Source organism: Quercus lobata, chromosome 12, assembly GCF_001633185.2.
Source record: "Quercus lobata isolate SW786 chromosome 12, ValleyOak3.0 Primary Assembly, whole genome shotgun sequence".
Classification (NCBI taxonomy): domain Eukaryota; kingdom Viridiplantae; phylum Streptophyta; class Magnoliopsida; order Fagales; family Fagaceae; genus Quercus; species Quercus lobata.
This window is the reverse complement of record NC_044915.1, coordinates 41545769-41617857: the sequence shown is the minus strand read 5'-3', so window position 1 is coordinate 41617857 and position 72089 is coordinate 41545769. Positions and strand designations below refer to the sequence as shown.

The following is a 72089-nucleotide window of genomic DNA, read 5'->3' as shown; positions in this document are numbered from 1 at the left end:
TCCTAACATTCCCTGGATTCAAGCCGAAGTAGATGGAGAATCTGGAAAGCAAAATTCACACTCAACAAAATCATGCACAAATTGACTGATTTGGAAAACTGAAACTAGGAATAAGATATGAAAGTGACAATATTATAGGTTCCCCAAAAGCAGTAATATTTATTTCACACATTCGAGGTTTGCATTATTTTTTTTACAACTACGTGAAATTTATATGTTAGTGAGATTTATATGTTTCAAGAGCGATGATACATATATTGGATATAATATATATATATATATATATATCTCTCTCTCTCTATCTTGTCCTAAACACTATTGCAATGCGCGCATATGCAAAAGAACGTTGCTGCGGAGAGAAGTTAGATTGTTGAGTACTTGAGTTCACCCACTATCCATCTATCTAAAGCCTTGTTGGATGGATAGATAGGCATTTGAGAATTGAGAGCTCAGCCATTTTAGACTGGGGACACCTATTTTGTCTGCAACCCAACTTTTTGTGCACCCTTAAAATGACCAAAGACTTGTGAACCAACACGTTCTACACATGGCTCATCAAGTGGGCAAGATCTCAAGAATGCAGGTTCTAGTTAGTTTCATTGAAATTGGCTTTTTGCTATTTGTTTTTTTCGTTATCTCCTCTTGAAAGCAAAATATGGCATGCATTTTGAAATGTTACCGTGACAAAATTAAAGAGCTTCACAAATCACAATCTGAATGATTTCCCCAAAGAGACCTCAAAACTATCTACCTTGTTATGAATTTATGACATATATTTATGGATAGCCGAATTATTGGGCTGATCGAATATTTGTCCCTAGCCTACCTAAATATAAACCACACACCACCACCGATGTGCTGAGATATCGTGTTTATAACACCCACGCAAGACCTCGCTTTCATCTCTTTCCCATTGATGTTTTAGCACCAACAAGGAACCTAAGACGACAGTTCTGTCATTTTCTTGCATCAAACATATTTACTCTCTATAATATCAGAGAGAATACTTTGGAGAAAACAACTATGACTCAGTAATTGTAACCGTATCCAAAATTAGATCACCAAACTTTTTAGAAACCGATGGTGTAATTTCATTTGTAAATTGTAACCACTGATATTTCAATTTTTAAGTGTTGTTTACATGCCGTTTGGATATCCCCCATCTAAAAAAATACAATTTGCATTGCTTTGAGCTTTTAGAACCAATGAATAAAAGAATCAATCTAACCACCCTGATAGCCATGTGCCCTCCACCTATACAACTATGTGCTATCCCAGCAAATAAAATGGAACGTCATGTACCAAAGCCTAAATAGAAATGGTCAATGAAAATTGAACACGCTGTATGCCCCTAAGAGTAACAATCGAGCTGGGAACAAGAGCACAACAAACAAATGCATGTGCAGTGATGCAACCAGCCTACTGAAACGTTTCAAGGATTCTCTACCTGTATGTAAGATGCCAGAGAAATTGACCCGGTCTTGGCCTATGTTGATTGATATCATGGGCTTCCCCACAACTATACCAGCATTGACACCACGGGGTGCCACAAGGGGCCACCAAACTTTGCGGCGTTTCTCTCTCCTGGCCTTCCTGATGCGGTTAAGCTCTTGGCGAATCACACCCCTGACAGATTTCATGTAAGAGTTCATGTCATGATCTCTTTGGATGGTTCCTTCAGAACCATATGCAGAACGATCTCTTAGGATCTCAAGTGGGTGTGGTGAGTTAAAGAACACCATTTGGGCAGCCTGGAGCTGCTTCTCTGCATCATTGCTATCTGACAATGGGCAACTTAGAAGGTATAGACCAGTGCCTGAAGGAAGGAGATGATGGTTAGGAGAGAATTTCTCATCCGGCTGTAGAATTAGAATCTCCCCCATTGGAGCAAAGAGAAGTTTCTGTAGTAAAATGATAAACGAAAATAGGGTCAGATAGGTTAAATCAGTGTAGAGAAATTGCTAGTTTCACAAGCTCATACTTCTCTTTCTAAAAGAGTGAAATTTTACCTGGTTATTGAGACAAGGATGATTGCGGAAGTTCCCATTGACAGCCTTGAGAAGCTCCGCAACGTGATTAGGATAATTGCATGAGAAAGCCCGGGGTACAATGTCTCTGTGCATTGTGATCGATTGAACATGATTCCGTGGCAATCCAAGCTTGCGAAGCAAACGGTCACCTCCACACATGATAGATGGTGCACCAAATGTGATAACAGGAAGTAAGGATGAGATTGGCACTTCACACCGTATCAGCAACATGAGATTTACAAGTAGTGCCAAGCTTCCCCCAAGAGAGTGTCCAGTGAAACGGAAGGTAGCTTTGTCTCCACGAGATTTTAAGTGTGCATGGATCTCTGGCAACATCTGTTGATAGATACCTTTTGCAGCTTCATAAATACCTCTGTGCACAACCACATCTAGTTCCTGGACAAATAAGACGTATTGCATTCCTCAATTTTGGGAAAGATACACACAAAGATTCTTATATTATACTAGCTTTACACAGAAGGACAGCTCAGAACATTCAGCACTTTTACCTGATATAAACTTAACTTTGAAGTCAACATATAACTAGTTTTTTTTTTTTTTTTTTCAATCATTAACAATCAGAACCAATACTAAATAACAGAAACCTTTAAAAATGGCGATATGTATCTGGCAAATTCCAAAAGATGGTCAAAAAAAGAATTTACCTCAAATTGAACGGGTTCAAAAAGTAAATTTGCTTGCCAAGATGCTAGTGATTCTGACCCCTGCACAGGAAAATTTTCAGTAAGACCAAATATAAACAAGATACCAAAAGTTATCAGGCTTCTTATGTCATTGGGTGAAAGGCATAATCATCAGTCAAACTACAGCCAATAAATGCACTATTGATCTTTTATTATTTTTATTATTATTATTTATTTTATAGGTCAATAACAATTTATTAGATCATAGTCCAAAATGCATCAATGTGACCATTCATCAAGTGGTATAAAATTCTTATACAGTGTGCAGAAGCAGTCCCCTGTTGCCTTCTGCCCTAGAAAATTGTTTTATATAAAGTAACTAGCATTAATAATTGATTAACCCTACCTGAATGACAAAGTATCTTGTACCAGTCTGATCTTCATCACATATGAACCACTCACAGGGTGATGAACGCATTGAGTTCAAATCATCCGCAACAGCCTGCTTCACTTCCTCCTTTGCAGCAACCACGGCTGTCACTGAGTCCGTAGTTGCCATGAAAGAAGCCATTTCTGAGTTCATCATATTAGCACCACCATCCCTACTGCCACTTTCTTCAGGTTCACCAGCCTCGGTTTTTGAGGACTTGAATGGAAGTATGCTCTTTGTATGAGAATGCAGATAGGAAGCAGCAGAGGCAGCAATTTGATATGCAGCAGATGCACTTATCCGATACCCTTCTTCCTTCTGCTCCTTGCCTTCTGCCTCATCTTTTGAATCACTTTCTGCTTCTGGGCTTTCAGTTGATACCTGATTTTTCTCAGCTTGTGCTGCCAATTCCTTCTTCTCAATTGATGACATTACAAAACGCAAACCATGATATTTCAAGAGATTTCCTGGCTGGATTTCCAATAGTCAAAATAAATTATTGTCATATAATTTATATTGGAAAACTAAAATCTCCAGAAAGTAAATTTGTGGGATAGATGATTTATGCAATCCATGGAAAAAATTTAAACAACAATTTTCTATTAAATAATGCAAGTAGAACATAGAACACAGAACATCAACCTGAATAAAATACAGATTGTAAATCAAATGATACTTTACTTCAAATGAAAAAGGAATCCAAACTACACCAAACCAAATGTCAACATAAGAATTTCTGTGAGTACTATATTCACATGATTGATTTCCTTTATGCACAAAGACAACTCAAAGGGTTCACATATACAGCACAAAATCATTAAATTGGGACCTCCATAAACAAAAAATTTCTTGCAGAAAGTGAAAAATAAAATCAATCAAACCATATAATTGTAAGCCAAACCGAAACCTATCACGGCATAATTTTATTATCCTGGTAACAGAAATCTCATACTCTGTAGGGGTTTGAGAAAGGTATAAAATTCCTGTGATCTAATTCAAAAACCGCCACTTGATAAAAAATTTCCAGAAAAAGATTCCTGAATTGAGTGAATTCTCATTTCCCATTTGGTTTCAGACCAAGCAGAGGATAATCAAAACAAATCAAAAAGTGCTCAAACTTCGAGCAATGTGGATCCACCAATGAACAAAAAAACACTAATTAAGATCAGGTACGCCTCCACAGAAAAACCCCAACAGTAAAAATACAAACTTTACAATGGGAAAAAGGAATTTTGTTTTTCATAACATACCATTCCATAAACCCATCAAACATATTCTAAATCAAACCCCCCAAAAAAAAAAAGCTCCAATTTTTTAATTTATTTCAACATTACCAATTCATAAACCCGTCTAACATATTACAAATCAAATCAAAGAAACAGATGTGGGCAAAGTTTGTACCTTGATTTTGGGAATGGAATAGGCCAAGTTTCCCAAATACGACATTTTAGCATACAACCTAGCCTCTGCCAAAGACACCCTCCTTAGCAATCTCGAAAACGAATCTCTATCAAAACCAACCTGTTTTTCATCATCATGATCAGCAACACTACAAAGCTCACAATCTTCTTCTTCTTCGTCTTCACCAATTGCCACACCCTCTTGTTCCACCTTCTCTTCTTTCTCTACCTCCCACACAAGCCCAGCTTCAGCCCTCTCCTTCGACAGCGATCTAACATGTAAAATCTTCAAAACCCAGTTCTCACTTTTTTCCCTCTTATGAAAATCCTCCTCCTCCTCCTCTTCCTCTTCCTGCTCCACCACTATTTCATCGCTAACAACAACGTTATTGGTCTTGTTGTTGTCAACCAAAACGGCGTCGTCTAAGGCCAACCCATTGTGCCTACCGCCACCACCACCACCATCTCCACCTCTATTCTTATTACCAGGCCACAAAGACAGAGACTTCAGAGGGTACGCGAAAGGAAACCTCAAAAACGGTGCCGTTTTCTGCTGAGGCTTAGCGCTCACCTGAGACGGCGTCGTTCGGAGCTCCCCAGTTGCAGAGATCGTCCCATGATGATGGATCCCAATTCCTGTCTTCAAATACAAACTATCCATTTATGTTTCTTTCTTTATTTCTTTCCTCTGTTTGTTCTTCGTTACTTTTGATGATGTATAAATTATAACGTTGCGCTTGCTTCTCTCTCAGAAACTGTAGAGACTTTTAAAAGGCGCACGCGCAATCTTTGAACTTTACAAATGGCCTTCTTCTTTCATTTTCTTTTATAGAAGAGAGACACGGAAAGAGACAGAGAGGAGAGGTTTTTAAGGAAAGAAAAGGAGGAGAGAAGAGCAAAACGGCATTTGTTACCAAATAAATAGGTCACCAACCATCACAGCCCTTTTTAACGATCTTTCCCGTTGGATATCTCCCAAATTCTACTTCTCTCTCTTAATATAAAAATAATTTTTTTTATTCAGCTGCTTTAAATTAAAATTAGTAATAACTTAGATTTAAAATTTATTATAAAAATGTTATGAATATCGTACTTCTAAAAACATAAAAGAAGACAATTGCATACTCTTAGTGCAATAGTCATTTCACAAGTATAAGTGCTCATGAAATGTGGGGGGTAAAAACTGAAATTTAAGTTTTCAGGAGAGAGTTTCATAAACATATATACTTAGATTAGATTAGAGTAGAATTTCTATCTTAAATAAATAAATAAAAGAGCAATACACACAAAATATATATATATATATATATATTTTTCATAATAGTTGAGTTGGCAAACTTTTATTAGTTCTCATCTTGGTTCACTACTAACATCACATTTCTACTTTACCATTATCAATATGCCACATCAACGGGTTGGAAAAATTTTATCAAATTTTTTGTGTCTAGATTTTCTTTATAAAAAATTCTACGTGATTATTAGTAATTTTACATATAAAACAAGATAATAGAATTTAAGTAATATTAAATTTTAAAAAAATATATATATATATATAAAATACTTCAAATCAGTTTTAGCCTAAACCCCCAAATGTATCAAGCTATATTGTTTGCACTTACTAAAATTTTTTAGGAAATTTCTAATTATGTTATTGAACTTGTAATTAATTTTAGTTCTCATTAAATGAGAACCAATAATTTTTTTTATATTTATTAATGGATCTAATTAATCGGGGAGTCTTTAAAATATTTATTAATTGGCTATTTTAAAATGGTTTGATACCTTTTATTAAAAATATAAAATGAAAAAAAAAAGTTTCGTTGCTTTTTTTATAAAATTTTTTTTAAAATATTTTATTTATTTATTTAGTTTATGGAGAACAAGGATAGAGGATTGAACTTGCAAAGGCAACAAGTACAACAAATTTATTAGGTGTTAATTAGATTACAAGTCTATTGACGTATTGACAACAAATTTTTAAGTGTCAATTGAGTAAGGGGAAGTGAAATTAACTTGGAAACCTTTACAAGATTTATTGATTTGAATCAATTTTGTCTATATTTTTATTTTGGAGGTACGTATATATTTATTTTATTATTATTTATGAATTTGAACGTCGAATTAGGTTGGAAGAATGGCATGAATTTCCCGATTTCGTACGAAAGCGCGTGGTGGGACCCGTCTATATGACTGTCTCTCAATTCTTCTTCAGATTGCTTGCTGAGGGATACATGTTACTCTACTGATAATATCTATCTGTAAGACGCCACGTCAGATGGTACAGATGAACTAAAAAACACAGCGGTGACGGGTCCGTAAAGCACCAAAAGTTGTTCATTTTTTTTGGAATATAGTGTATACGAGATCTACACGCTGTGTAAGCGCAGCACGTGTCTTTTCAAGAAGAACATTTGGGTTTCACAATTTCTTATTGGAGAAAGAGATCTCAGAAACCTATAAACAAATATTTAAGTCGGTGGGGGAAATAATTAAAACAAATGAAATAGTTTTTTTTTTTTTTTAATTATAAAAGTAGTATAATTTAAAACTATACTTTTTGGCTGATCTCTATTAAAGAAAACAGAAGAAATTAAGATATTAATAATAACTGGCATTAACATGTATTTCAGTCCAAACCAACCCTGAATCTAATATCTAAAACTAAAGTACCTATTATGCCAACTTTTTTTTTTTTTTTTATAGCTTTGGAAATTTTAGTTTATCAAATTAGTTCGAGTGACCATTTTAATTTATCTATTGGAATGAAGTATTTTGACATTAGTGTTGTTAATTTAATCCAATAAAACTAAATTTCAAATATCAAATCAAGAAAACATTTTTGGAATGAATTAAGGTAGATCAAGGCCTAGACCGAAGGCCCTCACTTCCCCAAAAATTTAAATAAGGTCATAAGGCCCCTTATTATATAAATTAAAGATCTCTAAATTGTATAAAAACGTCCTAAAACTGTATAATGATAATTGAATTTTTAAAAAGATAAAATATATAGGTCGCTTTTGCATTCTTTCCCACACCTTCAAGAAGTCCCTTGAAATATTAAATCAATATAATTTCAACTTAATTGAAATCATAAATAGTTTTAATGAGTGTGCATGATAATCATTGACTATCAATTTTCTTAACAATTTGAGGGTTTAGTTTTTGTAAATTCGTCACCCACACAGTAGATTAGATTATTAAGTAAAGTTCCAATAATGTATTCAATAAATAAAATTATATTGTTCTACCCTTTAAATTTATTTTTGTTCTTGTCAATTTTAAGCGGATTCGCTATTATGTTGGGAAGATAACACATTGGAGAGACCCCGAATGAGCAAAATATAAAGAGACCATTTAACTCAAAAGTTTAACCTTATGAATTTGGGTCTAACTATGTTATATTGACCACTCACTCATGTTATAATTATTCAATGTGAAACTTTACTCATATGTATAACCAACATATTATCAAATGTAAAAGAGAGACATTAATAATAACTAAATATAAAAACTTAGTGTTCATTTGATAATTACTTATTTCTGAAATTTTATTTGTATAATGTAAGTCAAAAAATTTAAAGCTAGCTTATTTTCAAAAAGCTGAATGATAAATTATTAACTTATAATCATTCCCCAAAAGCTAGTAATTTTGTATCTCAAAAAACAAGATCAAGGATTTCTGAAAATACTTAAATAAATAATATCTAATTAATACTTAAATATTAAAGAAACCCTCATTAAAAATTATTTCTTTCAACCTGAAAATGTATTAAGTAAATGCTTGAATCAATCAATCAAACTCAAATTTCATATTACAAGAAGATGAAAAAGACTAGCTAAAAAAAAGTTAATGTTTTGTTCATGTATCAGCTGAAATTATCATTCCAGTCAAAATTTAATGTAACAAATCAGAATTACAAGTAGGGCTATCCACCACTCCCCCAGACCTGAAGAACCGCTAAAACCCGAGCTCTTCACCTGAAAACCACCTGATCAAAGCACTGCTTTGGTCGAACGTGGGTCGCCGGTGCTAGGACCCGAGACTATCAATTCGAGTTGCGGGTTGGCTATCTGAGAAACTGACAAATCCAAGCCGCTCGATGAGTTGTTCTTTCCCAGTCAGAAATCACAAGTTTTGGCCAAAAACCGATAAGTCCAAACTCTTAGTTAGACGATATAGGGAGATTTCGGCCAAATCTCGACAGATCCATCAAGATCTCGGCCCAATCTCTATAGATTCAAAGGAAATGTTGGCCAAATCTCGTTAGATCTAACGAGATTAGATTTCAGCCAAAATCCGAGCAGATTTCGATCCACTATAGCAAACCCAAAACCAATTGAAATGCACCCGAAACCAATAAGACCCGAACCGGCAGATTTGAAACTCCATTCAAGTCGGTTGCGGGTTAAGATTTTCTCCACCAGATGCATTCAGGTCAAGCTTGAGTTAGGCACAAACCCGACCTGCACCGACCCATGAACAATCCTAATTACAAGCATGAATGTAAACCAAGGTAAAAAGAAGTGGAGGGTGGGGGGTGATGATTTTGTACCAATTAACTGATTGGTGATTGCTTGATTGGTACAAAAATTTTCAATCAAAACACGTGAAATATATATGTTTTAAAAGTTTTGTCAACGTGTACCTTATGCACTTATTAAAAAGGTTTCAAAAAGATTCCATCTAAATTGAAAAATAGAAAAAAGTTAATTTTAGGTTGAAAGTGTTATTAGATTTTACTTGGGCATATTTTAACAAAATCCTTTTAAAAAGGAAAGAAAAAGAAATTATCAAAGAATTTTAGGTCAAGTAAAAAGTGACACTTTCGCCCCCCTCCGTCGGCCATAAATGATAAATATGAGGTGATACTGATGGTAATGGGTGAATAGGGTACCAACAAAAAGAGAAAAGAAAGTGAAATGAGGAATTTAATAGTGTTATGTGATTACGAAATCTGATTTACGGGATTTAATTTTGTCGACAATTAAATTAGGAAAGTGATGTTATGGGGACATTTGGAGTGCCTTTAGATCATTAAAAGCGCCACGAAAACAAATTTCAGTAAAGAAAGTATTGTGGTTGACAAATTTTCTTTATTTTTATGCTACCATCTTTTACTAAAAATGCTCATCTTTTTTACTGTGAGGAGGGTAGGGTTTGGTTTGAAGTTTGAGCTGCCCTTTATTTAGTCGGTAAGTCGGTTTTTAATGACCAGGCAGTCTAACCCTGACGGTGGAAAAATCTTCAAATATAAGTTGGATTTATAGGTTACAGTTGATAGTTGAGAAAAACTAAGTTTAGGTCTTCCAAAAATTCTTGCCCCCATAGGGACCGTTAAATTATTATGGGCTCAAATTTATGAGCTCTAGCTCTCGTTTTTAGGTAGGAAAGTTAGCCTTCACATCTCTCAATCTAAAATTTAGTGTGTTTAAAGTGGGTGGGAGTTGGATGGACCATAAGGATTACATGATTTTCCACACCCAAAATATAGAGCTATATTGCATCAACAAGTTAGACCATTAAATATGGTTGGTGTGTGTGTTTATTTATTTATTTTAGGAATGAAGCAGGTTGCGTTTGATTCTGGTCTGCAACATCTAGGTAATTTGGCTCTATCAAATAGATGGATCACACAATATCAATCTCTGAATGTCTTTCTTGTGAAACTCGGAAAAAAATTAGCTAGGGACCTAACTCCTAAGTCAAATGAATCTAATGATAAATACATGTAGACAAAAAAGTAATATAATCTCGTATTCTGGAAATTAAAGATGGTGGAAATTCTTCTTGTTACTTTACCAAATCTATCCTACACAGGTCAATTTCGGGAAGGTGATGAGAGGAGGATAGATTTTGCTTGCCCCATCCTGCTCCACCTTGAAAATCTATATATTTGTTTTTGTTTATATATATATATATATATATATATATATTTAAAGTATTTAAATATAATGTAATATTTTTATACATAATCCTACTTATAATTTATCTTTTTGTATGTATTCTATTATCAACGTGCAAAACGCATGTTTTCTCTAGCTAGGGACCTAACTCCTAAGTCAAATGAATATAATGATAAATAAATGTAGACAAAAAAGTAATATAATCTTGTATTCTTGAAATTAAGGATGGTGAAAATTTTTTTTATTACTTTACCAATTCTATCCTATACAAGTCAATTTCGGGAAGGTTATGAGAGAAGGATGGATTTTGCTTGCCCCATCCCGCCCCACCTTGAATATCTATATATATGTTTTTGTTTATATATATATATATATATATATATTTAAAGTATTTAAATATAATATAATATTTTTATACATAATCCTACTTATAATTTATCTTTTTGTATGTATTCTATTATCAACGTACAAAACGCATGTTTTCTCTAGCTAGGGACCTAACTCCTAAGTCAAATGAATCTAATGATAAATAAATGTGGACAAAAAGTAATATAATCTTGTATTCTTGAAATTAAGGATGGTGAAAATTCTTTTTATTACTTTACCAATTCTATCCTATACAGGTCAATTTTGGGAAGGTTATGAGGGAAGGATGGATTTTGCTTGCCCCATCCCACCCCCACCTTGAATATCTATATATTTTTTTTTGTTTATATATATATTTAAAGTATTTAAATATAATATAATATTTTTATACATAATCCTACTTATAATTTATCTTTTTGTATGTATTCTATTATCAGCGTGCAAAACGCATGTTTTCTCTAGCTAGGGACCTAACTCCTAAGTCAAATGAATCTAATGATAAATACATGTAGACAAAAAAGTAATATAATCTCGTATTCTTGAAATTAAGGATGGTGAAAATTCTTCTTATTACTTTACCAATTCTATCCTACACAGGTCAATTTCGGGAAGGTGATGAGAGGAGGATGGATTTTGCTTGCCCCATCCCGCCCCGCTTTGAATATCTATATATTTGTTTTTGTTTATATATATATATATATATTTAAAGTATTTAAATATAATGTAATATTTCTATACATAATCCTACTTATAATTTATCTTTTTGTATGTATTCTATTATCAGCGTGCAAAATGCATGTTTTCTCTAGCTAGGGTTCTAACTCCTAAGTCAAATGAATCTAATGATAAATACATGTAGACAAAAAAGTAATATAATCTCGTATTCTTGAAATTAAGGGTGGTGAAAATTCTTCTTGTTACTTTTCCAATTCTATCCTACATAGGTCAATTTCGGGAAAGACAAGACACCCCTAACTCGACCCTCCACTCTGTTCTGTTGCCATCCCTACTTGACATACCATGAATTCATTGGGTCAATAGAAAAACCTTTCAAATAGGCATTCGTAGCCAGTTATACCTTTGACATGATAGTAATTAAACATAACTCCATCTCTTTTACTTAATATAGACTCATTAATTTGCTATAGGAAAATTAGGAAGGTGATTTTTCTCATTTGAAAAATTAAAATTGATTTATTTCATAATTTAGGTTAAATATTATAAATTTCAAAACGCACCATTTTAAAATTTTAATGACATAACATTTTATATAATATTAGACACAAAAAATAAAATTTTAACCGTAAAATATATTTCTCTTTATTTCAAATGAAAAGCACCTTACTTCTTTACAGATGTGAGGAACTTGCTATGACAGCTTGGATCACTTGGAAGTTGGAACCAAAGAAATAAAATTAGACTAGGATTACAGTGCCTGGAAATTCGAGATGTACAAAGGGTGGATACAAGGACTGTTTGATAGAGGAGTTTGAGTAATGTTGTTTGTATTTTTTTGAAATACATGTGGGTGAAAAAAGACGTGGAAATGCATGTAATGTTGTTTAAAAACTGAAAACATATTGCTAAAATGCTCTACCAAACGGGCCCTCAGTTACTTGAACAATTCCAATTTGTCAAACTGTCAATATTCAGCAATCGGTGAACCAAGATCCCAGCTTGATAGTGTAGTGGAAGCCACTGCAGAAAATTGCTACAATGCAAATTTCGACGGTGCCATCTTTTGTGAGGAGAAGTGAACTGGTTTGGGTGTAGTGATTCGCAATTCAAAGGGAGAGGTTATGGCAGTTTTTTCAAGTTTCAATATCAGACAATGAAATATATGAATCAAACTATATACTCAATACGTTACATGCATTAGAAACGTCCAATAACTAAAAAAAAAGGCCAAAATTTACAAAGCAAGATTCCTTAACAAATCAGTATACGTAACTCAACAATGGAGGAAAATGTAGGTCAATAACAATGATAGAGAGAATTGAAGACAAAGCCATTAAACTTTCGAGACAATTGATAATTTATCACATGTATCAACCGTTGTTAACAATTTCTAACCCATAAAATATCAAATATGACACATACCGCAATTTCAAAAACTTATGTCCCAAAACTAGTAAAGGTGTTACAACAAAGAGACTAATATCTCAAAGACATACATATACACATTTTGCAGTATGCAACAGAATCTTATTAAAAGCGATTAATGTTTCTAATAGTTTTAGTAAACAGGGCGGCTCAACCAGTCTAGCTAAGCCCCCTAAAATAGAACATTTATATCTCTGTCTTATATATATTGCACAAAAATAATCTCACTTAGGAAAAAAAACACAAAAAAAGAGAGAAGAAGACATGTTCTATTGGTGAATTGAATAAATGTCTTGTCTTATTTGTCTGAGGATGTAAAATTTTTAATTAAGGCCCAAAATTTAAAATAAAAATTAATTTTTAAATATTATACTCTTTTCGAAAGTTCAATATTTTATTATAATATGTTTTACTATATTTGTGGTAGTTTAAGAATGTAAAAATTTTCTATTTTCCAAAAGTTTTACTCTTCATTTATCTTTTTATCAAAATTAAAATCAGAATTAATCATTTTCGAGAAAATTTCGTTATTAAAATCCATTTTTCAATAACTAAAGTACAATATTACCAAGAGTGACATTAACCATCTAAAATATTATATTTATTTTGAGATTTTTTTTTTTCGATATTTTTATAATTAAAAGTTTTAAAATACGTTTTATACATATATAAAAGTAGTCCATTAATTAATGTATTAAATTATATAAAAATGTCGGATTTTTTTTTCCTTTTGATTCATGTATTGCTTATAAAATATAAAGTGAAAATATACATTTTACATTTGCGTCTGACCCCAAAATATGGGGAGTTGGCCCTAAACTAGGCCATATTTTTGCAAACTGTGAATTTGAGCGAGGTTGAAAAAAAATATATGTTTGAAATTGAATTGAGGTATTCAATAATAATGACACTATTTAGAATTTGCAAGTTTTCAAAAATTTTAATTTTATATTTAAAATACTCTACGCATATGAAAAATCTTCATAGAAATGTGGCCATATTTTACATGAAAGGTATTTAACATGCCAATAACATAGTTAATATTTCATGATTTTGACATGATCATAATGGTATTAGTACAAAGAAAGCTAAAGTTAAGAAATACAAAAACAAAAACAAAAAACCAGTATCAAATTGATAGGTTTGCAAATGAGTGTTCAATGAGTAGGATATTAGAAGAAACTAATAAATTTTCATAAGTACTCCTTTTAATTTTTCACCTTAGCCCACAAAATGTGTTGAGCTTGAATAGACCAATCATAATGCAAGAAAATTCGAGGGATTCACAATAAAATAGCTCAAGTATTCAGGATTTGTGGAAGTGCATTCTTTACATACTCAAACCAATATTGTCAATTATAAACGTTAACATTGGCATTTGTATGACTATTAAATTTTTTTTTAAAAATTGATATTTATTAATGGTAATATCAATACAAGATTGAAACTTTTTAGTCTCTATTTGTTGTAATTTTTTTCCTGGTTCTTCATTAATATGGGCAAATTCTATTATGATTCATGGCTTTTATTATTTATTATTATTATTATTTTGAAATAAGCAAATCTACAACAAATGACCTATGTCTTTTTTTCGAACTTGAACCCAAACTCAGCGTGGTGACAAGTACTACTGGTTAATAATGTTAATCTATTGGGGCTTTTATCAAGGAAATATGCTATGAACACAACTTTTAGTATAATTTTATACTACAATTTGTCACATGGTGAGTTGTAATTGGTAAAAATACATTAATGGCTATGTAGAGACATACTCTTACCGATTACAATTCGTCATATTGCAAGTTGTGACACAAAACTATACTAAAATTGTGTCCCTAACATCCTGGTTACCCTAAGATTTGCTGATCTTTGTTGGTCGAATTCTTAGAAATCCCCAAGTCTAACTGCTTGGACTGATAGCTGACAGACATTTAATAGTTGGCAGTTGGCACGAGTTATGTGATAAGACAACGCCTTTTATAAATTTTGGATTGTTTTTCCGTTTCTACATATTGCTCCATCATTGTGATTTTTTTTTTGCTAAATATCATTGTAATCTGGTTCATTTATTTATTGTATAAAAGATGACCATTTTAATGGATATTTCAAGAGAGGACATTCCTCCATCCATATACAAGGCTGAGTTTGATAAGAAGCATAATTAGCTAAAGTGCTAAACGCTTGGCTGGTTTGTTTGCATGTGATCCACATGAGAGTGGCATCCAACTTCTGAATGGGTGAAGCTGGCTTTTTAAGTCCTTAATATGATAGAGAAAAGTGAAGCATATATTGCTATGAATTATTCTTGTACTAGAGAATTGCTTGGCAGATGGTAACTAAATAAGAACAATTTGCAAACTGTTGTACTTAATTTATGATATTGGAATAATTTATGATATTGGAATAGCTATACTTATAGGAAGTGATATCCACCTTCCCATAGACTGTTTTGAATGTGAAACAATTGGTGACTCCACATAGCATGTAGTAAGTACAGTGGAAAGAGGAAAGGATCTAGTTATGGATAATTACAAGAAAAAATGATATATGACATTCTGCAGAGTATGAAGTTCTATATACAATTACAAGGTGTCCATCTATAACTAGTTTCATTTTTTTGAAAGAAACCCAAAAAAAAAAAAAGGCACTATCCTCTGTTCCTCACTAGGATTGCAAGGCAGAAGAAAGGACAGAAAACTTGGATATCGGAACTACACCTTGACTTGATAATTGATACAGTGGTCAAGCCTTAAAAAGCAATGTCACAAGTCACAACATCCATGGTATCTTCAATATAGTACCTAACTTTGCTTGGTTTTGTTTTCAAAAAAAAAAAACTTTGCTTGGTTTTCGGCCAACAGCAACAGTACATGCAAAGAATTGTTTAATCCTTAGATGGACTGGTCTTTGGCCCAATTTCTAGCGCAAATAGTATATTTTAGACTATTTTGCACCAGAATTTGGGGCAAAGATGTGTGTCAGATGACTACACAATGTGCACATACAGGGTGAAAAGAAATAGTCAAGACATAGAACAACTACTATGAAGAATATCAATGCATCATCAACAAAATATATAAATATATATATTAATAATAATAAAAACCTTTCACCAAAAATAATAATAATAATAATAATAAACACCACATTAATTCTGCTTTCCTACTCAACATCTCTCATATTCCATAATAATAATGAGGATAAATTGTCCAGCCAAATTTAATCAATCTAGTGTCCATACATAAGTAAGGGCAAGATATCAAAACCTATCTAGTCCAGACTCCAAAGTGGGAAACCCCAGCCAACAAGAAGCTACATTCCCTCAGTATTATGACAAAATGTAATATAGAAAAGTTCAATAGGGATACCGTTAAGCTATATGATGATTCCACTTCACCGGAATTTTTAGTCGTGATCAATGCAATTAATTCCGATTTGAGTAAGGGCTTCAAATGTTGGTATGCTAACACTCAAGATTTTTCCCCAACTCTACAAAAAAATATGGAAGTACATAATGCAGCGATTCCCCATAAATGACATGACACTAGAGAAGAATCAAAGAATGAAGTTCTAGACAAATTCATTACCGAAATCCATTGTTCAATACCTGAAGTCTAACCAGGGATTGACTAGGTCATGGCCCCCAAACTTTTCTATAAAATTACCCCTAAAGTTTCCTAAAATTTTCAAAATAGATATGGTTGCCCCCTCAAAATTCTTAAATATTAGAATTTTACCCTTAAATTTACCTAAACTTTTCAAAAGAAATATGATTAGCCTCCCAAAGTCTTCATATCTCTTATCTAACACTATTAGACTGGTTCAATTTTATGTTTATTATTATTTTGGTCCCCCCATTTATAAAATTCTAGTTCCACCCCTAAGTCTAACATTACCAAGAAAAAGTGACTATCTCAAACATTATATTATTTAATTTTAGCCCATATTTTATCTTCCCACTTTTCCACACCCATAAAATCAGTTTTCTTTCCCTTATTTTCTATTCTCCTTGTTTCACTCCCAACCAAACGAACCATAAAGGGCAAGTATGCAATTCCAATTTCAAAGTATCCAAACCCTACCCCAAATAATACTACTAATGGAGGGGAAGAAATACCTACTAATGGAGAGATTGAGAAAGAGAATACCAATTTTGTTTGGACAGGTTTGCTATGTAGTTTTCATGATAGATAAATTCAAAATTTGTTTTCTCGAGAAACAAACAAAGAGTGAAAGAGAGAGATGAGATCACTGATCATTGCAATCTCGGCACTGTAGCTGTTGAGATGAGAGCTATTTGCTTGAAACCAAAAATTTGTGAGCTTTCTGAGAGAGAGGGAGAGAGAGATGATGAATGAAAATGAGTTTTATGTATTGAAAAACATTTTGAAGCCAAAACTTTATTATTTACTAACCCACGCAATTAAATCATATTTGCGCTTGAATAAACATTAGTAATAAACTACTAGATATAACAATTATGTTAAATACCATTAAGAAATTAATAATATACATAACAATAATATAAGGCGTTGTCCCAATTTTTTAGATTTTTTTTTTTTTTTGAAGAAGAAGAGTCCCAATTTTTTAGATTAGTTATGAATCCTTAGCAGAAAATATAATACTATACAATAAACATTGCAATATTTGAAAAACAGTATTAATGATTTTTTTTTTTTTTTTTTTTTTTTTTTTTGAGAATGTCTTACTGGAACAACAGTATTAATGATTTGAAACACAAAATCTAACTATAAATATGGCATTTGTTATTATGAATATTAAACATACATAATTTTTTAGAATGTACAAAATTATAACACAACAAATGTAGATCAAACTGAGCCAGCAAGAATTATAGAAGTGGGTTGTTACGGCGTGGGCAATTTGAAACGTGAGGAATAGATTTTATTTTGAGTAGTTTCAAACTCATCCAAAGGTGATTCTTGATGGTGCTAGTGGTTTGATTCAGGAATATCAACAACTTTAAAGATTTAACTTAATTCTGTACATTTAATGTACATAATTCATTACATTGAACGTCCACAATTTTAAAATTTTACACAATTATTTAAATTCAATTTATACATTTTTTTTCAAGTATGTACACAATCTTGTATGTTGAAAGTACACAAATTTTGAAAATGCACAAAATTTTGCACAATCAATGTACATAATTTTTTAAGATTAGACATAAATCTTTACATTCAATGTACACAATTCTTAGCGGTGAATGCCCACAATTTAAAAAATGCATACAATTATGTAAATTTAATGTATACAATTTTGTACATAGAAAGTACACAAAATTTTAAAATTTACAAAACTCTGTAAATTCAACGTAAACAAATTTTTAGATTGAACATCCACAATTATGAAAATTGAACACCACAATTTTTCAAGGAACATACAAGATTCTATACATTTGACATACATAATTTTTAAGGATGTACAAAATTCTATAAATTAAAAGTTAACAAGTTTAAACAATGTACACAATTATGTACATTGAATATATATAATTTCTTAGAATATACACATTTCGCATATTTAACGTACACAATTTTTAAGAATGTACACAATTCTTTAAGTTAAACAGACAAAATTTTTTAAGGAATATACACAATTAAATGTACATTATTTTTAAGAATGAACAAAATTTTGTATATTTAAAGTACACAACTTTTACGATTGTACACAATTATGTACATTCACCATACACAATTTCTTTCGGTAAAAAAAAAAAAAAAAAACACAATTTCTATAAATATATACAATTTGTACATTCAAAATACACAAGTTTTAAGAATATAAATTGTTCTATACATTCAACATTCAATGTAAAGAATGTACAAAATTATGTGTGGGAATCGGTGAGATGAGAGTAGATGGAGCCCGAGAGATGAGAGGAGCTTTGATTGTGGAGACTAGGTGAGTTGTGATTGTGAATGGTGATTACATTGTGGGTTAGGGTTTGGGGATTTCAATTTGGGGATTTGATTTCAATTGGGTTTGACGATTGGGTCATGTGGGGGAAGCTAACATGGAAGGGCCACTTAAGACACATGGAAGGGCCACTTACGTTCATAACAAATCATAGGTGGTTAGTTGTTATTGGTTCAAATTTAAATCTAACACTAAAATTACTTTTTTACTCCAACAATAATAATCAGTAACAACCTGCTACTTAGAATTTGTTGTAAAAATATTGTGAAAATATTGTGGACATATCATTTCTAATCATTTAACCTTAAGTGCTAAATTAACTCTGACTTAAAAATAACATGGACTAAAATCGACTAGGACCAAATTAAACGGACTCCAAAATATTATTTTTGCCTCTTCAAAGAAACATAAAACTAGCCAAATCGATAAAGAGCTCGTGAGCTTATATAATCTCTGTCTGAACGGGTGGTTTTTTCTGCAAAATGGAAAAATAGTACTTTTTTTGTCTTTATTTATTTATTTTGGTAAAGAAATAGGTGGCTTTCTTTTTGGTCGAGATTAGAAGAATGTCCAAAGAGTTAAACATTATTAAAGTCACGCACCGTTTGTATTATATAAGCCCCCCCCAGAAGAAAAATCAGTAAACGAAACCTCGAAAGGTCGTTGAACTGACGGACCTGAAGCTCGAAGCTCAAAAGCCAGGTACGTTTCTTCAAGTTCAATCTCAAAAAGTAAACAACAATTAACAAAAAAAAAAAGAAATTAATGAAAATTTTGAGCCAAACCCAGTTTATGAAATTAAAGTCAAAGCTTGGACAGTTGGACTCTCTCTTTTATTTTATTTTTGTTCTTGTTTTGTAGAGCATGGAATTGAAATTAGATGTTCTGTTGTTTTAGTGGAAAATTTTTTTTTGTTGTTTTTTTTTTTTTTTTGTGCTTGAAGGTCTTGTTAACTATTTTTGGTTCTTTTATTGAAAATTAACTGGTACAGGTTATGTTGTTTGACTTTAGATTAATGGGTATTTTTGTATTTGGTGAGTGATGAAGTATTTAAATCTGAACAGTTCTTTCTTCTTGCTTGCATGGCGAAGTATATGAGTTCACTGTTGTTTGCTAAGTGGGTAAATTTGTGCTTTGGTAGGTACTTGAAGATCCTGAATTTCTTTTCTTTATGATTTTCTGTGGGTAATTATGAACTATAGAGTGTGTTGTTTGATTTTTGATAAGTGGATATTAATGCAGATTGCATGTTACAACTTACAACGTTCTGCCATGACTCATGAAGCATTTGACTTTATTGTTGATTTGTTTGGTTGGTGTATGTAGTTGATAGTTATCTACTAAAAATTTGTTTGAACACTAAGAATTTATTTAAAAAGTAAATTATGTATGATGCTTTCTTAAACCAGATAATGGTGGAAATCTAAGTTTAGGTTGTTCTTCTCCTTAAACACCCCCCCCCCCCCCTTTCCCCAAAAAAAATATATTAGCAGCATTGCTATCTTGGTTTCCACAGAAATAGTCTCACTAAATTTAATCAACATAATCTATTCAACTTGCGCTCCTCAGAAGTGTTTCTGCTATTGAATGAGTGGATTTTTTTTTGGTTTTTTTAATGTCTCTTTACTGCATTTGACAACTGACTGAAGAAAATATTAAGTTTCCTGGCAATTAAGAAAATATCTTTATTTCTAACAAAACTTTGGCATTTGGGATAACTTGCAGAGGTTATTATGCTCATTGAAAGTCAGCCAAGAATAAAGTTTGTGGTTTCTCAAAATGATTCAACAACTTTATTCTTTATGTCAGGTGGAAACCAAAAAATTGCTTTGTGTTATGGGCATGCTGTTTGGGGTGATTATAGTGTTCCAGTATTTTGAACTTCCTTATGGTAGTGCTCTATTCTCTTTGTTTTCTACTGGCAAGGTTTCAGGAGTGGGAAATAGTGGCTTCCCGAATGGAAATTCACCATCTAAACCCAATACAAATGGTAACATAACGTTTTTGAGTGGTTCAAACTCCACCAATACACATGCTATTCATGAGAGATCTGATAATATTGGAAAGTCAGAAGGAATGGATAGGAACCAAAAGAATGATTTTTTATCAGATAGAAATGGAAGCTTAAACAATTCCTTAGGATTAGATGTAAATAATAATGCTAATAAGGAGCCTTCATCTGAGAATTTGGTAGAGCTAAATGGAAATTCCACAGTTGCCAATGTAAATAATTGGGGTAATGGACCTGCCCCAGAGGAGGCAAAAGAACCTAAACAAAGCTTTTATCAAAAAAATGATACTACAGATGGTAACTTTCCAATGGGTAAGGTTGGAAAGGGAACTAATGCTTCCACATCAGGGCATATTGGAAATGCAGACACTGGTTTTGCCTCCCCTTCCCCTGCACTGCCGCCTGGCCCGCCCGTGACTTCTACCATTGTGGATACAAATATTAGAACGCCTGTTGTTGATTCCAACACGTCCTTATTGGAGAAAAATGGGACGACCACTTCTGAGATTAATAAAAATTCTGGGCTATTGCAAGGTAGCCCTACTCCATCGGATGATAATTCTTCTGTGAACAGAGTCCCCATGGTGAATAAAGGGCTTGAGACAACCTCTGCAGTAATTTCAATATCCGAGATGAATGATTTGTTGCTTCTGAATCATGCTTCATCCCAGTCAATAGTATGTGTCAAACCTCTGCTTTACGGGATCTTTTTCTTTTCAGTTATTATGTGAGAGCAGAATAGATTCAAATTACAAAAAATTGCTTCAGCCTTTTTCCTTATATTTTTTTTTTTCATTTTGTTTGCAGGCACCATCACGATCTTCTGCTGTTGACCAAGAATTACTGCATGCAAAATCACTGATCGAGAATGCACCCATCATAAAGAATGATCCCAAGCTCTATGCTCCTCTCTATAGGAACATTTCCATGTTCAAAAGGCAAGCTAATCATATCCGTTGAATAAAAGTGTGAAACTTTCTATTTTCACTAGAAGTGTGAGATTTTCCATGTGAGCCTGCAACTTTCAAGTATAGTGTCCAACACCACCCCCCCCCCCCCCCCCCCCCCCAAAAAAAAAACCCTCTCTTTTCTCTTCAACCTCCTCCCTCCGTGACTTTCAAGAAGTGACCAGATTCATAAAGTAACTGTTAGTTGTTCACTTTTTTGCTGTATGGACTGTGCGCACTAATGCCACACTACATTTTCTATTGAATTGTTGATGAAATAAGTGTAGGATCTTTTGATGTCAATCAGTATTATTGAAAATTTATGCACATTGCATCTTCTCTGGACAAACTGGAAGAAGGATCAGCACACAATAAATGAGGATAAAGTGGTTCTTTAGTTGACTGTATGACATGGATGCTACACTACTCGCAGATATTTGTATCATTGATCTGTTAAATTCTTTTGAATCTTGTCCCCCTCCCCCCTTCCCAATTAGAATTCTCTCCTTTTGGAATGGATCAACTTCATGGTTTAGATAAAATATTACAAATCTAAAGGTGTATCTTGTGTCCACGTCAACTGCTAAACAAGATTCATGCCATCCCTACCTCTATGCCACTTGTCATTACCACCTAAATATAGACCTTGGGGCTATGTCTTTTTAGTTCCAGCATATCCTTCTTTACGTACATATGTATTTGTGAAACATTCAATTAATGCATTATTTTGCAATATACTGGCTGTTTGTTTTCTAGCATTCTTTATTGGTGTATTTCTTTCAAAGATGTGCACAGGCTGTTTAGCTGGAACCTCACATGAAAACAATTTTTATTTTTATCTTTTTATATTTTTTGTCATAATGCTCAAGTGAATTGCATCTTCACTAATTTATCCATCCAAATTGCAGGAGCTATGAGTTAATGGAAAAAACTCTCAAGGTATACATTTACAGGGAAGGAGAGAAACCCATCTTCCACAAGCCACCACTCAAGGGAATATATGCATCTGAGGGATGGTTCATGAAGCTGCTGGAAGCTAACAAAAAAATTATTACGAAAAAACCAAGGAAGGCCCATCTCTTTTACTTACCTTTCAGCTCTCGGATGTTGGAGACAACATTATATGTACCCAATTCACACAACCATAAGAACCTTATACAACATTTGAAGAATTACTTAGACATGATTTCAGTGAAATATCCTTTCTGGAACAGGACTGGAGGAGCAGATCATTTTCTTGTTGCTTGCCATGACTGGGTATGCTTTTCATACTTTTTTGGAACTATGTTCTGCCAATCACTTGAGGACATTTAGGTTTGTTATACATTGGGAATTGTGTTTAGGGTTAAGTTATTTACCCTAATCCAAATACATGTTATTTATGGGTGAATATTAAATATGTTATTTATAGTTGAGTAATTTCAATATTACGTTTGACCTCTCCATAACAAGGTCTTAATGAAAATTTGGATGATTCCCTTTATGTCTTACATAACATTTTGAATATGTTTTAAATTTGCCTAAATGATTTTATTTGTCATGTGTAAAGCAGAATAACCTAAATTTGAAGTAGTATTAATTTTTATTTGATCATCAGTTGATGTGATGAAGTGATGATCACTTTTTCTCTCTCTTCTCTATTATGAGTGATGACCTTGTGCTAGAGGATGCATATGAAACTTGGAATGCTTTTTAAACAGTTTAAATAATGTCATTTTTATTGTGGCATCCAAAACCTGAATTTTGTATCATTATGACATCTAAATTACTTTAGATCAATATATTTTCCTAATTATAGTCCACTTCCTCAGGCCCCAGCAGAAACAAGGGAATATATGGCTAAGTGCATACGAGCACTCTGCAATGCTGATGTGAAAGGAGGTTTTGTTCTTGGCAAGGACGTATCTCTTCCAGAAACATTAGTGCGCTCACCTCAGAATCTACTAAGGGATCTTGGGGGAAAACCTCCTTCTCAAAGATCAATCCTTGCTTTCTTTGCAGGAAACATGCATGGCTATCTACGGCCAATTCTGTTGAAGCATTGGGAAAATAAAGATCCTGACATGAAAATCTTTAGTCAAATGCCTAAGGCCAAGGGCAATAAGAACTATATTCAGCACATGAAGAGCAGCAAATACTGTATATGTGCAAAAGGTTACGAAGTCAACAGCCCAAGAGTGGTGGAGGCCATATTTTATGAGTGCGTCCCGGTGTTCTTATCAGATAATTTTGTCCCACCTTTCTTTGAAGTTTTGAACTGGGAATCCTTTGCTGTTTTTGTCTTGGAGAAGGATATCCCAAATTTGAAAAGTATACTTCTTTCAATTCCAGAGAAGAGATATCTTGAGCTACAGATGGGGGTCAAAATGGTGCAACAGCATTTTCTTTGGCATGCTAAACCTGTGAAGTACGATATCTTTCATATGATCCTCCACTCAATTTGGTACAATAGACTTTATCAAATAAGCTTCTGATAACCAAGGAACTCATAGTTGACATACATTTTTGGATGTTACTGGAATTGGGACAAGAAGGAAATGAAGTAGACAGGTTGCAATCTCAGAATAAGAAATTTTGGAGAATAGTTGGCAAATTCTTTTGATGTAATTAAATACGAGAACAATAATCTTTTCTTTTATTCTTTCTCTGCCCATTGTATTCTTGTATATTCTTTGGCTGGACATATGTCAATTGCAAATAATTTTTTTGATATCTTGGCTTATGAAATCTTCAATGTTTAACGACTGATTTCTTTTACTTCTCTTTTTTCAATCTTATTTTGCTCAAAGGGGCTGGACATTTGCAGAAAAGTGGTTATTATTATATCATTACTAAATTTCCCAAGTTGTCTACAAGTGAATTTTTGGTAAAAGATATTCCGAAATTTTATTATATTTTCTTATTCCTATATGAGACTTCTACCTTTTTTTTTTTCCTTTTTTTTTATTTTTTTTATTTTTTTATAAATTGATAGCAAAAGAAGGGATTATAACCCTAGGCATATCTGTTGAAAATATTGACCTACCAATTGAATTATAAAACTCTTGACTATGAGAGAAAAAAGTACTATAATTTTGTATCCAACCATTAAATCTCAAAAAAACTTCCCAAATAACACTCGGGTTTGTGCTCTCATTGATGAAAACAACTCATGTTGGCTGGAAGATCGGGTTAGAGATGAGTTCCTCCCTCATGAAGCAAACACCATCCTTAGTCTGCCTCTAAGCCACCTTGGTGTTGAAGATAAACTGATTTGGGCTGCCACAAAAAATGGCATCTACTCAACAAAATCTGCTTATCAGCTTCTTAATGACACAGTGAAGTCAGCTGCAACGGGTCCTTCAAATAGGAATGCTCACAAAAATTTCTGGCAGAAGGTATGGTCATTGAATGTTCCGAGCAAGATTCAGCACTTCATTTGGAGGGCTTGCAACAATTCCCTGCCGACCAAACTGAATTTAAGTAGGCGAATCCCAATTCCAAATGCAATTTGTGAGAGGTGTGGCAGGGAGATTGAAGATACAGTGCATGCACTATGGGGATGCCAAATGCTAAAGGAATTATGGTGGGAAGTGGAGCCGTGTAGAAGCTTCTTGTCTGAAAGGTTTGTCAATTTCAGGGACCTATTTGAGGGAGTGATGCTGCGAAACAGTCACAACCTTGCTGAAACAGTGGCTTTCATTGCGTGGAGCATCTGGTTTAACCGCAATGCCTCGAGAGTGGGCAGCCCAACGTTGCCAACAAATCAGATTCATCGGGATGCTTTGGAGCGACTACAAGAATTCCAGGCAGCCACCGATCATCCTCTGCACATTCCGACCGAAGCAAACCCGGCTCATTGGCTTCCACCGCTGCCTCAACAGTTCAAAGCAAACTGTGATGGCGCTCTGTTTCAAGACATCAACCGTGCTGGACTGGGAGTGGTTATTCGAAACCATGAAGGCCTGGTGATGGCGGCTCTTACTGAACAGGTCCCTCTGCCTCCATCAGTGGAGGATGTGGAAGCAATGGCGTGGAGAAGAGCTGTCACATTGGCTGGCGAGCTTGGAATGCAAGATGTGGTGTTTGAGGGTGATTGTGAGGTGGTGTTCAAGCACCTTACTACTGCCGACTCAAGCTGGGCCTCCTTTGGTCACATTACCGACGAGGTTCGAGCTCTAGCTTCGCAGATGGGAGCTGCCTCCTTTTCCCATATAAAACGCAGTGGCAATGCTGTAGCTGACAAGCTTGCCCATTTAGCTAAGTTCTCTTATGATCCTCAGATTTGGATTGAAGACATCCATTGTAATGCAAAAAATCTTGTAATAATAGACAGAAGTTTTCTGTCCATCTAATATAAAGCACCAACTGGTTTCTCAAAAAAAAAAAAAAAACTATTAATTTTTTTTTTTTACTCATAAGCCTAATAAGCCTCTCCCCCTCCCCCACCCAAAAAATAAATAAATAAAAAATCCTAATAAGACTCCATTTAAATAAATACATAAATGAATAAATAAATAAAACTATAAGCATACTTCTATGGTTTTATCCTCATAATTGTATTCGATAAAAGTATATATAAATGAACTATCACCATATTTCTCAATTGCACCTTAAATTATTAATTAAAATATTTTTACACAAGCTTTCTAAAATATATATATATATATATATATATTTTTTTTTTTTACACAATAAAGCATGCTTTTATTATTATTATTATTAATCGCTAACCTGTGCAATGCATGGAAAATATATTGAGTATGATAGATTTAATCTTAGTTTATTTACTACAATCACATAAATTAAATTTGTAAATAACAGCTAAATCATATATTAACAGTGATATGTCATAGATGATATAAATATATAAATAAATATATATATATATATATATATATATTACATATTTTTATTATGCTTAAATTATAGTATAAGTTAATGAATTAAAAAATTAAATAAGAGATGAAAGATATTTTTTTAATTAAAAAAACTCAAATATTTAAAAAAAAATAAACTTGCTTTGGGTTATTTGCAAAACAGGAACCTTCCAAGAAGGCTCATTTTCATTTTTTGCTTTTATATATATTGTAGGGACACGTTTTGCAGCCCAAGCCCAAGATGTATGAGATCTTGGACCTATGAGCCCTGTACAATAAATTTGTAGAGAGTGGATCGAAGAGCTAGGCCTCAGTGCGTGGATAACAGTTAACATGATATTCATAACAGTTAAACAAAGATGAACTGAGTTTATCTAGGAAAGTTAGTCCTCGGCACAATCCGATGAGCTTTTTCTTGTACGCGTTGAATGGTCGGGGTTCTAGCAAGAGTCCCCCCTTATTGCCTCCCTTCACCCTCTTTTATATTCGTAGTGCTGATACTTGTCCCATCAGCCTCTCCCCCAAGTTGTTGGGAGTGGTTGTAAAGGCAGAAAAGCATGGCTATGTCAGGTACAAAGTACTGAATGCAATGATGACAGCTTTCCCTTATATATTTCCATTCTTTCCGTTGTCCTTTTATATTTTAGTACTTTTCTTATTCTATGGAGTGACCCGGAGTACTACTTTCAGTGATAGGCCGTTCCCTTTGTCCTCGGCCAAGTATGGCCGAGGAGGGGTTCTTCTTTGGACTGGGCCTTTGGCCCATCATATATATTGGTGTGGGCTAGCTCTAGTCTGTTGCCCCCCCACATATATATATATATATATATATATATATATGAAATAGAAGACTGATTTTCAAGTTGGGGCTGTTTGGTAATATTATTCTAGTAATGTTGATTGTATCTTTTAGAAATACGTGTGAATGAAAAATGATGTAAAAATACTTATAATATTGTTTTAATATTGAAAACTGTTACTCAATACCCTACAACTTTCAGCTCACTATTGACGTGTCTTTTCCTATCCTACTTCAACTCCCACCTGACGATTTCACACTTTCCCATTACCTTTACGGCTTTACTCTTAAAATTTTTTGAGAAATGATATGTATACAATATTTTTACAACAAATCCTAAGTGGCAAGTTGTTACTAGTTGTTATTGTTGGGACAAAAAAGTAATTTTAGCGTTAATTTGAAATTTAAACTAATAACAACTAACCACCTGTGATTTGTTATAAAAATATTGTAGATTTAGCATCTCTCAAATTTTTTTTTCTTCTTTACACGTTTACTAGCGCTGCTTCTCCTTCCTCATGTTTAATATCCGAGAAACTGAGACTCATCTCATCTTCTTTCTTTTAATCTCACTAAGCGGCCAGTGGCTCATTAAATTTATTTTTTCATTTTCTTCATCGTCAGAGTTCAGATCTTCTTCATTAATTTTTTTTTCTCACTTCAGATCTGTGGATCTATAGACTTGGCCAAGTTTCGGACCGGTATGTGAATTTCGACCGAAACACCGGAATTTAGATTTAGAGTGAGTGATACGGAACATAGAGTCCGTTGCACCAGTCAAGAGAGAAGAAGAAGATAGAGGACAGAAGAGAGAGAGATTGTTGACACAAAAATACAATTTTAAAAACAAAATTTTGGCTTTAGGAATTTAATATGTATAAAAATTTTATATCCCTAAATTTATTGTTTAATGGGTGTCTACTGTTACAATACTCGTAGAAAAAACCATAATTCCCTTAATCTGATACTATCATTTGAGTTAAGAAATTTGGTTAAAGCATTAGCATTGGGGGTTTTTCCAGTTGTTATTTTACCATCTGGAGCCTTAAAACCCCCCCACAACTAGATATGTAAACTTATTTTTTTACAACCTAGTTACAGTAAGTATGGGTATTTAGAATTTATTGTAGATAGTATGTATAAATAAAATAATATTATCTTCTCTCTCTTTTTCTCTTTGTCTTCCTCCTCTCTCAATTCAATCTCTAACTCTCTTCCCTCTTTCTCTCATTTGTCTCTTCTCTAATTTTTCTCACTCACATGGTGGTTTTTCTTTTTTCTTTTTTGATAACCTCACACAATGGGTTTTGTTAATGGAGGTGGTGATGGGTTTTGTGGGTATTGTTGATGGAGGTGCTAGTGTTTGGTATGGATTGTTTTTAGGTTTACTGGTTGAATATGGTGGCTTGTGGTGGTTTGCTTGGTGAATAGTGGTGGTTTGTTGAGTGAATAGTGGTGGTCTTGGTTGGTAGTAAAGGAAAGAGATGAGAAACATATTTTTTTATTTAATATTATTTTATTATGTAGTTATATTATTTTAATTAATTGTATGTAAAAATAAAAATTGGGATGTAGGGTATATTGTAAAATGAGTTGGTATAATAGACAAAACAAATTTTTAAATGGTAAAATACAACTTTTATGCCATCTCCGATGATAATGCTCTTAAAATCCATAAGTCATAACCCTTAACCCATAGATTTCCTATTTTTATTAGCAAGTACTACACAATGTTAGGCTATCACTATTGATCCCCAACATTCATTTTTTCCATTCGGACCAAATAGTAGCAAAACTAAAACCTATAACATTTGTAATATATCCATAAACATCATTTCAAAACACATAAGTTTAGAATCAAAACATACAACAGTAAAACAATATTCCTATCAAATTATCATTTATATATATATATATATATATGTGTGTGTGTGTGTGTGTGTGTATCTAGGGCTGTAAACGAGCTGAGTTTTGTTGAGTAGTGCATGTTCAAGTTTGGCTCGTCAGGAAAAATAAAAAACTTGAGCTTGGCTTGAGCTTGTAACAAGCCTAGAAATAGTGTTTGAGTTTGAGCTCGTGGAAAAGCCAAAAAGCTTGAGCTTGGCTTGGCTTGATTAATTAGTCAAGCCAAATTCAAGCTTAATATCAAGCTCAAACTCGAGCTCAGGTCAAGTTTTTGAGCTTGAGATCTAAAAAAATTACATTATTAAATGCTTAAATCTCTAAAATTAAGAAAAAAGAAAATTACAATATGAGTCTATTCAGAGTTTATTGGTGATATGCGTACTATTTAGAGTTTATTGGCGATATGTATATTGTTCAAAGTTTATTAGCTGAGTGAGAGAGAGGCAAAATTCCGCAATGTGGTTACCGAATTTCTGAGAAAAAAAGTAAGAGAAAGAATGATGCTATAGAGGAGAGAGGAGAGAGAAAAATAAATTTGGCACTCTTAGTGCCACAATTGCTACCCATTTTTTCCCTTCTTGTGATCAAAAAAAAAAACTGCCCATGACCAAAAAATGGAGGAGATTGCTGCCCATTTTTTTCCCCATGATTGAAAAAAGATTGCCCTTGACCGAAAATGGATGAGAGAGAAAAAGTAAAAGTGGCAATGGTATTGCCAAAATAGGAGACAGAAGAGGGAAAAAAAGATTGTAATGTGGCAATGGTGTTGCCAAAATAGGAGAAGATTAAAAAAAAAATGGTAATTCTTGCAATGGATTTGCCAAAATAGGGGAGAGGAGAGAGAGAAAAAAAAAAGATTGTAATTGTGGCAATGGTGTTGCCAAAATAGGAGAAAAAAAATGGTAATTCTGGATATTTTTGTCGAAATAGGAGAAAGGAAAAAAAAAAAAAAAGATTGTTATTGCATCAAAGGTGTTGCCAAAATAGAGAAGATAAAAAAAAAATGATAATTCTGGCAATGGTTTTGCTGAAATAGGAGAGAAGAAAGAGAGAAAAAAGATTGTAATTGTGGCAATAGTGTTGCCAAATAGAGAAGATAAAAAAAAAAAAAGGTAATTCTGGCAATGGTTTTGCCAAAATGGGAGAGAGGGGAGAAAAAAACATTGACCAGTTGAAGAGATTATAACCCTATACATATTTGTTAAAAACATTGACTTGTCAAATGAACTATAAGACTCTTGACAATTAAATGAAAGAAAAAAGTACTTCCATTTTGTGTTCTAACCATTAAATATCAATAAATAATTTTTTTAAAAAGGCATTGTACTCATGAGCCTAATAAGCCTCTCCTCCCTCCACCACCAAAAAAAGAAAAAAGAAAACCTTAATAAGCTTCCATTTAATACATAAATAATAAGACAAAATTGATTGTAACCTTAGGCTAGAACCTTACTCAATATCTTTTTATTTTACTTAATATCTTTTTATTGGGGTGAATTTTGACAAATCCACCATTAAATTACTTTTTTTTCTTATATCCTCCATGCTTGAAAATTGTTTAGAAAATTAAAGATCAATAGCTTGGTCATCAATAAATTGTTTAAATTGTAAATTTTTGTAGTTTAAAATTGCGCAGAAAATATAAGCTTATAGATCATATGGTAAATAATATTGGATTGACACAAGATTTGACATGTGTATTGCAAGCGTAAAAAACATGCAATTCAACGGTTAGATTTTCAAAATATTTAGTAATGTTTATTTTATTGAGTAAGGTTGTACCCTTATGCTACAACCAATTTTGTAGTTAAATTTTGTCCTAAATAAAAATATTACCATATTTCTATCAATTTATCCTCATAAGTCATAATTTTATTCTATAAAAGTAAGTATAAATGACTTGTCACCATATTTCTCAATTTTGCCTTAGATTATTCATTAAAATGTTTTTACACGATAATGCATGCTTCTTCTATTATTATGACTATTATTATTATTTTGAGAATGGGTCAATCTACAATACCTGTTTTTTGTGGAAGTAAGATACTCGGTCAAATTTTAACCATTAATTATAAATATTTTAATCTTGATTAGGGGTGTGCATGGGTCAAGTTGGGTCGGGGTAAGAGGTTTTTTCAATCCAACCCACCATAGTGGGTTAAAAAAAAATACAACCCAACCTAACCCAACCCATCATAAGGGTCCAACCCAACCCACGTGGATTGGGTTGGATAGTTTTTTTTTAATTACCATTATTAATATTAAATTGAGAATTAGAACAACATCACCATATATAAGAGCAAATTTATAATCAAATAATCTTGAGCATAACACTAAACCAACACAAACTATATGATGAGAACTTAGGGTTTGAGTTTTATTTAGGAAGATGGTTAAAAAAGTAAATAACAAAATTGTATAATATATTTTCAAAAATATTTTTAATTTAAATATATATTAATTATAAGTGGATTGGGTTGGGTTAGGCAGATTAATTTGTGAATCAAATGACCTAAACCCAACCTGACCCACTATAAAACAAATTTTATAACCCATTGCAACTCACCAACCTCTAAAAAACCGACCCAACCCAGTGGGTTGGGTTGGATCAGGTCAGTTTTAATGTGTTGGTGGGTTAGTTGCACACCCCTAACCTTGATTGTATATATTTAAGTTTGGTAGGCATATCGATATAACTGATATGGTAGATTTTTCTTTCTACCCTTCCCCTATTTTGTATCAAACAAATTTGCTTCTCTCTCATTGCCCCCGTTGTCATTGTCATCATATCCTAATGGTGCTACAACTAGGTTTAGGCCTAATCCCAACACACTTAGCATTCACATCCCATTTCTAAAAAAAAATATCATTTTACCATCTCAAAATCTACTTTATCATTTATACCATACCATTTTACAAAACACTCATTATCCCATATTCTATTTTATTATTCCACTCATATAAATAATTTATCCTGCTACCAAGCACAACCCACTGCCATTATTCCACCAAGCCAAACATAACCCACTGCCACCAAGCCAAACACAACCCAACCCACCACCACCTCCACCAACAAAACCCACTACAACCACTACCCACACCATTACAAAACCCTCATCCAACCCACTACCCACACCTCCACCAAATTACCCACCACCCACACCACCACCACTAACCCACCATGACACCAAACAAACCCAGCCACGGCACCAAGGAAAAAAACCCAGCCACCACCAAGCAAACCCACCACAACACTAGCCAGCAGCTACCGCCATAATCACAGTAGCCACCACCACGCTACCACCATGCCAACCACCAAAACCCATTAAAAACAACCACCAAACCCACTACCAACAACAACCACTAAAGTTACTCAAAAAAAAAAAAAAAAAAAAAACCACAAAAAATTAACCACCGCAAGAACCACCAAGAGAAACCCACGCCGACAACCTACAATGAAACCCACATCGACAACCACCAAGAAAAACCCACAAAAAAAACCATGACCGATCTCACCGTTGTCGATCTAGAAATCCATCAACCATGGCAGCAAAACCACCACGCTAGTAGACAGAGAAAAGGGAGACGAAGAGAAAATAGAGAAGAGAGAGGATGAGTAAAGAGAGAGAGAGAAGTGAGTCAGACCGAATAAAAATTAGTATTTTATATTTACAATTGTGCTAAAGTACCGTCGCAAACTTGTGATGGTATTGTAGCACAATTGTAAATTTTTTTTAAGATACAAGACCGGGTAATGCTCACTTTTGGGGCCTAGATGCTAAAATAACCCTACATCTTTGGGGCCTTTTATTTATTTATTTATTTTTTCATTGTCTTCTTTGGTGTTGCTCTTTCCTGCCTGCTTCCATAAAATTAGTTACCACTTAGTAGAGGTTTGACACCAATTTGTTGAGCAAAAGGGCCTTTCAAAAAAGCACGTCGTGATTGTGAAAACTATTATAAAATTGAAAATGATCTCACAAACAAATAATATGAACGAAGAAAACTAGATAAAAAGAGGTAAAACCACACACAAAAAGAAGAGCATAAAAAATTTGTGGTTAAACAATAGATCACGTTTACAGGTAACACACTTGTTAATATCCATTAATGACTATATAGAGAAATGTTATGTTCACACTTGTTATTGGTTGTAATGTGTGGTCAAAAAAGTAATTTAAGTTGTGAATTAAAATTAGAATCAATAACAACTTATCACTTATGATTAATTTGTTGTGAAAATATTGTTGACTTAACACTTCTTAAATATAAGAAATTTAAACCAAAAACAAAAGTAAACTAACAAAAAATAATGTGATATAAGATTTACAACAAACATGATGTAGTTATTAGTTACTGTCACAAATTACTATCCACTGAAATAATATAAAGATTAAAAAAAAAAAAAAAAGGAAACAAAAAAAGGATGATGTAAAGTCACTGGTCAATAATGTAAATATACAAGGAATTTAAACAAAAATGAAAACAAAGACAGAAAGAAAAACGTTTTTTTTTTTTTGAAATAGTTTTAATCTATGGCATCTGCTTCTGATAATAGCTCTTTATCATCAGACCAAGACATCAATCATTTTTTGGTGTAGGCGGGGATTGAACCTTTAATCTCTTATTCAACCATCAAAGATTTTACTAGTTGAGCTAACTGGAACCCACAAAGAAAAACAAAGTTGGTATTGCAGAATGTGATATTAAGGTAATAACAAATGTGTTATACCTTACCTAGGTTAACTATATTGAATATACAGTATAACTCCATTATCTAAGGACAAAGTTTGTAACCAATGACTATAACTCCACTCAATATCTTTTTATTGGATGTGAATTTTGACAAATTTATAATTGAATTGCATTTTTTTCTTATGTTCTTTATACTTGGTAAATTTCTAGAAAATCAAAGATCAATAACCATGTCATCAATTAAATGTTTAAATTTCAAATTTTTGTAGTTTAAAATTATGCACAAAAAAGTTTATGAATTGAATAATAAATAATATTCGATTAACAGGAAATTTGATATACAAGTTAAGAAAATAAAGAATATACAATTTAACGGTTAAATTTTCAAAATATATAGTAGGGTAAATTACATATTTAGTTCCTATCCTTTATAACATATTTCAATTTGGTCCACAACCTTTCAATTGTGTTAATTTGGTCCCAAACCTTTTAGTGTCGTGTCAATTTAGTCTCTGTTGTTATATCTTAAATGAAAATTGATGATATGTCAAACAGTCAAAATAAAATGTTAGTGTATTGTTACATTAATAAAAGCTAATTTTTTTATTTTGGCTATTAGAGGTATCATCAATTTTTATCCAAAAAAATAATAGTAATGACTAAATTGACACGATACTAAAAGGTTGGAGACCAAATTGACACAATTGAAAAATTATGGACTAAATTAAAATATAGTGCATAAGATAAGGACAAAATACTTAGTTTACCCTATATAGTAATATTAGTTTTTAAGTTAAATTTGTAATAATTAGCTACATTAAAGTTTTATTAATCAAATTACTTAAAGGTATTTTAGGTCGAATGATATTTCTTGATATTCTAATTAAAAATATCCAAAATTAGAATTCCTTTTTTTCCGTTCAAATTTATATAAAAAAAAAGGGCGTAATTTTAGTATGCCGGTTTCTCTTTAACTACTAAAGAAATCATCCAAATGATAGAATTATCTCAGATAAAAATTAAGAAAATATTGTAAGAATTTCATTGTGTCCGTTGAAGAACTTTTTATTTTTGGCATCACAGAGACACGAGCTCATGACAACTACCATGTAGTCAACCACCTGGTACAAAATATTCCAAGTCGACAATGCCACGGGCGCAAGGCTTTTTTTGTCCTAAGTTCATGAATATTGAACCATGGTTTTACTTTTGCCGTTTTTGCATTTCGAGAAGGCCCAGAATCAGAGCTATTGTCTGAATTCAATTCCCCCACCTCAAAATAAGGGAAGAATAATCAGGGCTATTCTTTCCTTTTTTATAAAACAAAGAATCAGTGCCATATATATATATATATATATATATATCGAAGGACATAGCTATTTTAGCCCAAACCAATTTACAGAAGAGCGTAGCAAGCTAGCAGCTCAAGCCTCAAATACCAGGTACTTAATACATTGTTTAATTTATACTTCAAAAGAGAAACGACCAAAAAAAGCCCAGTTGATAAATTTAGAATAATCGATTTTTTTTTTTTCATTATTTATTTATTGGGTTTTGTGTTTCTGGTTTCTCTTTAGTATGACATGCAATGGGTTTTGTTTGATTAGTATTTGTTTATTGTTATTATGAACTATCTTTTTTTGGTTGTAGATTAATGAGTGTTTTTTTTTTTTTTTTTTTTTGATGAATTATCTTTTTTTACAACCGAAGAATGAATGAACATTGTTTTACTTGCATGGCGTTGAATGCGAGTGCAATGTTGTTAATTTGCTTATTGGGAAGTTAAAGTTTTTTGGTAGAAATTTGAAGTTTCTGAATTTGGTTTGATTATGTTTATTGATTGGCAACTAGGAACCATATTGATTCCCAAGGGGTTGTTCTAGTGGTTCAAAGGTCTCCTGAGAAGCATTCTTCAAAATTCCCAAGTTGGTATCTTGGGGCTTCCTCCCATTCCTCCCTATAAGTACTTGTTGATTGTGTGGGACACAAGACTACACACCCGGGGAAATAGTCAAGATCTCGAAGGCCTCTAGACACCCACATTATCAAACCGTGCAAAAAAAAAAAAAAAAAAAAAAAGAAAAAAGGAACCTGATTTTTGGGTATTCATGCAAATTGGATGAACAGTGTTCTGTTGAGAGGCAGTTGATTTACAATTAACTTGTTATGATGTTATATTAAGTTCCAACTTATAATCTGTTTGGATACTGAGAAAATAGATATCTTTTAATGAAAAATAAAATAGATATTAATGAAAACAAATTTGGATGCTTTTATATTCTTTTGGTTGGTTAGTATGATACAAAAAGGCTTAACATATTTGAACTTAATAATTGTAAAAAAACTAAGTTCTGGTAGTGTACTCTATCCAGTTATAAAGGAGCATTATTATCTTTTTGTCTATGGGAATAATCACATCAATCTAACTGTCCTAATTCGTTTTAATAGCAAGTTATTTATTCAGTCACGATAAACCCAATGGTTATTGCATGTTTATGAATTTTTTTCATGCTCAGAGGTGTTTTATAAATGCTTGGAAGTTTTAATTTATCTTGAATTATCCCTTGTTGTGTTAACTTTTCTGCAAGTGATTCCTTTTTATTTTGTTAAGTGTTTTAACAATCAGGAAAAGGACTTTCTTTCTAATAAACTTGAGGATTTGGATCAATGTGCAGGGCTGATTTTGTACATTTAGAATAGCAATTGACCGAGTATTTTCTCAGAATGGATCAACAACTGTTACGTTTATGTCAGGTGGAAACCAAGAGTTTGATATGGGTTACAGGCATGATGTTTGCTGCGATTTTAGTGTTCCAGTATTTTGAACTTCCATATGGTAACGTTCTCTCATCTTTATTTTCTGCTGATAAGGTTTCGGTAGTGAGAAATGGTAGCATCTGGACTGGATATTCACCAAATAAATCTGAGATGATTAATAACATGACAGTTTCGATTGGTTCAAACACTGCATATGCTATTAATGAGAGAGCTAATAATACCGGAATCTTCAATGGAAGGGACAGAAACCCACAGGATGCTTCTGTACGAGATAGAAATGGAGGCACAAACCAATCTCTAAAATTTGATGAGGAAATCAATGCTGATAAGGAGTCTTCATCTGAATATTTGGTAGAGCCAAATAAAATTTCCATGGCTGATACTGTCAAGAATGTGGATGATGGATCTGCACCGGAGGAGGCTAGAGAACCTGAACAGAGTTCTTATGTCAAGAATGATACTACAAATAGTAACTTTTCAATGCATAAGATTGAAAAGGATGAAAACTCTTCCACATCAGAACATATTGAAAGTTCAGATGCTGGTTTTGCATCCCCTTCGCCTGCATTACCTCCTATGACTTCATCATATGCATCTTCTCAATCTGTTGTAGATATAGAAAGTACACCACCTGTTGTTGATTCCAACACGACTTTATTTGAGAAAGACAGAACAACGGCTCCCGATTTTAATGAAAACTCTGGGAATTTGAGAGGTGAACTCAATCCATTGGGTGATAATTCTTCCATTTTTTCCCTGAACAGAGTCACTGGGGTGAATAAAGAGCTTGAGATGCCAACCTCTTCAGTGGTTTCAATATCTGAGATGAACAATTTGTTGCTTCAGAATCGTGCTTCATACCATTCAATGGTATGTGTTAACTTCAGCTTTAGGTGGAGAGGATATTTTTGGCAATTAATATGTTTAAAAGAAAATGCTTTAGTCTTTTTCCTTAATGTTTCCGTTTTGTTTGTAGACGCCACAATGGCCTTCAGCAGTTGACCAAGAACTGCTACATGCAAAGTCACTGGTCGAGAATGCACCTATCATAAAGAATGATCCAAGTCTTTATGCCCCTCTTTATAGGAATGTTTCCATGTTCAAAAGGTGAGTAAGTCACATTTGTTGAATATATATATATATTTTCCTTATGGTGAATTTCTGTTTTAAGAACATGTCCTTGAGGTGTCATTACATGTGATATTTATTCAGCCAAAAAAAAAAAAAATTACATTTGATATTTTCTTCCCCAAAAGCTATGATTGTTTCTACTCTGACCAAGGTAACTTCCAAGTTCAAGTAGAAAATATCAGAGCTCTTCCTGCCTCCAAATTCCCTGTTCTCTTCCCTTCTTCCTCGCAAAGCAATCACACTGATAAAGCATTTGTTAGTTGTTTATTTTGAGCTGTCTGAGCCGTGGGTAGGACTGCTAGAAAGAAACTGCCATTTTATGTGTTCATGTATGTCAAATTCTTCCTTGTTCTCTTCCACTCCCCAACCTCCCAAAAGAAAAGCCTCTAATTTATTTATATTTTGGCTTATCTATATTTTAATGTTAGACCTACCTCAATTCCACCCAATGATTACCAGCTAAGTAAAAGGCCTTTGGGCTATGTTTTCCTAATTCCAAATAGGAAGAACATTCTTGTTTTCATGTTATCTAATTGTGAAATATGCAAATACTTGTTGCTTTTTTCATCATTCATAATTTCATTTTTCTTTCAAAGATGCACAACTTTTGTAGCTACAATCTACCTTGCAAACAAATTAGTAACTGTTGGTCAAGTACTTCACATCTTTGGCTGATTTATATCATCCAAATTTGCAGGAGCTATGAATTAATGGAAGACACTCTTAAAGTATATATTTACAGGGAAGGAAAAAAACCTGTATTACACCAGCCACGACTCACTGGAATATACGCATCTGAGGGATGGTTCATGAAGCTGCTGGAGGCTAACAAAAATTTCATTACTAAAGACCCTAGAAAAGCCCATCTGTTTTACTTACCCTTCAGCTCTCTAATGTTGGAGGAAACCTTGTATATAGCTAATTCACACAGCTTTGATAACCTTATACAGTATTTGAAGAACTATTTGGACCTGATTGAAGCAAAATATCCTTTCTGGAACAGAACTGGGGGAGCTGATCATTTTCTTGTTGCTTGCCATGACTGGGTATGATTTTCAAGCTTCTTTTCAAATTATGTTTTGTAAATACTTGAGAGCATTTAGGACTCCACGGGAACTGATCTGGTTCCATTTTGCTTTACATAACATTTAAAATGAGTTTTTGCCAAAGAACTCTGACTTAGATTGCATTTTATTTTCCCATAAAGTGGGTTCAGTTTGAGGTTTTGGGTTCAACCCCATCAAGCGTGTGTGTAAATAACAAATTATTTATATGTGAATTTATTTTTCTAAAATAATGTTAACCTTAATTTTTTTTTTCTTTTCTGTATTGGAACGAATGACCTTAAAATTCATTTGTTCTTTACATAGAAGGCATCATATCCATGGCATTAAATAGTATTCTCTCTATTCTAAAATGTGTGGCTCAATTGCCAAATTCTTTAAACAATTGCATGATGTCATTTCTATTTGGCAATGAAACCTTGAATTTTGGATCATCACAAATTACATTATACTGTTTTAATAAAGTGTCACTTCTTCAGGCCCCAACAGAAACAAATCAACTTATGGCTAAGTGCCTAAGAGCTCTCTGCAATGCTGATGTCAAAGAAGGTTTTGTTTTAGGCAAGGATGTGTCTCTTCCTGAAACATATGTGCATTTGGTTAAAAATCCACTCAGGGATATTGGAGGCAAACCTGCTTCCCAGAGGTCAATTCTTGCTTTCTTTGCAGGAAAAATGCATGGCTATTTACGGCCAATTCTGTTACAGCACTGGGAAAATAAAGATCCTGACATGAAAATCTTTGGTCGAATGCCTAAGTCCAAGGGAAATAAGAATTATATCCGTCACATGAAGAACAGCAAGTATTGTATATGTGCAAAGGGTTATGAAGTCAACAGCCCACGCATAGTGGAAGCCATATTTTATGAATGCGTCCCAGTGATTATATCTGACAATTTTGTGCCACCGTTTTTTGAAGTTTTGAATTGGGAATCCTTTGCTGTTTTTGTCTTGGAGGAGGATATTCCAAATTTGAAGAGTATGCTCCTTTCAATCCCAGAGAAGAGGTATCTCCAGATGCAGATGAGGGTCAAGAAGGTACAAAAGCATTTTCTTTGGCATGCTAAGCCTGAGAAGTATGATATCTTTCATATGATTCTACACTCAGTTTGGTACAATAGGTTTCATCAATTAAGCCCCAGATGACACAGACACATTGCAGACCTTGTGTTTCTGGAGTTAAATTGAAAGAGTCCCTAGTGAGCAAGTGGAATAAGAAGCAAATGAAAATAGGCAGGAGGACACTCAGTATTAGGTACAAGAACAGAACAAATTCTTTTGATGTATATATTTTTATACAGAAGGAAGTTATTTTGCTGAGCTTATATACCTTTCTCTTTATCTTACTCTGCTCTCAAAGTCAACTGCTAGTGTTTTCTAAATTCTTTCTTTTAAAATTAGTTGACCTCTCTGTTGGTAGTGTTTATTTACACACAAACAGTTTTACACACACCTTGTCTTTTTTTTTTTTTTTTTTTTTTTTTTTTTTTTTTTTTTTTTTTTTTTTTTTTTTTTTATGTTAACAGCTCTTCTTTTGGTTGATGTATTTCAATATTGTGTTTCTTAGTTTTCCATCACGAGTTCCTTCTCTTCCTCTTATAAGTTTGTTTTGATTTTAGATTGGATTAATATTAGTATCCAAATCCAATCATATTTTAATTAAAAAATATATATATTTTTAGCTAAAATTTATCCGAAAATTCGTTGCCCTCTTCCTTTTTGGTTCAATCGTGGACCTCATCTCTGAACTAAATGAGCTACTTTTAGTATCAGAAGTTAATAGTGTTTTTTTTTTTTTTTTCTTGAAATTGGTATACAAGAATTTAAGTTATTTATTTATTTTATATGTTAATTGAAAATTGAAACAAGTGATTGATAAAAGGGAAATGCTAACGGATGTTGTTAGGACAATGATTAACAATCCATTTAATTAAATAAATTTTTTATGAAAAAAGAAAAAAAAAGCAATTAATGTTTTGACAACTTTTTTTATTTTTCATAAATGTGTTGTCGAAACTTTCCTAAAATATATTATTAATCATTGTCTTAATGACACCTATTAACATAACTCTTGATAAAAAATTGAGTCATGTGCGTAAGTTTATAGGAAGTCTTTGGAATTTGGGTTACTTCAAGAGTTGGAGAATGGTGACCTTTATATTTCAGTCTCAGTTGCTATATTGTTCGCGATGTCTAAAGGTAACTACTGTTCTCACACTTCATCATAGATCTTTTTTTGTGCTATCTTTTGCTTGATTTACATCATTTTCTGGGTTCTTTAGTCAACCAAGGTAAAGCACCTTTTTAAATTTTACATTTTTACTAATAAAATTGCAATATCCGTGAGATTTTGAGTTTAGAAATTTCTTGTTCGTATTTTTAGAATCATTGTAATAACTTTATATACATTCGAGAAAATAATTATATAGTTGAAGAGGTTTGAGACTAATTAATGAACACCCTTTGATTATCAAAAATCCAAAAGAAAAAAAAAAAAGCCAAAAGAAAAAAAAAGAGGGGGCAAATTACAACATACACATTTATGGTTTGGTTGAAATTTAAGTTACCTATCTGTAATTTAAAATTTGATATTTTATCCACATGAAATTAATTCAATTAGATTTTATAACCCATCTCTATTAAAAATAGAGTTAAATATATAATTTTACCTAATTTTTATATCTCTTTTTTCTAAAAGCACAAAAACCATAAAAATACAAGTGTAAAGAAGATAAAAGCTATCCATTAAAATACTTGCATCATAAAAATTCAAAGCATAGTAGGGAACTTAAATTTATTTCAGCCACATTTGACCTTGTTTTGTTTCGTTTGTTGGGCAAAGAAACCGTTTAGGATTTGACAGGGAGAGTACTAACGATGTTGAACACATGTTCCGACCACCGTTCATGTGAAAGTCAGTGAAAACAAATTTTTACTCTTATTATTATTATTTTTTTACTTACATACGTAAAAGAAAATTAAACAAGGTCTAGACATGGATAGTAACATGACCGATTTAGCCTTTACCCATCGACTTATGCGAGCATTACTACGAGGAGAAAACAGTCTCTCTACGACCAACTCACTCACGCTAAAAGTGCCGATCACCAGCTACGAGGGACAACATAGGCAGAACCTCTGATTTGATTCATTCATCCGTTGCCAAAAAAAAAAAAAAAAACCTAACAAAGCAGTTAAACAAACTTCAACTAGCAAATCTAACACTTACGTAATATTGTACGTGAAAAGTCTGTGTCTTTATTTTATTTTTTTTGCTTTGTAAATAAATATGCATTTATTTTTAATTATTTTTAATTTAATTATTTTATACACAGATACGTTGAGATTGTTACAGGGAGTGACTCACTAGTGAGGCTGATGATAAGAAGATAAAAAAAGGGGGTAATCAGATCAATAGCAAAGTGTGTCAATGGCTTCAGAGAACAAAAGCACAGTGGTGAAAGTGAGGCCAGGAAATCAAGATGGTTCTTCAAAGGGAAAGCTTATTGATTTAAAGCAGAAATCTGTGAGCTCAAGCAAGCAGCCTGTTGATTCAAAGCTGAAATCTGCCACTGCCGTCGCAAAAACTGAGGTACCCATCTGGAATTAAAGTTCATTGCTTTTTTTATTTGTATAATTGTATTAATTCTTTTGAGCTTTAAAATGGTGTTTTTATTGATTGGTTTCTCAGTTGGGTGATTTGGGTATGTGGGATTGATGAATTGCTTTGCTGTGTATTGATTTTTGAGTTTGGTATGTGGGTTTTGAATCTGTAGTAGATGAGGTGATTTGGATTCTGAAGTTTGCGGATTGGGTTCAAGAAATTGTGATGAATTGGTCAATATGGATGTGGTTTTTGTAAATAAATTTGTACAATTTGCAATGAAAAAAAATGGGTTTGAATTGAACTGCAGAACTGGTTGGTGGAGTAGTATTATTGTGTCTTTTATTGGATTCTGGTCCCTTTTATATTAAATCCTCCTCTTTTCTCTATCAACAATTATCTTGATTTCATATAGGATATTTTTTCTGAACTGTGAAGGTAAAATCAAAACCAACACCAGGATCCTCAAAACCAACATCAGGATCCTCAAAACCAGCATCAGGATCCTCAAAAACAACATCAGTATCCTCCAAAAAGACAACAACAACAACAACAACAACAACAAAGAAGACAGCTACCAGAGTGAGAGAGAAGAAAGTGTATACTTTGCCTGGCCAGAAATCTGATCCTCCTGAAGAGGTTGTGTATCCATGATAACTAATCTATTTTCTTTTCTTTTCTTGAAAAATGCTTACGTTTATTTTATTCCACTTAGACCTTGTTTTTGCTGCTTTTTGTTCGCAGAGGGAACCCCTGAGAATTTTCTATGAATCATTGTCAAAACAGATCCCAACGAGTGAAATGGCAGAGTTTTGGTGAGCTTTCCTTCTATTCTTACAGCCTTTCTCCCTTTGTAAAGTATAATGGAGAATTTATGAAGCAAAATGTTTTAGAGCCTGTTCTTCTGAAAAATTTGAAACTTGCTTTATTATGAGTATTGTTATTATTTTCATTGTTTGGTGCTTAGACCATTGGAGGTCATATTATGAGGTTTGGTAGTGTTTCAATCATTGAGATACTATTAATCATGTTACTTAGAATTTTTAAGCAATTTCTTAAGTATAAATGAAAACAATGGTTACTAGTTAGAAATTTAGAAGGAGATTCTTTTGCTCCATTGCCCAGTTGGACATGAGTTATGATCTTTGGTGTTTTTGACCTTTGGGTTGCATTGGCTGATGCTGCCTGAGGTGACAGACATATTCTCTTGTTGGTTAAGGGTGCATAGAAAGCATCATAATAGTACAATGCGGGCTGCAACTTCTCATTGTATTATGTGGTTAATTTGGAGGGAGCAAAACATCATCATATTCAATGGAGTGGAGAGAGCTGTATTGGAACTTAAGTCTATTTTTGTGCACTCTTTATTAGATATGAAGTGTAGAAAGACAAAGATAAGATAAATTTCATTTATGATAGCTAGAGAGAGAGAGAGAAAAAAAACTCTCTCTCAAATGCACACCCCACACAAAACTACTTCCTTAATGTCTACTGTTATTTTTGTGGCTGAAATTTCTTTCAATTTTCTCATCATATACATGTAACTTCTCAAAGAAGTATTCAATGGTGGGAAGACATAATGAGGGTACGAAAACAGAAAACTAAGATGGAAAATATGTTGATGAGTCTTTGGACTTTGCTTCATGTTGGGGCAAGAGAATAGGCTGAAGCATGGTGGTGTTGGTCTTTTATAGATGGGTGATGTAAGTAACTAAGGGAGAAGTCTCTTTCTATTGCCTGATTAAGAAGTCAAATGTTAGTTCTCTCTGCTGGTTATTCTCTGGGTTCTATTTTCAAATTTTTGTAGTAATTACTTTTTGGACTGTCTGTGAGAGTTGAAGTTGGAGGACTGGAAATGGGAGGTGCATTGATGCTTGGACATGATTTTAATGTGCTGAAACTTTTATGGGAGAAAAAAAGATGGTGAAAAAATGATTTCTGATTAATGTTTTGTAGCCTGTATTGGGGCCTCTGAAGGTAGCTGGGAGAGCAAATTTGATTAATATCCCCTTCAAAAGGGTTATGTTTAGGTAATTAAGATATCTGGACTTCACACTTGATGATGGGATCCAATTCTCTGATGCTGCTCCAAATGAGCTTCTTGGGCCTTCGTTGGGTCATAGAATTGATTTCTTTTGCAGATTACAGTTATCTGCAGTCATTGGTACAGTAAATGTGCTGTTTCACATTTTCCACCCTAGTTTCTGGCAGGATGCTCCAGAACTTAAGGGTTGATAGAATTGATCATAATACATTTTTTTTGAGTTTTTTCTATCATTTACCTGGCTTAGCAATGGTTTTATGTGTTAGTAATTGAAAATAGCGTTAAAAGCTTGTGGGACTGGGAGGACATGAGCATGTCTTTGGTATAACAGTCAAGAGACACTGTTGACGTGGCTTGAATCATGGAGGTGCACCAAATGTACACAGATGCAAACTAAAGTACATTTGGTGCATCTCCATGATTCAAACCACGTCAACAGTGTCTCTTGACTGTCATACCAAAGACATGCTCATGTCTTCCCAGTCCCACAAGCTTTTAACACTATTTTCAATTACTAACACATAAAACCATTGCTAAGCCAGCCAGTGGTCGAGGTTTCGAGGTGAGTGGGTATTATCTTTCTCTATCCCCTTCTACTGTCGTTTCTTTCCCATGGAAAATGATGTGGCAATCGAAGGTTCCTTCTCGGGTAGTTTTTTTCTTTTGGGCTGCTACTTTAGGCAAGATTCTAACTATGGATAATCTTTGGAAGAGGCATTTTGTTGTTCTTGAGTGGTGTTATATGTGCAAAAGGTGCGGAGAATTTGTAGATCATCTTTTCCTTCATTGTCCTATAGCATATGAGATGTGGATTATGGTCTTTTGCTTGTTTGGTATTTGTTGGGTGATGCTACAAAGGGTAGTGGATTTGTTGGATTCTTGGTCGGGAATGGAATACTAGAAGTTTTGAGGGATGTGAACGGTCTATTCTTGAGTTTAAGTCTTTTTTCTTTTTTACTCTTCTAGAATGGTGTTTAGTTTTACCATATTTTTCTTGTCTTTCCCTTCCTGTTTTGCTTGATCATTGTAATTTGGTTTCTTGATGTTTTTGCTTCTTTAGTACATTTCCTATGTATTGGACTGTGTTTTTTTTAATAAAATTTTTATGTTACTTATCAAAAAAAAGAAAGTTTGCATCACATTAAATTATACTCCTTATATGCCAGGTTATGGACCCATGACCTTAACCTTCACCCTTTCTTATGGGGGAGGAGGTGCCTTTTGAGCTAGAGCTCATTGGCAAGTAAAAAAAAAAAAAAAAAAAAAACAGTCTAAAATCTAAAAAACTTCAAATATCTAATAAAATAAAAAAGGAGAAGGAAACAAATTCCCTGATCACCCTCATCCAATCAAAAAGAGATTAGAAATAATGGTTTTGATTTAGCAAAGGGACTTTAGTTCCATCGCAAGTATCTAGCATTTCTCTCCCTCCAAATTCTCTGGTTTAAGTAAGGGTATAAAACTCCACACATATGAAATTGTCTCTCCAACTCAACTACCGCTCCCTTACCAAATTAGGCATAACCCAAGAAATCTCAAATGAAGAGAAAACTAATGACCACAATTCCCTTGCAATAACATAATGTAGGTGAAGGTGATTAACTCTCTCTCATTGTACATACAATTTAACATTGATTTCTTGCGCTTCATTAGGTTATCTACTATTAGATTTTTACCTTTTGCTACTCTCCAAAAGAAAAAGGTCACCTTTGCCAGCACCATTGCCGTTTTAAATGGCTTGTCATAAAATTTGCCACTGTCTCCTTGCAAAAAGTTTGATAACGAAACCACACATCAAAATTCTGATTTCTAGACATTGTTCAACCCATTTGTGACGACTTGGGGATGCACTGGCCACATATACGATATACTCCAAAAAATTAGTTACAATTAGGGCTCTCCATAATAGCTTAAATAGCCTAGATCAACCTAGCACATGCTTAATATGGAACTCAATCAACGTTTGATGTGGGACTTAGCACATGCCTATGCAATGCTTTAATAGTCCAAATTTTCACACAAATTCACACAATTTGGACTCAATCAAACGCTTGATGTGGGACTTAGCACATGCTCAATGTAAGATTTAGTACATGCCTATGCAATGCTTTTATATAGTCCAATTTTTCACACAAATTCACACAATTTGGGATCAATTTATCTATATAAAGGAGTTGGTTCAATTTTGGTCTCTTAAATATGTGGTTGGTTTGATTTTGGCCCCTAAAAAAATGTGATGCCTCAATATCTTGTTAGTCACATAATAAACAGAAAAAACGGAGGGACCGAATTGTTCCCTTTTTTAAATTTTAGTGACCAAAACTGAACTTTTTAAATTTGAGGGACCAAAATGGAACCTACACCAAATTTTAGGACCAAAAGTATAATTTATCCTTATTTAATAAATTTCAAAACATATACCAGCCAATTCTAAAGTGCTTCCATAAACTTACACCATATGTATCCTTAACCTCTGCAGGGCATCAATGAACCCAAGGATTTTGCTACCCTGCCTCAAAGAAGATCCCTAACTGTAGCATATTGCCAAAGCCAATTCCTTAAAAGAGCTTGGTTGAAAAGCTTTTTAATACCTGAGCCTCTACATTGTATTGGGGACCAAACTGTAGCCCAAATCACCAAGTGGTGCTTAACTTCATTCCCTATCCCTCCCCATAAACAATCCTTTTGCAATTTCTCAAAATCTCTTGGCAACTAGTATGGGAAAAGCTTATATAAAGTAAGTAGGTAAGTTAGATACAGTGCTTTTGATTAAGGTGACTCTTCATCCTTCTAATAAATATATTCCCTCCCATCTTTCTGACCTCCTTTCCAATTCTTTCCACAATAACATATACCCATAAAAAGGCCTTAGGACTTGCATCAGCAGTCATCACTGGTATGAAGGTGCTAGGGGTATTAGACTCCTAAGAACTCTAGATGATGGATGTGAAACATTTAATTCACCCATTTCAAAATGGATGGATTGGAATTTAGGAACTCAATGGTAGAGTTACCCTAAGAACTCTAGAGGATCCTAATCCTTACTAGTCTCTCCTCTTAGTGCTCTCTTTCTCTCTCTTGCACACGCACGCTCGCACACACTCACACATCCCCACTGGCTCTCACTTCACAAATCAGGTACTCTCTACCTCCCTTCCTCACTCCCCCTCCCCCCCCCCCCCCCCCCCCCAAAAAAAAAAAAAAAAAAAACTCTCTTATCTCTCACCTTAGAAATTCTCTCTCTTTATGGCTTTATGATTTTTTGGTATGGTTTGTGATTTTTTTACAATAGACAATGATGCGTTTATATAAGTCATCTACTACATTGCACTTAGACTTGCGCTGTTCAATTATGATTTGTTTGTGTTGTCTCCTCATAAACAAGGAAACATGATACATCAAGAAGATGCTTTTCGATCCTTCTTGAATTGAAGCTATGTTTTTATTTCTACTTTTCTAAAATTCATTTTGAGCCAAACTTGTTTTCTGGCTTAGAAAACAGAAATTTGGTTTTGAAACCTGAAAACTAATTGAAAAAAGAAAAGGTTACAAAAAATGGCCTAAGATTCAAGTATATGGTTGCTTTTATATTTCACATTAACTTTATCATATAAGCAGTATTTTCCCCATTTGTTCAAACTATAATGGCTAAGTTTCTAGTTTTCAGTTGTAGGAGTCAGTGTTCCAGTAACTTTTCTAATACAATGAGCTGAAAGTTTTTAACTAATGGTTGTAAACTCCAGAAATGTTGCAAATATTGCAAAACGATTTATTTATTTATTTATTAATCCTTGGCACCTTAAGTTCTGGATTCCATCTTCATGTAGGCAATTTGCAGTCTGCAATTAAGTCATTAATCTAAAGTTTTATTATGTAAATTGTAGTCAGTAAAGGGAAAATTATTGTTTCACCTCATTTGGCTGTACACTTTCATATTTCTGCTCAGCATTGTCTACAAATTCAGTGCTCCAACTCCCATGACCTGACTGGTTGGCAAACAGTAGCTGAACTTTTGTGATATTAGGTGGACTAGGATTCGAAAATCCAAACCAACTTAAGACTTCATTTCTGACAAGGCGCTCAGCAACTCAAGCTTTGATCTGATGTACATTATTATAACCTATCTGCATTATACCGGTGTAAATATTAAAAATTCAACTATAACTAGGAATCTAAAGATAGGTAGTCTCCTTCAACAGTTTTAGAGTTTTTTCCAAGGGTTTTTGGAAGTTGTTACAGGCCCCTTGCATTCTAAATCATGTTTTAAAATATATTTGATATTTGGATACCACAATAATGGTAATCATTGTGCACCAGTTTATACAATTTGGTTGTTCTGAAGTAGTTTGAACTAATCAAGCTGAGCAAGCCGTTAAACTTTTTTCTTGTGTTGAGGTTGGCCTTCACCATGACCCAAGAGCACCTCAGCTACAGTCCTCATTTAAATTAGTTCAGATCCTCCACATTCCTTCTCTAGTATTGTGATCCAATGGTTCCAGAGTGTACACATAAGAGAATGTAGAAGATGCACCAAATACCCCACATTTTCTACTAAACTTTTACAACTAGTTAAAATGTAGCATCCATTGATAAATCATCTCAGACCCTATGGTTTAAACCATAGGTTCTGAGACTAAAGAGTGCATTGACTCGCTTTCTGTGGTTAACTTTCAGCCTAGCTGGGCTATTGCCAACATTGTTAGTAATGTCCTCAATTCTAGTGTGTCTTTCCTTTCATGCTCTTTTGTTTGGGTTCGGAGAGCTGGTAATTTTGCTGCCCATGTAGCTGCAAAGATTGCTCTGAATTCCAATGTGTCTTTTATGTTTTAATAAGGATAGTCTGCCACCGGTTTTAGCCGATGCTTGTAAGGCAGACTTCCCCCCTTGTGTCCCTCATTTAAGTTAATGACATTGAAGATTATCAAAAAAAAAAAAAAAAATGAAATCTGGGAACTACAGGTTAAAATAATGGAACTAAAGTGCAGAGTTGGTTTCTCAGAGCTTTCTTTACTTTATTAAGTTACTGTCATGTTTAAACTCCATTATATTTCACAACACAACAAATTAGAATTCTCAGTTCTCTACGATGCCTTGGGGGCAAATTTTTTTCAGGAACAACTATTACATATATGGATACCATTCTTCCCAAATACATGCAAGACCTAATGGCCATGTTACAAGCTCACTTCTAATAGCATTCACACTTTCCTTTGAGATCAATATTCTGATTTAATTTGTTCAAACTGAAATAAACATGGGGATGAGTTTCTTAATGATTTTGAAAGAGTTACTTGACTTGGCAATCATCACGCATTGTTGATGTGTGTATCCACTATCAAGTTGTTTTATTGCTGAATATGCCATATTTACCATTATTTTCCTGTGTAAAATAATTAGTGCTGAGTGATTGGGAAATAATTAACATAATTCAACTTGCAGGATGATGGAGCATGGCTTGTTACCCCTTGAAAAAGCTAAAAAAGCATATGAGAAGAAGCAGAGAAGGCAAAAGGAACTTCGAATGGGAACTCCTATTAAATCTGTAAAACCTCCAAGTAAACCTGAAAGTTCACAGAGGCAGCAGCAGGCATCAAAGAATGGCAATTTAAAAGCCAAGAAAAAAATCCTTAACGAGAGTGATGATGACGACGACTTCATTCTAAGTGCCAAGAGAAGGAAATTGTAAGAAAAAAGCCCCTTCACTGTCTTTAGCAGTGTAACTCTAGATATTGCTTCATTAGATTCCTTTACATTTAACTGCAAAAAGACTAGTGTTGTGAAACAACATAACAAATAATAGACATTCTTTATATATTTTTTTCAATTTATGGGAATAATGAGCAGAGATGAATTACTGAATTCAAGTCCATATGGTGTTTTTCTACTTGATGTTCCAAATTTAGTTCCTTCATCACAACTCTTAACTAACTCTCTTAAAAGTGTATCTTGTTTCTCTGGGATTATCGCTTCAAAATAGCTTATTAACTATACTTTATTGGTTTTCTTGATAGCCTGATTGGCAATCTTCATAGGCACGACAACCTATGTAACCAAACAAATTTATTATAGCAATGTTTCCTCTGCTTTTTCATGGACCCTTATGCTCTCCATCAATGTTAACCATGTGTAGCTGGGAAAAGCCAAACGTGGAGTGTAAATTTCTGTCTGACCGTAAATTGAATCATAGATGGTTTTGATGATATAATTAGGATGTCCTTTGACCAAAAGGAGCTACTAAATGGCTTGTATTGACATAATTTAGATGAAGAATTCTGAATAGTTTCTCTCTTACAATGAAATCTTGACTATTTTTTTACAAAAAGATAGAAATTGAACGATTGCTACCTGCTTCTTGCTTGTTTGACAAATTAAGTTACGATGTCTTCAAGACCAGTCCTCAAGCTAACATATATAGCCACGAGTAGCAGTTGCATTAAAAAAAATGGAGCTTCTAAATAATCATACGAGTGTTATGGGAACACCATTAGAAAAAGCACCAGGTCTGGAAAAGCATGTTCAATATCATATGTGCCGAAATTGCACGTGAATAGAACTGAAAGTAACAGTATCATTAAATGTGATACAATTAACAGCAAGAAAATTATATGATAATCTGGTCCACGACCACGTGTGGGATTAATGCCTAGAATTGAGCTCCATGAATGGGCTTTTATGGATCTTTGTACGTCCCAACAACTGACAACACACACACACACACACACACACACACACACACACGAATACTGTACAGTGAATTTACTTATTTTGTGAATGAAAGAGTCTTAACATATTCATTCACTGTGATGATTATGAAAGCTAAAAGAACTATCCGATCCGGTATTCAGATCCCACACTGATTTGCATGGAATTAAATTTTGTAGAACCTTAATTAATATTTCTTTCAAGTATGGGCAATCCATGTGACTCATAAATAAGCATATGAAGCCGCAACAGTTGCCTTCCACTTCAGCCCAGTCCCGTTTATATGCAAATCCAACCAAGTTTGAAGATTTCGAAGATTCATATGTTGTAAGCATTTAATGCAATATGTAACAAATGTCTTACACGTGGTTTTGTTGAATGAAAGCAAAGGTCTCGGGGGGTGGGGAAGAAAAGAAGTAAACTCTTAAATTAGTACATGGGAATGGTATTGTGTCAATAGCTTTCAACTTGTAGGGACACTAGCTAGATAGGACAGTTCCAGGTTGTGCTTAATAATGTAACTTTAATATTTTATGGATTAGATTTATAGTGGGTACAGAAAATGTTGGATACACACAAAATTTGACAGTTGTTTTTTAGAAAATTGAGATTGATGCAATATCTGTTTCATACTTCTTTGACTGGAAAATGGTTTGGAATTGGTATAATGCCTAACTTATAGTATATTTTGTCCTACTTATGTGACATTATATTTATATTTATTACATCTAAAAGCTTAAGATAAACATAAAGATAAAGATGAAACACTCAGCGAAGGTACCCTTGTTTACTTTGAGAATTCTCAGTGTCTGTCATGCAGTTACTTCAGCTTTGTGGTTTCCAGGTTTATCATTATGTCTTGATTCGGTTATTCTTTTAACAGTGAATTTCGACTGTGCCAAGCAACCCTATATGCCGATTGCCGAATGTGCATCAGCCCAAAAAGGCTCATAAAACAATCTGTGTCTGAGGTACTTGTGGGAAAAATCAAAACCAGACCAAGGCTGCTAAATGATTTTCCTGACTTCTTCTAGATAATCCTAGGAAGTAACTAATGGGTACCGACTGTTGTCTTGGGTTTTCATGGTTCTTACTTTATTTGTGTAGGCACAATTTTTTTTTAAATTTATTTATTTTTGATCTAGTTAGGGCATGCACCAATCATCTATTTTTTTTTTTTAATTTATTAAAAATTGAAAAAACTGTAAAATAAGTAAATTACTTTTTTATTTTCACATAATTTTTTTTTCTAGAATGGATAATTAATGTATACCTTAAGACATACATTAGTAAAACCCTTTTTCTAATTAATACTACTATATTTCAACTAATATTTTAGCAGATTAATTAATAAGTTTTCAACAAAATCCTATGTCCAAATACACAAAATCTATTTTTAGCTTTCTTCTCTTCTTTTTTCCCTCAAAGGAATTATGCCCTAAAATGTAATTAAATTGGCCTGATTAAGGTTTTATTTGTTACATTGTTTGCCTCAATAAAATTTATACACAACTAGCTTGTAACTCCATGCATATGCATGGATATACTTAAAAGATACACATTAATATGCATAGTATAATTCTTACATATATAATTTAAATATTATTGATAGTCATTTTTTTTTTTTTTTTACTCTTTAAAAAGTCTTGTAAGAATGTTATTAGGTAGAAAATGTAAATTGTATATATTTTTTAAAAATTTTATGTTCATTAATTCTAGATTATTTGGTTTTTGTACACAATAACTCACTTGAATGAATATTTATGATATGACCTCATATTTGATTCCAAAATTAAGAAATAAAACTCTCTCTAAAAATAAATAATTTAAGAAACATGGCACAAAATTGGACTTCAATTGTAGAATCTAATTGGATTTTCTCTAAATTTTACCTATATATATATATATATATAGGTTATAGATGACTTATAAATTTAAACTGTTTTTAGTTATAAAAAAAGGCTCATAAATATAAAATCATTCAAACTCTCTCTTCCTCTAATTTTATATATAGTGTTAAATATATGATTATGTTTTTTATTATTCATTTATATTGGACTCCTCGTTTTCTACTCTAAATTAACTCATTTGGCACAAAAATTAAAAAAATTTGATTAGATGGGACACGTACCGTAAAATTAAACTCTAAATAAAATCCAATTTTTTCACTAAACTAATTAACTTGGTACAAAAATTTAAAATTTTTGATTAGATGGAACACGTGGCGCAAAATTAGACTCTAATTGAATTTTAATTTGAAATCTAATTAGATTTTCTATCAGCATTACCTATTAATATATATATATATATATATAGATGACTTATTAACTTGAATTGTTTTTAGTTCTACAAAAAAAAAAAAAAAGGCTTATAAATATATAATCATTCAAAAATTATGTTTATTTTATTTTATTTTATTTTATGGTTTACTTATATTGGGCTCCTCGTTCTTTACACTAAATTAATTTATTTTGTACAAAAATTAAAAAAATTAGATAAGATAGGACACATGTCACAAAATTAAATTCTATTTGAAATTTAATTTTTACATTGAATTAACTCAATTTAAAAACTTAGATTAGATAAGAAACGTGGTGTAAAATTAAACTTTTAATTGAATTCTAATTTGAAATCTAATTGAATTTTCTCTTAGCTTTACTTATTATTATATATATAGATATATAGATTATTCATTGTTAGGAAATTTAGAACCCGGTAGGTTGATTTTACCAATTTTTTATGTCAATTCAATTAGTTAGCCAATCATACTCTGGATTCTGATTGCATTAAACAATGTACATAACCAATATTGCACTTTAGAGTTTAGATTCATTAATGTAGTTGGTGATGAAGAGATTTACTTGACACAAAACCTTAGGCCCACAACAAATAAACGAATCAATCTCCCTCTCTAATATCTGCTAAGGTTGACTTAAGTGTTACCTTATATATTTTGCATGCGTAGTATACAAAAGCGAAGGCATAAGTAGTCGATCAAGGGCGGGCCTGAATTTCAGTAATCTCGAAGCTCGATAGGTCAAGTGCTGTCGTGTTTATAGTCAAGTTTAAGGGAGAAAATGGGCAAATGCCCCTTTCCAAAAAAAAAAAAAAAATTAGCATTTTGTCCCATTTCCCAAACTAATTAGGGAAATGCCCTTATTATAACTCGATTGTCCAAAAATCAAGTTTCAAAACACCACTATAGAGTCCTTAAAACATCACTATAGGTATGGGTGATGACACTTTAAAAAAAAAAAAAAAAAAAAATTTGCATGGATGAACTCGAGTTCCAAAACACCACTATAGGGTTTTAAAACGTCACTATATGGTTCCTTAAAAAGCCACTATAGGGCTCCAGAAGTTTTTTTATTTGATTTGATTTGATTTTTTTTTTTATTTTTAGTTTGTTATAACTCGATTGTCCAAAACTTAGATTAGATAGGAAATGTGGCATAAAATTAGACTTTTAATTGAATTCTAATTTGAAATCTAATTGAATTTTCTCTTAGCTTTACTTATTATTATTATATATAGATATATAGATTATTCATTGTTAGGAAATTTAGAACCTGGTAGGTTGATTTTACCAATTTTTTATGTCAATTCAATTAGTTAGCCAATCATACTCTGGATTCTGATTGCATTAAACAATGTACATAACCAATATTGCACTTTAGAGTTTAGATTCATTAATGTAGTTGGTGATGAAGAGATTTACTTGACACAAAACCTTAGGCCCACAACAAATAAACAGGGGCGGCTTGATATATTTGGGGGCCTAAGGCGAAAATTGATTATCTTGTTTTAGATGCAAAATTACTACTAATTAACATAAACTATGTAGATTTTTTTCTTTTTTCTTTTTATAGAAATTTTATAAACAGAAAAATTTTGACAAAATTTTTCATACTTATTAATATGGTAGATTGATAATAGTAAGTAAAAGAGTGGTGTTAGTGGTAGACTTAAATGAGAACTAGTAAAAGTTTGGTAACTAAACTCTTATTATTATTCTTATTTTTTTTAGAAGTACAACATTCACAATATATTTTTACAACAAACCATAGGTTTTAAGTTGCTTTTTTTTTTCTTTGAAAATATCACTATAATTATTTTTTTGCCATCAATAATAGGTTGTAACAACCTGCTACTTAGCATAATTGTAAAAGTGTTGTAAAAAATATTGTGGAAATTGCATTTTTCTATATTTCTTATTTGTTTTTCATTTGGTAAAAAAATATTATTTTATTTATTGATTATAAATAACCCTATTGGTTAAAATTTGGGGGCCTTTTTTTTTACTTGGGGCCTTAGGCAACTGCCTCTCTTGCTCCACTATTCAGCCGACATTGCAAATAAACAAATCAATCTCCCTCTCTAATATTTGCTATGGTTGACTTAAGTGTTACCTTATATATTTTGCATGCGTAGTATACAAAAGCCAAGGCATAAGTAGTCGATCAAGGGCGGGCCTGAATTTCAGTAATCTCGAAGCTCGATAGGTCAAGTGTTGTCGTGTTTATAGTCAAGTTTAAGGGAGAAAATGGGCAAATGCCCCTTTAAAAAAAAAAAAAAAATAGTATTTTGTCCCATTTCCCAAACTAATTAGAGAAATGCCCTTGTTATAACTCGATTGTCCAAAAATCGAGTTTCAAAACGCCACTATAGGGTCCTTAAAACGTCACTATAGGTATGGGGTGATGATACTTAAAAAAAAAAAAAAAAATTGCATAGGGTTTTAAAACGTCACTATAGGGCTCTTTAAAAAGCCACTATAGGGCTTCAGAAGTTTTTTTTTTTTTTTTTTAGTTTGTTATAACTCGATTGTCCAAAAATCGAGTTTTAAACTGAAACTCGATTTTTAAAAAGTCGAGTTTCAAAAGAGGGGCATTTCCTTAATTAGTTTGGGAAATGGGGCAAAACTCTGAATTGTTTTTTTAAAAAGGGCAAAGGCCAATTTTCTCCCAAGTTTAAGTGAAACTCAATTTGTGAAGGAATAATGCTAGAGATATAAACTATTTTATAAAATATTTTACAAAGTGCTGATGTGGTGGGTGATTTATTGGTAATAAAAAAAATGATATTAATGATGGGCCTAGATGAAAATCAATAAGAGGTTAACCATATCAATACTTTGTAAAAATGTTATAAAATAATGTGTGTTTGTAGTACTACTCTTTTTCCAATGCAATCTAGCTAATAGTAACAGAATTTTCAGTAAGATGCTTTTAAATCTTTGTCTTGATCTTCATGTATACCACCAAAATTAAATGACCCTACATTCGAGTAGGGAATATATCATAGTACAATATTATTGGTGTATCTTGTATTAAAACATGCATGATACAAGTGCTAGCTTGATCACTGGCAAATAATTTCACCATATATGTCACTGCCTCCGTACGTGTGCATATCCTAAGCTGGGCCAAAATGGGGATATACCCCTTTCAGCCAAACTTTTCAACAAAATGCCCCATTGTCTAAAACTATTTATGGATATGCCCCTGTTTTATACTTGATTTTCTAAAAATCAAGTGTCAATGAAAAACTCGATTCGCCGAAAATTGAGTTATGAGCAATCAAACTTAATATTAAAAAAAAAAAAAAAAACTACATGGAACTTGAGCTCCATGCAAATTTTTTCAAGAAACTCAATTTTTGGTAAATCGAGTTTCAAAATAGGGGCATATTTCTAAATAGTTTCAGACAAGTAGCATTTTACTGGAAAGTTTGGCTGAAAGGGATAAAACCCAATTTTGGCCCCTAGAACTGAATATCTTCCTATCAAATGTTGGAGGTGGTGAGAAATATCAAATTAAAGATCTTGAGGGCCTGTTTGGTTTGAGCAAAAAATGGTGTGTTTTGTATTCATTTTCAGTTTTTTTTTGTGGGACCCATCACTAAGAAATTCCTTTGGCTTTGTATTTGTATTCAATTTTCAATTTTAGTATCCAAAAAAAATTAGATTTGAATACAAATATTGAATACATTTTTGGTGTTTTTATTTTCTTTAAAAATATTTGGTGTTTTTATTTGTATTCAGTTTTCAATTTTAGTATCCAAAAAAAAAAAAAATGGCTCATAAATATATAATCATTCAAAAATTATGTTTTTTATGGTTTACTTATATTGGGCTCCTTGTTTTTTACACTAAATTAATTTATTTTGTACAAAAATTAAAAAAAATTAGATTAGATGGGACACATGTCGCAAAATTAAATTCTAATTGAAATTTAATTTTTACATTGAATTAACTCAATTTAAAAACTTAGATTAGATATGACATGTGGCGTAAAATTAGATTTTAATTGAATTCTAATTTGAAATCTAATTGAATTCTCTCTCAGCTTTACCGATTATTATATATATAGATATATAAATTATTCATTGTTAGGAAATTTAGAGCCCGGTAGGTTGATTTTACCAATTTTTTATGTCAATTCAATTAGTTAGCCAATTATACTTGGATTCTGATTGCATTAAACAATGTACATAACCAATATTGCACTTTAGAGTTTAGATTCATTAATGTAGTTGGTGATGAAGAGATTTACTTGACACAAAACCTTAGGCCCACAACAAATAAACGAATCAATCTCCCTCTCTAATATCTACTTAGGTTGACTTAAGTGTTACCTTATATATTTTGCATGCGTAGAATACAAAAGCCAAGGCATAAGTAGTCGATCAAGGGCGGGCCTGAATTTCAGTAATCTCGAAGCTCGATAGGGCAAGTGTTGTTGTGTTTATAGTCAAGTTTAAGGGAGAAAATGGGCAAATGCCCCTTTCAAAAAAAGAAAAAAAAAAAATCAAGCATTTTGCCCCCTTTCCCAAACTGATTAGGGAAATGCCCTTGTTATAACTCAATTGTCCAAAAATCAAGTTTCAAAACGCCACTATAGGGTCTTTAAAAAGTCACTATAGGTATGGGGCAATTATAATTTAAAAAAAAAAAAAAAAAGTGCACGGAACTCGAGTTTATGGACCTCGAGTTCCAAAACGCCGCTATAAGGTCTTAAAACGTCTCTAGCTCCTTAAAATGCCACTATAGAGCTCCAATTTTTTTTTTTTTTTTTTTTTAAATTTTCATTTTGTTATAACTCGATTTTTAGAAAGTCGAGTTTCAAAAGAGGGGCATTTCCCTAATTAGTTTGGGAAAGGGGGCAAAACGCTGGATTGTTTTTTTAAAAAGGGCAGAGGCCAATTTTCTCCCAAGTCTAAGTGAAACTCAATTTGTCAAGGAATAATGCTAGAGATATAAAATATTTTATAAAATATTTTACAAAGTGCTGATGTGGTAGGTGATTATTGGTAATAAAAAAATGATATTAATAATGGGCCTAGATGAAAACCAATAAGAGGTTGATCATATCAATATTTTGTAAAAATATTATAAAATAATGTGTGTTTGTAGTACTACTCTTTTTCCAATGCAATCTAGCTAATAGTAACAGAATTTTAGGTGAGATGCTCTCAAATCTTCATCTTGATCTTCATGTATACCACCAAAATTACATGACCGTACATTCGAGTAGGGAATATATCATAGTACAATATTATTGGTGTATCTTGTATTAAAACATGCATGATACAAGTGCTAGCTCGATCATCGGCAAATAATTTCACCATATATGTCACTGCCTCTGTACGTGCGCATATCCTAGAACTGGGCCAAAATGGGGATATACCTCTTTCAGCCAAACTTTCCAGCAAAATGCTCCATATCTAAAACTATTTAGGGATATACCCCTGTTTTAAACTCGATTTTCTAAAAATCGAGTTTTCAATGAAAAACTCGATTTGCCGAAAATTGAGTTACGAGTAATCAAACTTTAAAAAAAAAAAAAAAAAAAATTGCATGGAACTCGAGTTCTATGCAAATTTTTTCAAGAAACTCAATTTTCTAAAAATTGAGTTTCAAAACAAGGGCATATCCCTAAATAGTTTCAGACAAGTGGCGTTTTACTGGAAAGTTTGGCTGAAAGGGGTAAAACCCAATTTTGGCCCCTAGAACTGAATATCTTCGTATCAAATGTTGGAGGTGGTGAGAAATATCAAATTAAAGATCTTGAGGGCCTGTTTGGTTTGAGCAAAAAATGGTGTGTTTTGTATTCATTTTCAGTTTTTTTTTTTTGTGGGACCCATCACTAAGAAATTTGTTTGGCTTTGTATTTGTATTCAGTTTTCATTTTTAGTATAATAAAAAAAAGATTTGAATACATTTTTGGTGTTTTTATTTTCTTGAAAATGAATATAGTGGTATTTTCGTAAAAAAATCAAATTTGTGAGTCCCACTATCACTGACTTGTCACGTCAAAGAACTCTCTCTCTCTCTCTCTCTCTCTCTCTCTCTTTGTTGGTGGTTATCATAAAAAAAAAATAAAAAAAAAGTGAAGAGAAAGACAAAGCAGAAAATAATATAAAAAAAATAGATGGAAAAAAAAAAAAAAGTACAAGATTTGAGTACAGAAAATGAAAATAGAAAATGAATACACAACCTCAACACAAACCAAACCAACCCTAAATTTGGAGATGGTGATAACAATATCAGCCTATCAAGCTTGGCTTGTTTCTACCATCTATATTTGATTCGATATCATATGGTATGACCCAGGTGGTCGAGGCATTGAAGCCACGGAACGATTTGGAAAATCAAAAAGTGTGGCCGTGGATTTAAGTTCCCTATCATTCATTTGTTTGTATGATAGCTAGAGGCGCTTGGATTCACAAATTTTAACCGTGGCGACTGATAATTGAATATGGGACCAAACACAGTTTTTCATTAACAGCTCATGTGTGAAGGTACAATCATCACTTTCTAGAAGTATATACCATATGCAAAATGAGGATGTAAGAGGATATATGATACTATTTACTGGGACATAGAATTTAAAACATGATCATTGAGGCCGCCTTAGCTAGGAAGCCAAGAAAATTAAGTATTGTTTATTGTTTTTTAGGTTGAGTAAGAAAGTAAGTATTGAAGCCGCCTAGGAAGCCAGGAAAGTAAGTATTGTTTAGTAATTTTATTTTGGCTAGGTAAGAAAGTGAGTCGTTGGCGGCAAGAGCATATTGGAGAGACTCTAATTAAGTAGTTAATATAATATATATTTGTATAGGAATATCACTTGACCCAAAAGTTTAAGTCTATGACTTAGGCCCAATTATGTTATATTAATTATTCAATGTGAGACTTTAATAACAATCTTTTGCTTATGTGTGAGTCTTTAACTATCTATGGGTTTTTAGACCTCTATTTAAGCCATGATCAAATCCTACTCACTCATTCCTTGACCCAAAACTTAACCCTATAAGTTTGAACCCAAATATGTTATATTAATCACTTACTCTTATCATTATTATTCAATGTGAATGTGAGACTTCAATAACAATCTTTCCCTCACATGTAAGTCTTTGGCTATCTATGAGCTTCCAGACCTCTATTTAGGTCATGAATAAGTCATACTCACTCATTCCTTGAACCAAAACTTAAGTTTATGAATTTGAATTCAATTATGTTATATTACTCACACATTCTAATCATTATTTAATGTGAGGTATTACTCATATGTTTATTCCCAACATAATTATTGAGGCCGCCCTAGGAAGCCAAGAAAGTTACCTATAAGTTGCCTAGACATTTGACTGATTGCGTGAGACTTTTATCTAAATAATATTATCTCTAACCTAATTTCAGGTTAGGTAATCTAGTAATCACATATCAAGCCGTACTCATGAATCATAAAATCAATTCCATGATTATCATAACATAAATACTGTTCTAGTCGCTCTCCAAAACGCATGCAGTCCTATTTCAAGTTTTTTTGGTTTTTGTCCTGTACTATTTCAATTGAATGAGTACAATATGCATAGGATCTAAATGCTATATAGATTCTCTATAAAATCCAATGTATTTACATCATTGATCATCCAATTAAAGTCACATCATATATATATTTTTTAAACAGAAGATTTTTTAGAGAGTCGTTGTGAAATTCAAAATTCAAATCCATACAGATACGATGGCATGGCTAAATAATTATAACACATTTTATGAAGCTCTTGTATTTATCGTTTGGCCGGGCATTCACAATGACAGATTTTATGCATTTACAACAATAAAATGTACTATTCATAATATGTACGATTCATAAAGTCTTACAATGATAAGGACCGTATGTCTATGATGGAAACTGCTTAATAATTTTTTTTTTTTCTTTTTTACGGCATATCATCTATAACAATTAACACGTAGGGTAAGTTCATTTATTATGAATTTTGATTAAGCCACTGTGTAATCGTGGGTGACCACAAATTGAGTGCCACAGATGGACCTTGGGTGCGACATAGTTGTAATGTGGTTGGGACCCAGGTAGGGTGTGGATCGACTCATGTTTGGTGGCACAGATGTAAGTAAGGAGATCAATGCAACTACTACCAGTCTAGAAGGCTCTGTATTAGACAATCAGTCCATTCTTATAGGCCCCTACAACAATTATGTGGTATGCACTGTGCACCCCCAAGAAAAAAGAAAAATAAGGTTTACAAAAAAAGAAAAATGCTCAAGGATGCTTTTAGAGCAATGGTTAACAACTTATTTAAATAAAATTTTTATGAAAAAAGAAAAAAAAACAATTAATATTTTGACAACTTTTTCTATTATCCATAAAAATAGTGTCAAAACTTTCATAAAATAGATTGTTAACCATTATCCTAAGGACACTCATTAGCACGACCCAATAAACCATCATTCTGTTTTCAAGACTTCCAAGTGCTTGATGAAGCTTCTGATATTTTTGCACCTATAATGTCTTTATCTTTTAGTACTCTACTGAAAAAGAATTTTGGGACATTTTCCGTGGAGCAAGGTAAAGAATAAAGATAAAAGAGTGCGGAAAAGGATAAGTTCATATCAACACCCTATCTTTGTTGTCCTCTTAATGAATTCAGGTCTATGTCTGTGGAAATTCTACAAGCCTTTATATATGTGTTGAAAGTTGAAACTACATGTTGATATAGGCATCTGTTTCATATTTTTCAGTGCTTCAAACTGCCTTTGTTTTTCATGGTTACAACATAATTAAGTCAATTTATATTTTGTATCCTTTCACTTTTGTTACACGAGGCCAAAAAGAATTTGTAGGGATATGGTCTTTTTTGTACAATAACTTATTGATTCCGATAAGAAAACATTTTGGACAAACAGGTTAATTTAAAGGTCTTGTTCATTCAATGAGACAAATAAATTTATAGGTCTTGATAATTTATTTTATTAGTAAAGTTTCTGATAGTTGAATAAGAGATTTGAAGTTCAATTCTCGCTTACACCAAAAATCAATTGATATCTTGATCTGATGATAAAGAACTATTATCAGTAATGGCCGCCATATGTTAAAAACTATCTTAAAAAATTAAAAAAAAATTAAAAAGAAAAAAGAAAAAGAGAGGAGGCAACATAAACCAAGTTTAATAATACGCCATAATACCTTTTTCGTTTCATTATTTGTGCTAAATATATGGCATAGTACCTTAAGTCATATTTGTAAGTGCCATGACTATTTTTAGAAGTAGCTTGCTAGAAAAACAAGATGCTTCAAGTAGAAACTTGTTTCTGACGGCACTTCTCCAATAAATGAGATAAACTACTGTAGTTTCTCTTTGTTGTATTGAATATATAGGACGCATTGTGGGATATCATTAAAGAAAAACAGTTAGCAGAACTGTAGAAGCTTGGTGCAATGAATAACTGGAAAAGTTTTTTTTGCGAGCGATTGATTGTATTAATCGCAATGATTTTTCGGTTGATGAATTGGGTCCATGGTGAAATCTCAAAAGCTGTTTTGGTTTGAGTCCGGACCAAATGAATATGGGCCTCCTGTTTTTGAACAATGTCATATTGTTGACTTTTAGCGAAAAGATAAAAGATGATAGTGTTAAGGAAAAATATTATAATGTACGCACAGTATATATAATGTTCATGATTTTACATCCGATGTCTACATTATTTTAAGTTTTTTACATTTAAAAAATGAAAGCCGTGATTTGTACAAATGATTTACATAAGAACGTGTGTGAAAATTACTGTCGCATTGTTAATTATACACTAACAATAGTTTCCAGGACCTCAAAAATATCAATCATAACAAAGACATCTCAATAAAATAATACGAAAGTGGCAAGGGTAGACCTCCTAGGTTGCTACCTCAAATTATAAAGAAAATGGAGAGTGTATGTGTATCCGATTTCGCACCAACCAACTTGATCAAACTTTTTTTTTTTGATAATCCCAACTTGATCAAACTTGTGATAAAGATTTGTACAGATGATTTACATAAGAACGTGTGTGAAAATTACTGTCGCATTGCTAATTATACACTAACAATAGTTTCTAGGACCTCAAAAATATCAATCATAACAAAGAGATCTCAATAAAATAATACATAAGTGGGAAGTGTAAACCTCTTAGGTTGCTACCTCAAATTATAAAGAAAATGGAGTGTATGTGTAACCGAATCCGCACCAACCAACTTGATAAAACTTTTTTTTTTGATAATCCCAACTTGATTAAACTTGTGATAAAGATATATATATATATATATATATATATATGAAAATGAAAAGGGCAAAATGGTGATCTGCGTGGGTGTATGGGGTTGGTAAATAGAGAAGAAGATGAGATCATAAGATTAAGAAGATAAGGGATAAATGAACAGTGCAACATAGGTGAAAGTAGAAAAGATCAAAAAGTTGAAAATTAATGGGGTTGCGTGGTACCAGAGAGAGGGGACCCCATTCTTCTTCCATAGGGTCTACTGGCCTAGCAGGGTGTCCCATTTCTTTTGCAAACCTCTTCTCTCTCTCTTTCTCTCTCTCAAACCTTATAAGTGTTGTGTGACTCATTGGGAAATGATGGAAAAAAGGGCCTTAATGATCAATCACAAGGTGCATTCCCTTTCTCAGCTTATATAACCCTCTTTTCCTCTCATCAATTCAATTCCTTTATCTTTGCATATTAAACCCACTTCATTGATCTTTTCAATCTTTGTATACAATCCAAACTGAAACTAGTCCTCCTCATTGTCTTTTTATTCTCTCTTTCACTTCCAAACAATAACAAGTAACTGTTTGACCAATAAGTGAATAAAAATGAGCATGAATGAACTCCAACAATACTCAGAAACAGAAAGCACTTCAAACTCAAACCCATCATCCCCATCCTCACCTCAACAACAACAACAACAACAACAAAACCCAAAAAAAACCAAGCGTAATATTCACGAGCGTGACTCAGGAAAACACACAGTGTACCGTGGAGTCCGCATGAGAAACTGGGGCAAATGGGTGTCTGAAATCCGCGAGCCACGCAAGAAATCACGCATATGGCTCGGAACTTTCCCAACTCCAGAAATGGCCGCTAGAGCTCACGACGTTGCTGCTCTTAGCATCAAAGGTAACTCTGCCATTCTCAATTTCCCAGAGCTCGCTGACTCTCTGCCACGCCCTGCTTCACTAGCCCCACGTGATGTTCAAGCCGCGGCAGCCAAAGCAGCCCAGATGAGCAATTTTGATTCTTTAGCTCCTTCGGCTTCATTGTCTACGTTGGTTTCAGCGATGGACTTGTCTAAGGAGTCAGAGGAGTTGAGTCAGATTGTTGAGTTGCCGAGTTTGGGGACGAGTTATGAGTCAGAGCAGGATTTTAGTAAGGAATTTGTGTTTGTTGACTCGGTTGATGGGTGGGGGATGTACTCGCCGCCATGGTTTCAGACTAATATGGAGAATTTTGGAGCAGAGACTAATGTGATGCTAAATAGCTTTGAAGGTTTATTGTGGGAATGTTAATTGCTCTGCTTTTGTCATTTGTGGATGTGAATGTGAGTGTCTTATCTAATCTTTTTTCTTTTTTTCTTTTGGTTTAAAACCCTTCTTCTTTTTCTCTCAAGGGTCTAAAACCTCTCTTTGTCTATGTCTCCGCGTGGGTTTTATGTGTGTGTCTCTGTATTTTCTGTGATTAATACTAATCTTCTCTTTATCTAGCTAACTGTACGGTGTTAGGATTGGGAAAAAGGAAAATCAGAAAATGTCAATAATTTGCTTGGCTTGATTGGTGTAAAGTGTTAGCAAATCAAAGCTTCTTTCTCTAGTATAATAATGTAGCTCGAACTCCCAAAAAGGTTCAAAGTCTCGTCTAAGATATATAATCTTGTCCATGGTTTTGTATCAAAAACGTAAACGAAATTCTATGAAAAATCTGGTAAAAAAAAAAAAAAAAAGTGAAATTTACCATGTTGTTAACTTGTTATCTTTCACCTTCGTATTGTGCTTTTCATTATTGAATTAAGTTAAAATGAAAAAGCAATCACAAATATATATTTATAATATTCAATTTTGACAACAAATTGAGATGGAGATTTGAGAGCCGTCCGATATTGTTTCTGATATTATTTTACTAATTATAAATAAAAAAATATGTAAAAATATATATAATATTATTTAAAAATTAAAAATACGTGTTTTTTAATCACGTACCAAACACTTTTAGTTCTTTTCATAATTAAGTGATACTAACCTACCAGTCTTATGAGCAATCGCAAACATAAAAAACGTCAACAAATGCTGTGCCAAATAGCCTAGGTTCAGCTCAAGAATGGTCCCTAGCTATTCCCCTACCCCTTTCACTCATGGACTTCAATTCTGATGGTTTTGAATGTGCAGGATTTGGTTTCATGTGTAATTCTACTCAAAGTAGGGAGAGAGGGGACCGTACCGCTTGGGTAATGCAGAATTTAGCTTTAATTGGCAGAAGATGACAGATGGGTGAAACATTGTGAGCTGGGATTCTGAAGTGACACTTAAATTTTCCCAATGGGGTACCACCAAGTGTCTATCTTTTACTTGTTTTTGCCCCCCATTTGACCATTTCTTTATGCTATCTCTTGCATCTTGTTGAACAGGGCTGACATATAGCAAGCTATAATTTGGACCATTTCTCTGTTAAGGATTAATAAGACGAATAGTGTCCATCTATGATGGACCATTGATATTGTTTTCAATTTTTTTCTTATGGTGGACAAGAGACAAATTACAGTACAGTAGGCAAGCCACACGACCTTTCTATAGCCATAGACCGAGGAAAAACTCTCTCTCTCTTAAATAATTATGTTGTTGAAAGCTTGGCATTACTCTTTTTCTAATGATGATAGAGGGCCTGACAATAAATTTACTCAAAAAAAGATGTAACAAGTGTCAGGAATTTTCCTTCTGTACTGTGATATGGGTGAAAAGTGTGTTCAATTTAAGTCTTTGCAAGAATTTTATAATGACAAAGGAAATCGAAGCCATCATCTTTTTTTGTTGCGAAATGGAACACAAAACAAAACGACCATGGATTTTTAAAAGCACAATCATAAATAATCATATCTTGGAGGGACCCTGCTTTGATTTAAATGTTTGACCTCTCAAGAAGAATTTGCTGAATAATTTAGGGGTGGATGACACCATTAATTAGCACTTGTGTATAAAGTGATCACAGACCCACATAAATTTGCATATGCTTCGAAGCGGTAAGAGACTAGACTTGAGTACAGCTTTCCTGGTAATAAAGGATTCCATATTTGTAACAAATAGTAATTTTCAATTATTAGAAACAAAGTCCTCCATTCATTTCTTCTTTTTGAGAAGAGAGCAAATATAATTGATGATTTGATGCTTCGTTTTTTTATGCAAAGTTTTAGTTTTTAGACAAGTGTGGCGCTTTTACTGTATCTAGTCACGCATGACGCAGAACACGTTATTTGCATGTTGAAACTTGAAAGCATTTAAACAAAAAAAAAAAAAAAAAATGAAAAAAGGTTAAGAGTAGGAAGATTATCAAACCTAAACTGTTGGAGACTTGGAGCTCATTTTTAGAAAGGAAAAAAATTCTATTTGTTTGCATTTACAATTTTATACATGCATAAATCTAAAACATAAAAGTGGACGTTAAAATGGTGGACGTAAAATAATCTAAAATCATTTTTAGTATTGTTAAATTGTTCTAAAAGTTTACCCATTTACTAATTTGAAGTTGTGTGAGATAGTATATTACACCTGTCATTCTGTCAGTAAAAATAAACGAGTGTTTGAAAATTTTTGAACACTTATAAGAATTTTTTTTTTTTTTTGAAATTTTCCTGAAAGTCGTTGTATCTCTTTTTTTTTTAATCATTATAAGTTGGTAGAGTATGAAATTTTTTTTTCTATATATATTGTTTGCATTTTCATATTTTAATTAGATGAATTTAATGTGGACAATTAATGTAACCTTTAAACTTCAATTTGACCAACCAAATCAAGTCCAAATTCCAAACCAATGGTTGATAACGTTTTATTATTTCAATTATTTAATATTATTATCATGTAGCATGACGAGGAACCTATATCTAGGCCAGATCGTATAGGATTTAGACATTCTGATTATGGCATAACAGAAATTATACTTTAAAAAAAAAAAAAAAATCCTTATATAGCATTATTCAAATATTAACGAAGTAGAGAATGATTTCTTATTCTTTTTATACTTTTGCGAAAAAAATTTGGAGTAGCATGTATTTTTTTCCTCAATCGATGCACTGTCAAAGACGACAATTTTCACAATATGTAAACTCACATAAAATGATACCAGTCAAGAGTTTTGTAACTGAATTAATACATTTTTATGTATAAAGTGTTTGGAAGTTTAGGAGAGAAAATGTTCAAGTTACGGAGTTAGCAACATATTGTAAGTTGTAACTATCTAAAAAAAACAAAAACACAAAATGATACCACGTTATTCATATCAAAATTCAATAAATAAGAGATTTGTACGCAAAATTAACCACCCCACTAACACCCCCGAAAGTAATAGTGAAATGCTGATATAATTATTTTGTACATACATGTTTCTTACTTATTGAATTTTAATACGATTAACGAGGTATCATTAGATACTAGATTTTTTTTTTTTTTTTTTGGAGTGTGTTGGTGTCTATCTCTTTTCGTGTTTCCTTAAAGACATAAAATTTTCCATTGCCACCCTCTTATCCTAACTTTTTTGTTTTCTACCCAAAAAAAAAAAAAAAACACTTTGACATTGCCCAAAACGTCATTTCTTCATCACTATATTTTTCTTTGACTTATTCCAAAAAAGAAAAGAAAAAGAAAAAGAAAGAAAAAAAAAAACTCTTCCAATTTGACTTTTTAGTCGTTTGCAAATATTTTGAGGCTACAAGTGTGAATAATTTTTTTTTCTTAAAAAAAAAAAAAAAAAAAAAAAACCTCACACAAATGTTGAAAATATAACCACAATGGAGGAATATATTATGGAGAGTTTTGGATGGTAGTTACGGAGTTTTTTTCTTAGACAAAAAAATGGGGGTGTTTATGGTTATATTAAACCTCCGGGCAAAGCACACATACTTAGGGATGTGATGCCCACCAACGGACTCCTGTTGGTAGCGAGAATCGAACCTGAGCGTGTTAGGCAGAGCGAACGAACCATACCCAGCTAAGCCAAGCCTCCGTTGGCTGGTAGTTACGGAGTTAACGTCTCCTGTAATGATAGTATGATACTCATTCATAATTATTCTTCATAATATATAAATAATGAATATTTTTATACAAAATCGTGTAAAACTCTACTCAAGAACATACCAAAATTTTCAGTACCTTAAACAATTATATCTAGACATTAAACAACATACTAGTAAACTTTCATCTATGCCAATAAAAAAGCTGCAAATGCATGGATGGTACGCTTCCAGCAAAGGAGATACAATTAATAAAAGACCCCTATCTGTCACCCTAATCCATGTCAGATTTGTGTATTATCTAATACATTAAGCTATCAATTTCATTCATTAATATCAGTATCATATAGGGGGCCGGGGTCCTTTATTATCTCCAGTTTTTTTTTTCTCAATCTAGAACCTTTATCATTAATTAATGAGACAAAATGGCAATTTCTTTTACATATCATCCTCATAGATGTCACCTTTGGTGGTTGATAAATAAACTAGCAAAAGACAAAAAGTGCATATTCAAAAAACTAAAAGCATGTGAATCTTTTTTCTTTTCTTTTTTTTTTTTTTTAAGAAAGAAAGACATCTACTTTTATTAAGGTAAAATGGCTAAATCAACCCGAAAAATAGAATAAATTTGTGATAGAACATCCTCCATCCATATTGTATAATTTAAAAAATTAATTGTTAATCTAGCCAAACTATGATGAGCAACTTTATTACTGTCTCCCTTAGTATGACAGTAAGAAAATTTTGAATAACAACTATCACAAATACGAGCATTCAAAATCAGTAAGCCATAAGACGCCAAATCTGATTCCTCATTGATCAAAGCCTTCACCACTAACTCAGAGTGACCCTCAACTATTGCTCTGTCCATCCCAACCTATTTGGAATCTGATACCTAACACCAATTAGATATTTATTATAATTCTTCAATGATTACCCAAAATATTTCCATATTTGGAATCCTGCCTCATGATATTAAGCATTTAAGCTAAAAAGAATTAGCCAAATTGAGTATAAGACAACAAATCAATAAAAAATGAAATAATGTTTTGATATGATCAATGATCTAATTAGTGTGGTCATGATAAAGACTTTATTACCATTAGAGTGGTTTTGATGTTGTCATTCTTATCTGTACATGACTTTAGACATTCTTTATTTTAGTCGATTTTCCCTTGTTTATAGATAGATTTTGATCTGTTAAATTCTTTTACATTTTTGTAACCTTTTTGTATGGGTGAGATTGGCCTCAGGAAGAAGGGAAGGAGGAAATTCAAATGAAAATCCTCAATATACACTACAAAAAACAATGGCTGTAGTGGCAAATGGAAAACACCACTCTTAAGTCTTAAAAATACCACTATAGGTCCCTTTGGACTATAGTGTTGTTTTCTATAGTGGCATCACAAAACATAACTATTATACCATAATTATAGACCTATAACAGCGTTTTATAAAAACACTATTACAAGTCCATACTTTATAGTGACGTTTTTAAAACACTGCTGTGGGGCCAGAGGATTAGTGACCCTGGCCCACTTTACATTAGGGCTCAAGGCCCGAGCCGAGGACCTACAGTGAAAGTCCAAATAGCCTTGAGACATGGCCGAGGATGACTCTATCATCGGCATCCCCAAGGCACTCCTAAAAAAAAGGGCAAGAACGGCATAGGAACAATTTTGGAAAGAGCCGAACACGTCCGCGTTGATAGATAAAGGAGCCCTGGACAATATGGTGACAAAGGACAAAGGAAAGGCTGCCATTACTGCAATTAAATACTCTGCGCTAGACAGAGCAATACTTTTCAACTTTTACAACCATCCCCAACCACTTTGGGTATGGGCTGATAAGACAAGTATCAGCCCTGCAAAGTTGAACCTACACGTGGATGTTGGAAGAGGGGTAAAGGCTATTATAAAAGGAGAAGTAAGCAGTCCAAAAAGGGGGCTGGGAAAAAAGGCCAAGAACCGGAGCCTCCCAAACCGTATCGAGGAAAAAGACTCCTCGAGTGAACATGGTTTAATTTTGTATGAACACCTTGACTAACCACCGTCCGGTGACCAAGGCCTAGCCTTTCAAGCCCACGCTCTACAAATTTTATTGTTTGGGCCTTTTAACGTACGAACCCAACATCATTTTTGGGTCGTTACAAATTGAGTCTTTACAATTGGCATCGTCTATGGGAAGGCTTGTGCGTTGGCATAGGCGGTGGGTCGAGAAAGTCCCTCAACCACTTCCAACGGCCCGTCGTTGTGCCCTAACATAAAGTTCCACTAGGGGCTGCGCTTCGAAGCACCAGTGGCACGGGCAGTTCTAGGGGCTTTTAGCATCAGATCAACGTCTCACACCTTTGCCGAGGGGCTGGTCCCCCTAAACTTAAAGAAATATCTAAGTTTTGGACAGAACCAAGATATTATATGGTCCTCGGACTCAAACCTATGGGGAAACCAACTACTTAATGAAAATATTTAAGTTTTGGACAGAACCAAGGTATTGTATGGTCCTCGGACTCAAACCTATGGGGAAATCAACTACTTAAAGAAAGTATCTAAGTTTTGGACAGAACCAAGGTATTGTATAGTTCTCGGATTCAAACCTCTGGGGAAACCAACTACTTAAAGAAAATATCTAAGTTTTGGATAGAATCAAGGTATTATATGGTCATCGGACTCAAACCTATGGGGATACCAACTACTTAAAGAATATATCTAAGTTTTGGACAGAACCAAGGTATTGTATGGTCCTCGGACTCAAACCTATGGGGAAACCAACTACTTAAAGAAAATATCTAAGTTTTGGACAGAACCAATGTATTGTATGATCTCCTCGGACTCAAACCTATAGGGAAACCAACTACTTAAAGAAAATATCTAAGTTTTGGACAGAACCAAGGTATTGTATGGTCCTCGGACTCAAACCTATGGTGAAACCAACTACTTAAAGAAAGTATCTAAGTTTTGGACAGAACCAAGGTATTGTATGGTCATCGGACTCAAACCTTTGGGGAAACCAACTACTTAAAGAAAATATCTAAGTTTTGGACAGAACCAAGGTATTGTATGATCCTCGGACTCAAACCTATGGGGAAACCAACTACTTAAAGAAAATATTTAAGTTTTAGACATAACCAATGTATTGTATGGTCCTCGGACTCAAACCTATGGGGAAACCAACTACTTAATGAAAGT

At 33.0% G+C, this 72089-nt stretch overlaps 5 protein-coding genes across 7 annotated transcripts; 4 read left to right on the top strand and 1 right to left on the bottom strand.

Annotated features, from left to right (window-relative positions):
• Positions 1 to 1089: 1089 nt before the first annotated feature.
• On the bottom strand, positions 1090 to 5356 carry LOC115971729 (phospholipase A1 PLIP2, chloroplastic). The gene is made up of 5 exons (XM_031091747.1): positions 4506 to 5356; positions 3081 to 3575; positions 2696 to 2755; positions 2010 to 2426; positions 1090 to 1901 (listed from the first exon to the last, which is right to left on the bottom strand). The coding sequence occupies exons 1-5, from the start codon at positions 5163 to 5165 to the stop codon at positions 1323 to 1325; spliced, it is 2211 nt and encodes a 736-aa protein (XP_030947607.1). The 5' UTR covers positions 5166 to 5356; the 3' UTR covers positions 1090 to 1322.
• A 14017-nt stretch (positions 5357 to 19373) lies between these two features.
• LOC115972268 (probable glycosyltransferase At5g03795) lies at positions 19374 to 24505 on the top strand. Of its 2 annotated transcripts, none has more exons than XM_031092483.1 (5): positions 19374 to 19522; positions 20630 to 21508; positions 21639 to 21769; positions 22687 to 23035; positions 23590 to 24505. In XM_031092483.1, the coding sequence occupies exons 2-5, from the start codon at positions 20657 to 20659 to the stop codon at positions 24250 to 24252; spliced, it is 1995 nt and encodes a 664-aa protein (XP_030948343.1). In that variant the 5' UTR covers positions 19374 to 19522; positions 20630 to 20656; the 3' UTR covers positions 24253 to 24505. The 2 variants fall into 2 exon arrangements, with proteins under 2 accessions (XP_030948343.1, XP_030948342.1); XM_031092482.1 differs by having other exon boundaries at positions 20546 to 21508.
• Positions 24506 to 35389: 10884 nt separating this feature from the next.
• Positions 35390 to 40306, top strand: LOC115972161 (probable glycosyltransferase At5g03795). The gene is made up of 5 exons (XM_031092340.1): positions 35390 to 35478; positions 36712 to 37684; positions 37791 to 37921; positions 38643 to 38991; positions 39489 to 40306. Exons 2-5 carry the CDS (start codon positions 36761 to 36763, stop codon positions 40152 to 40154), a joined length of 2070 nt encoding a protein of 689 aa, XP_030948200.1. The 5' UTR covers positions 35390 to 35478; positions 36712 to 36760; the 3' UTR covers positions 40155 to 40306.
• Positions 40307 to 42131: 1825 nt separating this feature from the next.
• Positions 42132 to 50525, top strand: LOC115972406 (uncharacterized protein DDB_G0290587). 2 transcript variants are annotated; one of them, XM_031092688.1, is made up of 5 exons: positions 42132 to 42245; positions 42364 to 42600; positions 43051 to 43251; positions 43357 to 43427; positions 50096 to 50525. In XM_031092688.1, exons 2-5 carry the CDS (start codon positions 42439 to 42441, stop codon positions 50340 to 50342), a joined length of 681 nt encoding a protein of 226 aa, XP_030948548.1. In that variant the 5' UTR covers positions 42132 to 42245; positions 42364 to 42438; the 3' UTR covers positions 50343 to 50525. The 2 variants fall into 2 exon arrangements, with proteins under 2 accessions (XP_030948548.1, XP_030948547.1); XM_031092687.1 differs by having other exon boundaries at positions 42133 to 42245; positions 42344 to 42600.
• A 13453-nt stretch (positions 50526 to 63978) lies between these two features.
• Positions 63979 to 65644, top strand: LOC115972605 (dehydration-responsive element-binding protein 3-like). Its single transcript, XM_031092936.1, has one exon. It carries the CDS (start codon positions 64505 to 64507, stop codon positions 65195 to 65197), a length of 693 nt encoding a protein of 230 aa, XP_030948796.1. The 5' UTR covers positions 63979 to 64504; the 3' UTR covers positions 65198 to 65644.
• Positions 65645 to 72089: the final 6445 nt, after the last annotated feature.

Excerpts from the sequence above, each read along its gene's own strand:
- LOC115971729 (XM_031091747.1), bottom strand. The coding sequence starts at position 5,165 with ATGGATAGTTTGTATTTGAAGACAGGAATTGGGATCCATCATCATGGG. Across the intron at positions 3,576-4,505 it reads ATTCCATTCCCAAAATCAAG|CCAGGAAATCTCTTGAAATA; the intron begins GTACAAACTTTG and ends TTGGAAATCCAG. Across the intron at positions 2,427-2,695 it reads TTGAACCCGTTCAATTTGAG|GAACTAGATGTGGTTGTGCA; the intron begins GTAAATTCTTTT and ends TTATTTGTCCAG.
- LOC115972268 (XM_031092482.1), top strand. The coding sequence starts at position 20,600 with ATGATTCAACAACTTTATTCTTTATGTCAGGTGGAAACCAAAAAATTG. Across the intron at positions 21,770-22,686 it reads AACATTTCCATGTTCAAAAG|GAGCTATGAGTTAATGGAAA; the intron begins GCAAGCTAATCA and ends TCCAAATTGCAG. Across the intron at positions 23,036-23,589 it reads TTGTTGCTTGCCATGACTGG|GCCCCAGCAGAAACAAGGGA; the intron begins GTATGCTTTTCA and ends CCACTTCCTCAG.
- LOC115972161 (XM_031092340.1), top strand. The coding sequence starts at position 36,761 with ATGGATCAACAACTGTTACGTTTATGTCAGGTGGAAACCAAGAGTTTG. Across the intron at positions 37,922-38,642 it reads AATGTTTCCATGTTCAAAAG|GAGCTATGAATTAATGGAAG; the intron begins GTGAGTAAGTCA and ends CCAAATTTGCAG. Across the intron at positions 38,992-39,488 it reads TTGTTGCTTGCCATGACTGG|GCCCCAACAGAAACAAATCA; the intron begins GTATGATTTTCA and ends TCACTTCTTCAG.
- LOC115972406 (XM_031092688.1), top strand. The coding sequence starts at position 42,439 with ATGGCTTCAGAGAACAAAAGCACAGTGGTGAAAGTGAGGCCAGGAAAT. Across the intron at positions 42,601-43,050 it reads CTGCCGTCGCAAAAACTGAG|GTAAAATCAAAACCAACACC; the intron begins GTACCCATCTGG and ends TGAACTGTGAAG. Across the intron at positions 43,252-43,356 it reads AATCTGATCCTCCTGAAGAG|AGGGAACCCCTGAGAATTTT; the intron begins GTTGTGTATCCA and ends TTTTGTTCGCAG.
- LOC115972605 (XM_031092936.1), top strand. The coding sequence starts at position 64,505 with ATGAGCATGAATGAACTCCAACAATACTCAGAAACAGAAAGCACTTCA.